Genomic DNA, 57,667 nt, shown 5'->3' with positions numbered 1-57,667 from the left:
ATACAGCAAAAGAAATGTATAGTTTTCCCCAAAACCTGGGAGCATATTCTCTCCTACATCTCCTTGATATTTGTGTGTGTGTGTGTGTGTGTGTGTGTGTGTACTAGATTAGGTTCACAAATTAGTTCAATTTTCACATGATATTGTCCCACCAAGTTTATATCAAGATACTTCATACTCATATCTCAGTTTATGCAAGGTTAGGGTTCCAAAAATTCACTCCCAAAGGTTGCTCCTTAATTTTCAGGGGATTAATGCTGTACTGGTGATAAATTCTAAGAGATCTAGGCAATTTTCTTTCATTATTTCCTCATTTGATTTTCAATAGTATTTTTTCAATGTATGTAAAAACAAATTTTATCATTCATTTTTATGAGGCTTTTGTCAGAGGCACACATTGTACAGATTGATTCCCAACTTTCTGCTTTCTTTCTAATTTTGCATTGGTTTTACTTGTGCAGAAGCCTTTAAATTTAGTATAACTGAAATGATCTTTCTTTAAATTTTGTAATATTCTCTATCTTGTCTCATCATGAATTCTTCCATTCTCTCTAGATGCAACAGGTGAATCATCCATTGCTCTTCTAATTTGTTTATGGTGTCACAGTTTAAATCATGTGTCCCTTTTGACTTTGTCTTGGTATATAGTGAGAGATATTCATCTATACTTTTTTGTGCCCTATTATTTTCCAGGTTTCCTAGCAGTTTTTTTTTTTTTCAGATAGTGAATTATTATCTCAGAGGTTTGAGTCTTTGGACTTATCAGGCTCTAGAATACTATGGTCATCTTCTACTGTTTTATGTACCTAATCTATCCCACTGATCCACTGCTCTGTTTCTTAGACAATACTAGATAGTTTTGATGATTACTGTTTTACACTATAGTTTGAGTTCTGGTCTTGCTAGGCCACCTTCCTTTGTATTTTTTAATAATTCCCCTGATATTTTTGAACTTTTGTTCTCCCAAATGAATTTAGTTGTCGTTTTTCTAGTCTTAGTAAACATTTTTCAGTAGTTTGATTGAGATGACACTGAATAAATTAATTTAGGCAGAACTGTCATTTTTATTACATTGGTTTGGTCCTACCAATGAACAATTGATATTTTTCCATTTGTTTAGATCTGACTTTTATTTGCATGAAAAGTGTTTTGTAATTGTGGGTTTGTCTTGGCAGGTAGATTCCCAAGTATTTTACCTTGTTCAATTGTTCTAAATGAAATTTCTCTTTCCGTCTCCTGTTACTGGGCTTTTGTTAGTCATATAAATAAATACCGATGATTTATGTGGATTTATCTGATATCCTGAAACTTTAGGAAAGCTGTTAATTATTTCAAGTATTTTTTTAGTGGATTCTTTCAGTGTACCATCATTAATCTGGAAAGATTCATAACTTTGTTTCTGAATTGCCTAAACTAATTCCTTCAAGCTGTTTTTTTTCTTCTTGCTATAGCTAATATTTCTTATCTTATATTGAAATATAATGGTCATAATGGGCACCCCTGATTTTAGTGGGAAGGCTTCTAGCTTATCCACATTACAGATAATGCTTGCTGGCAATTTGATATGGGGTTTTAGAGAAGATACTGCTTATCATTCCAAAGAATGCTCCTCTTATTCCTATGCTTGTTAATGTTTTTAATAGGGATAGGTGCTACATTTCTTCAGTAGCTTAAAAAAAAGCATCTATTGAAATAATCATATGTTTTCTCTTGGGTTTGTTATTGATATAGTCAATTATGTTGATACTTTTCCTAACATTAAACCAATCCTGCATTTCTGAAACAAATCCCATATGGTCATAGTGTATGATCTTTGTGATGTATTTCTGTAATTGCTTTGCTAATATTTTATTCAAAATTTTAGCACTGATATTCATCAGTGAAATTGGTCTATAATTTTCTTTTTTTCTTCTAACTCTTCCTGATGTAGATATCAGCACCACATTTTTGTCATAAAATGAATTTGGTAGAATTTATTCTTTGCCTAATTTTCCAAATAGTTTATATAATATTGGAATTATTTCAACTTTAAATGTGATAGATTTCATCTATGAACTCTTCTGGCCCTGGGGATTTTGATAATGTAGTCAATTTCTTTTTCTAAAATGGATTTATTTAGGCATTCAATTTTTGCATTTGTTAATCTGGGTAATTTATATTCTCATAGATATTCATTAGTTTGCTGAGATTGTCAGATTTTTTTTTTTTTGGCATATGACTGCACAAATTATTTTGTAGTGATTGCTTTCATAAATTCTTTACTAGTCATGATTTTACCTTTTAATTTTTGATATTATTTGTCTTTTGTCTTTTAAAAAATCAAATTAACCAATGACATATTTTTCATAAAACCAACTCTTAGTTTTATTTGTTAGCTCAATTTTCTTGTTTTCAGTTTTATTAATCTTACCTTTAGTTTTAAGGATTTTCAATTTGATGGGTACTTGGGGATTTTTAATTTGTTCTTTTTAGGTTTTTTTTAGTTGTTTGTCCAATTCATTGATCTTTCCCCCTCTATTTTGTTGATGTAATAATTTCGAGAAAACAGCAAGCCATAACGTGTTTTTCACTATTACTTTGAAGAAAGTGGATATAATATTAGAAATATTAGCAGAGGGTGTTATTTTGAGATTTAATTTAATAATAGTCATATGGGGAAAAAACAGATTAGCTGGAATGTTTTTTAAATTTTCAGTCAATAAACATTTATTAACCACCACTATGTTCCAGGTACTATTCTTAATGTTGGAGATACAAACAAAGGTGAAGACAGTCCTTCTTCTTGAGGAGCTTACTATTGAATCTGATAGATAACATGAAATAGTTATGTACTAGCAAGCTATATCCAGGATAAATTGAAAATAATTGATACAGGAAAAACATTAGAATTAAGAAGGATTGTGAAAACTGTCTGTAAATGTCCAAAAGTATGATGTCATATGGAATTTCCTCCTGGTATTAACAACCATTCCCCTATACTCCAACATTTCTAAAATAGGAAAAACTCCTTGGGTTCTATTTTATTTTCTCCCTTAAGTCCTAGGGTTTGACTAGGCTGGTTCAGTTGATTCATTCTTGAATAGAGCTGATTTGAAATTACTATGTAATTAGTCATTTGAATTTTTTCAACCATGCTTCTAAAAGAATGGAATTGAGATTTACAACTTTTAATGTTGATTCTGAAAAAGGCAAAGAGCCCCTTTCTGTTTGGTTCTTAAATCCAAAGAAAAAGAAAAAAGCTTAAAATAATGAATTAGAAAGGTAATGCTGCTGGCCGTGGGGAGCTAGAAAGTTACACAGAGTTAAAACCTCATATTCCTGGGCACTTTGATTTTTATTTGGATTATGATTGTAAATCTAACTTATTTTCTTAGCTCTTTTAAAATAAACTGACTCTCATTAAGTTGAGGTGGTTGTGTTCTAGTCCTTCCTCATTCTTGAAAATAGACCTATAATCACTGTTGCTCATCAGATCCTCCTATCAAGGGGATTATTTGCTTGTCAGAGATAATTTGCAGAGTGGTATCTCAAGCTCAACATCTACTCTCTTTTGTTCTGGAAAGTCACCTCTAGTTAGTGGTATAAATAACCTTACCTTATTTAGTTCAACTCCTCCATTATTCAGAATAAGAAACTAAGGTTTGAACATATGCTTATAGCTATTAATCATGGAACTGGGAATGGTTCTTTTACCTTTTTTCCTTGATTTTTTTGAGGGAAATTTATGTTTTCTTTCACTTTTCATTTCATGGAAATGTTTTGAATAACTTCCTATGTGCCTTCTTACCAGGGGAGGGTGGGAAGGAAGGGAGAGAATCTGGAATTCAAAGTTTTAAAAACAAATGTGAAAAATTGTTTTGCATGTAACTGAGAAAAACAAAAACATTAAAACATAAAGGACTAGGTCTTCTGACTATCAGGAGAGATCTCTTTAAAGAGTTAGTTGAAGGTGACAAGGAGTGGCATAGATTTGAATATATCTAAAATGGTAGGTAAATAAAAGTAAAATAATAGGGTAATGGATGACTAGATGTCAAACCACATACACATTTAAGAGAAAGGGAATCAAAGTGGAATTTCTCTGTATCATTATAATCTATTCTTTTGTAACTAGACTTCTTTAGGTCTGATCCCTTAATTTAAAAATTATATTACTTTGACTCTTCAACCATAGAATTATGTTGTTGTACTATTAGTGGATTTGTTCTGATTCAAATTTGTCAACACAGATAGACAAAGCCTGAGACTGGGTTTAAGATAGTTGACCCAGATGTGAGTGAATCAAAGCACTTTCCTATGGAAATATTCTTTGAAGTTGGCACTTTTCTGTTATTCAGTTTGGGAACAGAGAGGAAGAGAACATAATTTTAGGAATTAATTTTTACATCTTAGCCCTCAAGAAGGGTAAAAGAGCCTCCCTAGGGCTGCTTTCATATCTCTGTTCCTTAGGGTATAGATAAAAGGGTTTAGCATTGGGGTCACCACTGTGTACATTACAGATGCAATTGTGTCACTGTAGGCTGAATGGTTGGATGAAGGGCTATAATAAACTCCAAAGACAGTCCCAAAGAAGAGAGATACTACAGAAAGGTGGGAACTGCAGGTAGAAAAGGCTTTCTGTTTCCCTGTAGCAGATGGGATCCTTAATATGGCTAAGATTATATACACATAAGAGATTATGACACAGAAGAAAGGAGTGAGACCAGCAAGACCACCAAGTGTGAGAATCATTAGCTCATTAATGAAGGTGTCTGAACAGGACAACTTCAGCAAAGGATTAAGGTCACAGAAGAAGTGGGGAATTTCATTTTTGGCACAGAAGACTAGTTCATTCATCAACAGTGTATGTAAGAGGGAATGAAGAACATTAACAACCCATGTAATTGAAATCAACAGGAAACAAAGCTGAGGACTCATCATTATTGCATAATGGAGTGGGTGACAGATGGCCACATAGCGGTCATATGCCATTGTTGCCAGGAGAAATTCATCTACAGTCCCAAACATGATAAAAAAATATAACTGTGTCAGACAGTCAGAATAAGAGATGGAGTTATTCTGAATTTGTATATTTACCAACATTTTGGGGACTGTTGTAGAGATGAAGTTGATATCAGCAAAAGATAAATTGGCTAGAAAGAAGTACATAGGGGTATGGAGTTGAGTGTTAGAAACAACAGCCATGATGATGAGAAGGTTTCCAATCACAGTAACCAGATACATGAATAGAAATAGCCAGAAGAGCAGTTGTTGATGCCCTGAACTTTCAAATAGTCCAAGAAGGAGGAACTCAGAGATAGTGGTCTGGTTTTTCCAACCCATGAGTCTATTAAAAGAAAATTAGATTTATTAAATTAATATTATTGAGTAAATAAATAATTCCTTGATGAAACCATGGAAATTTTAATATGATATTTCTGCTGAAGAATGATAAAATAAAACACCAGCAATCATGGTAATATTGATACTATTATTACCATTGGTCCTGTTTTCCATTAAAGAGGCAACTAGATGGCACATTGCACAGAGTACAGGATATGGAATCAGAAAAACCTGGGTCCAGATCTGTTCTTAGATACTTATTTTTTCATTCTATTTAGGTGGCCTGGGATTTATTCTCATGAAAATAATGCTTCTGTTTATTTTTATACTAATCTTCACCCCAGAGCTTATCACTCTGCTTCCCATCTTGGGTTTTTTGTCTTTCTCACATGAATATATTTCTTTATTGCATAGTTATATTCCAATGCCTCTTTTGTTTCTTGTCTTCTTTTTAAATAAAGCATAACCTCCTAATTCCATCCCATAATGGCTTAGAAATAACCATGAAAGTGAATTTGTTTCTTTTCCTTCTAACTTAGAAATGTATTGTACATCAATAAGCATATTAGAAGTGCTGAAAAAGTGTCATATCAACTTTAAAATATATTTAGAAATCAAATTGTGTGTATTGGAGATTTATGGTGTTCTTTGTAGTCTTCTTTTCCCGTTCACTATATAGGAAAACATTCATGTTGATATTTGTCAAGTTCATAATTATATAAAGGAAAACTTGAAAAAAAACTTTAGTTTTTCATGAGTGTCTGATCTTAATAATTGATTAGCCTGCCTTGGATCATTTCTGATGACATATAGATCATAATTAATCAGATAACACATTAAGTTTCTATGTTTGCTTTGCAAACCTGAAGCTCCTATATAAATCCTAGTTACTACCACCATCATCACCACAACCACTACTATTACTACTAGTACTGCTGCTATCAGGGTTGAGGGGTTAAAGGTAAGAGTGTTCAGCTAATGTCCCCCCCATGACTAAACATTCATTTTGAATCCCAAAATACAGTTTGAATAAAAAAACAAAGAAAATTAAGGATAAAAGATGGGGAGGGTAGGAACTAAAGAGTAAGAAGGAATGAGATGAGGGTATCCAGGAGCTTTGTATTCTCTTTTCTGAATAATTCTTTCTTCTCTTCACACAAGTTGTGAATTCCTGGCAGTAAATTAGAATTCATACACAAATTGTAGATTCTTACTTGACAATTTGAAAAGCAAGACTGACTTTATCTGAAGTCAAATTATTTTAATAACAATGGTATATGGGGCACTGGTGGAACTGTGATCTCACTCAATCATTTTGGAGAATAATCTGTAATTATTCCCAAAGTGTTATAAAAATTGAATAAATTCTTTGACTTAGAAATACCACTATTGGATCTGTTTCCCAAGATAATCAGGGAAAAAGCAAAAGAACCTATATGTTCTAAAATATTTATAGTAGCTCTCTTTGTGGTAGCAAAGAAATAGAAATTGTCAATTGGGGAATGACCAAACATGTAGTACATGATTGTGATAGAATATTAGTGTGCTTTTAGAAATGGTGAGTAGATTGATTTTAGAAAAACATAAAAACACTTGCCTGAAATAATGAAGAATAAAATGAATAAATCAAGAGAACATATTTTATATAAATACTAATATTTTTCAAGGAATAATTTCGAATGACTAAGTTATTCTGAATATTATAAATACTCATATCAACTGCAAGGGATCTATGAAGAAAAATAACTATTCACTTCCAGAGGAATAACTGATAAATAAAAACATGTATAGTATGATACTATACATATCTTTGTGTCTCTATTTATCTGTGTCAAAGGGTGGCTTTCTCTAGTGCAGAGTGAGGGTGGAAGAGGAAGACAGTTTGGAACTTAAAATATAATAATAAATAAATAAAATTAAATAATGAATGGTTTATGTAAACAATGGTATATGTATGTGTATATGTATGAATCAAATTTTCCAATCCCTCTCCTATCTGAGAGATGATAGTATTTATGATTATTGATGATAGGATATTAGGAAAGAAGAAAAGAAAAAAAAAAGAAGAGAGAACATGAATATAGTTGGTTATTATCAGTCCTGCAAGTCTTACCCAGCCGACGTCTGTTGATTTCAAATGCTGTCACTCAGAGCTCTGAGTCTGCTGCCTCTACTTTTCTCCTGTAGTCAAAAGACATGAATATTGACTGTAATCAGAAAAGCATTAAACCCTTCTACTAATAGCACCAAAATAATTTAGAAATTTACTTCACATTGTGTACTGAATCAGTGGTAATTATTGTCCTCATAATCATCCCTTCCTATCCTAGTTGTACCTCACAATTTTAAAAAATTTAAGTTCAAGGACACTAAGACAGAAAAGCTGACAGTTCTAGATCAAGCTGAAAGAATATCAATATATTTGTGGCAGTTCTCTCCCAAATATATGCATTAATATTGAGTACTTTTAATGTCAGCCACTAAGTACCGCTTTTCCTGCTCTTATGGCTTATTTTTACTAAAATTAAAATTTTAAAGGAATATGACCCCAATATTTCACCAGCAAGCTCAGTATTTATTCAATTTTTTTGTCTCATCTATTTGTAAAGAAACAATTCTATGCAGAGTCAATCCTCAAGAGAATTTACATGTTCTCCCTTGTTGGAAACTTGGCAAGCAGAAATAGAGAGGAGGAAAATTTACTATAGCCCCTTAGTATCTCCATTAAAACCCAAGAGTCATGAATACCAGTTTGAGAGCTCAATTCCTCAATGGGGTGAATCATTCATCAGAATAATTAGATTTACTCATTAAATCAATGATTAAAGTTGCCTTTAGCACCATGGACAAAGTCTAATGATTCAAACTCATAGGAGTGGAGGTACTACATGTCTTTCCTATTTACCTATCAGAGATAAATAAAGGCAAATTCAAAACTATCTTGCATGTATTGCCTAGAGATAAAGATAGAGGCACCAGTTCCATCTGCCAGGGTTAAGACCTTGTAAAACTTTGTCAGAGACTAATAACCACAACATGTAGTCTACTAGTCTAGTTCTATGATTTTTCCTCCTCCTTTTTCTTTCCCAATGCAAGTGAAAGGAACTAGATTTAAAGTCAGAATTCAGGATTGAAAAGACCCTGCTAAAAATATCTGTATGAACTTGGACAAAGAATGTAACTTTTATGGACCTCAGACTTATTTTTGTAATTAAAAATGTGATTAGATGACTTCCAAGTCCTTCTAAGACATGTGAACTTGCCTATTCCTGGGAAGTCTTCCTTCTGAGCCCACAGTGGATATGGAATAAAGTTTTATGAGACAGGGTTCTATAGATAACTTTCTGAGGGACACAAATGGCCTGTTTGGTTCAAATGATTCTGACCTGAGTTTCCAGTTAAAATAACTTCTAGGCATATTCTTATTATATATTAATCATGACCACAATGATAGTGATAATAAAATCATAATTATCATGGTGATTAAATGAAAACTGATGATAAATCTCTATTTCAGGATGGTGCTTAGGTCACTGCTCTCTTCATTTCTCACAAGATTATAATCTGTACTAAACCAACATGCCCCAGATATTTATACAATTTATTTTATTTTATTTTTTCTTTTACATCTGAGTTCCAGGCTGTTTTTCTCATTCCCTCCTAGTCCTTCACTACAGATCAATATTTGACACAGATTATATACATATATATGTGTATGTGTGTATGTGAGTGTGTGTTTGTGTGAGTATGTGTAAAAGAGAGAGAAAGAGAGAGAGAAACTACACAGTACATGTTACCATATATTAATTCTTTCTCTGGGGTGAGAGATCTTTCTTTATAGATCATTTGTAATTGATTTGAATGTTCATTTAACTCAAAATGGCTTAGTCAACTTCTTCATCATTTCTAACAGCACACTAATATTCCATCAAAAACATATACCCTATCTTATTCAATTATTCCCCAATTGCTAGATATCCTCTTAATTTCTACTTTTTTGCTACCATGAAGAGAGCTGCTACAAATATTTTAGTATATATATATGGGTTATTTTCTTTTTTCCCTGGTCACCTTAGGAAATAGATCTAATAGTAGTTTTCCTGAGTCAAAGGATATACTCATGGATTTATTAGTCTTTGGGCATAATTGCAGATTGCTTGTCAAAATGGCTGGATCAATTCACAGTTCCACCAACAATTCAAACTTCCTCCAACATGTGTCATTTTCTTCTTTTATCATTTTAGCCAACCTGATAGGTGTGATATGGTATCTCAAAGTTGCTTAAATTTACATTTTTCTAACCAATAATAATTTAGAGAATTTTAGTATAGTATATATGTATGAAATTTTGTTTTTTATTTTTCATTGAAAAATTGTCTTCCATTTTAATTCTGGGAAGATGGCAGAATTGGTCAGAAAATTTCAGCTTTCCAAATTTCCCCCCATAAACCAAACAAATTTGCTCATCAGGACAAATATAGTATGGTAAAAAAACAAAAAAAGATTTGGGGCAGAACAGGGGTCCTTTTGGCATAATCCAAAAAGACTCAAAGAAAGCCCCAAGACAGGGATCAACTAGTGTGAAGTGCAAACATCTCCATAGAAACAGCCAGTGGGAGCCCTGGAGCTAGATGGATTTGACTTGAGCCTCAGCTCAAATTACAGAAATTTTTACTTCCATGGGGAGTTAGTGGTCAGAGTCTGGGAAGACAGAGGGGACATTTGCTGATTAGTATTGACAGATTCAGCTGTGCTGAAGAGACCCAGCCCAGGGCAAAAAGGAACCAGCAGTGAGGTCAGTATTTATAAGAGAGTGGAGTTTTGATTTGGGGTCACAGGGGCACCAGCCTTCCACCTAAAGATTAGAGATTCCTATGCTAATAATATAATAATATACTAATATAATAAGAACTCAAGTTCTTATTTAAAAAATGAGAGAATTGGGTAATACATGTTAAATATGTTAAAATATATGTTAAATCCAATAAATGTATACATAGTTATACAATTATTTTGCTGCAAAGGAAAAATTGGATCAAGAAGGAAAAAAAAAACTGAGAAAGAAAACAAAATGCAGGCAAACAACAACAGAAAGTGTAAAAATGCTATATTGCGGTTCAGTTCCCATAGTCCTCTCTCTGGGTGTAGATGGCTCTCTTCATCACTGAACAACTGGAACTGGTTTGAATCATCTCATTGTTGAAGAGAGCCACATCCCTCAGAACTGATCATTATATAATCTTCTTGTTGCCATGTACAATGATCTCCTGGTTCTGCTCACTTCATTTAGCATCAGTTCACATATTTCTCTGAAACCATTCTGTGAGAGATTATATGGTTTCTCATAAAATTATTAACTAAGGTAGATTACATCTATAACCTAGATTTAGTTTATGAAGATCTGATGGGTTTGGGAAGAATGAAATAGAATGCTCATACTGGCTCAAGTAAACAGTTGTAAACCTTGTGAAACTGACTGTGGTGTTCTCTTCTTTTTTATAATATAATGGTTCTCTCTGAGAGCAGGTTTCTTGGGGGAGGTTCTCTGGAGGCAGCCTTAGTTTCAGTTCAGAGTAATAATCATTTCAAATACAGCCAGCTGTTAAAATCCAAAGGTTTATTTTCTCCTTCCAAGTTGTTCCAAGAGCTCTTGCAGCTTGTCTGCCAGCTTCTGCCTCCAGCTCTCTCTGAATCTTCTCAACTGACACCTCCACTCATTCCTGGCTCTCAGTCTCCCAGAGTGCTCTTTGCCCTGAGAGTTTCTTGCTTATATGCTGTAACCTGAGTACACCAATCATTATATCACTAGGAAACCATTATTTGTTGTAGGATTAAATCAATTCGAAACTAGATTTAAACATTGTCTCCTCAATTCCACTTAGTACCTTGTTTCAAGTTCTGACCCATAATATATCCTTGTAGGATCAGATCAATCATACTGAACCATGATAAATTAGATAATTATTGTCTCTATCAATTCTAATGACTTAACACTTTGTAAGGATTCCAACAACTGACCACTGATAAAACCATAAATTTAGGAAAACACACCTGCAAACAGTTGTAAAACTTGTAAAACTGACCACCATAAAATTTAGGTAAACACATCTGCAAACATATGGACCCGACTCCATGCACTAGCAGGGTAGTGAGGATTAACTGGATAAAGGGAGGGGGGTATCATGGATTCTTGTGGTTTAGGACTATATAACCCCCTTTAACTACTGTGAAAATTGACCTCTGCTCTATGAGATTGCAGTGAGTGTACTGTCCTTTTCTTGCGAGATTCCTATGTTTTTGAGAACTTTGAGAAATCTCTGAATACTCATTTTAAGTTAGAAGCCATACCACACAATCCTGCTGGTCGTTTCTTACAGAATAATAATATTCCATAACATGCATATACCATAACTTACTCAGCCATTCTCCAATTGATGAGCATCCATTCAGTTTCCAGCCAAGACAAAAAGGGCTGCCACAAACATTTTTGCACATGTGGGTCCCTTTTCCGCCTTTAAGATCTCTTTGGGATATAAATCCAGTAGAAACACTGCTGGGTCAAAGGGTATGCACAGTTAGATAACTTTTTGAGCATAGTTCCAAATCACTCTCCAGAATGGTTGGATCCATTCACAGTTCCACCAATAATGTATCAGTGTCCGAGTTTTCCCACATCCCCTCCAACATTTGTCATTATCTTTTCCTGTCATTTTAGCCAATCTGAGAGAGTTGTCTTAATTTGCATTTCTCTGATCAATAGTGATTTGGAGTACTTTTTCATATGACTACAAATAGTTTCAATTTCTTCATCTGAAAATTGTCTGTTCGTATCCTTTGACTATCAGTTGGAGAATAGCTTGAATTCTTATAAATTTGAGTCAATTCTCTGTATATTTTTGAAATGAGGCCTTTATCAGAACCTTTAAAGGTAAAAATGTTTTCCCAGTTTATTGCTTCCCCTTTAATCTTAACTGAATTAGTTTTATTTGTAGAAAAACTTTTTAACAATATAATCAAAATTATCTATTTTGTGATCAATAGTGATCTCTAGTTCTTCTTTGGTCACAAATTCCTTCCTCCTCCACAGATCTGAGAGGTAAACTATCCTATGTTTTTCTAATATGTTTATAATATCATTCTTTATGTCTACATCATGAACCCGTTTTGACCTTATTTGGTATATGTTGTTAGGTGTGGGTCAATGCCTAGTTTTTGCCATAGTAGTTTCCAATTTTCCCAGCAGTTTTTGTCAAATAGCGAATTCTTATCCTAAAAGCTGGGGTCTTTGGGTTTGTCCAACACTAGATTACTATAGTCATTGGCTATTTTGTCTTGTGAATCTAACCTAATCCATTGATTGACTATTCTATTTCTTAGCCAGTACCAGATGGTTTTGATGATTGTTGCTTTATAATATAGTTTTATATCTGGTACAGTTAGGTCACCTCAAGAAGAGAAAATATAAAAATAATTGGACTACCTTAAAGCTGTGACTAAAAAAACTTGACATAATAATTCAAGAAATAATTTAAGAAAATTGTACTGGAGAGAGAGAATAGAAATGGAAAGTAGAAATAGAAAAAATCCATTGATCACCATTCAAAGAGATTCTTGAGAGAAAACACATAGGAACATTATTGCCAAATTTCAAAATTCCCAGATGCAAGAGAAAATTTTGCAATAAAAAAATAAGCAAACAAAAACAATTCAAATATGCTGGAGTTACAATGAGAATTGTTCAGAACGTATTAGCAGCCACAATAAAACACTTCAGATCCTGGGATAATATTTACCAGCAATTAAAAGAACTAAGCCTGAAACTAAAAATATCATATCCAGCAAAATTATTTATAATATTGAATGAAAAAAGGACATTCAACAAACTTGCAGATTTTTAGGACTTTGTTTCTGCCAAATTTGAACTTAATAAAAAAATTAACATAAGAGCCAATGTCAAAGATTAATCTCAAGGAACTCTACATGGACAAATTGTTTAGGTGTTGTGCATGGAAATGTATACCATATATTTAATATTGACATCAATAATTGAATAACTCAAAAGAAAGATGGGACAGGGTTGAGTATTATCTGATTCTAAAAAGCAATATTGTCTAGGAAAAGACAAAAAGTTATTGTGTTATATAAATGAGGTATAGAGGAAGAACCAAAACAGAGACATTACAGGGAGAAAGAGGACCTTTAGTTCTGAAAACCTACTCATGTTGGGAATGAATTAAATAGAGAATACTATATATATATATATATATATATATATATATATATATATATATATATATATATATATATATATATATATACTATGAATTAGGGTATAGTGAAATACTCTTTAAATACTCTTCAGAATGCATAAGACATGTGTGTCCCTGGGCAAGTCACTTAAACCTAATTGCCTCAGGAAAAACAAAAAAAAATCCATAAGGCAATAAGGGAGGAGGGATTAGGATAAATGGGCAAGGGATAAAGAGGGAAGGAAAAGTTAGGGAAGAAGACGAGGGATGGATCTGTGGGTGGGGGGAAATTAAGTAATAGCATGGCAAATTAAGGAGCAGAATTAAAATAGAAGAGTCATCAGGGATAGGAAACACATATAGTATAACAAGGATCATCAGTAGAATTTATTAGAAAACAAAAAAAAATAGGGCTAGTAATCATTGATCTTAGACAAAGTTAAACTCAAAGATTCAATCAAGAGAGAAATTACATTATATGTCAGGCATATTAATATTGTTTGGATGCCTATTTACATATGGACAAATGCATGTGTATCTATGTGTGTCTGAGTAAATGTAGATATGTATGCATGCAGCTTTCTATATGTATATATGTAGATATATATATATGTGTGTGTGTGTAGGTATGAATGTATATATATATATATATATGTGTGTGTGTATGTGTTTATATATATATATATAGGTATATATAAATATATTTGTGCTTAACTATAGCCTGCTTAGGGACAGTGGGAGGCGGGAATGAAAGGGCAAAAAAAAAAAAAGAATAAAAAAAAAACAGTGCACAGAAGAGAACAAAGGAATAACCTACAAGAACCAAAATAAAAATGGACACTCATGAATATAATTTCTTCTATTATTATATTCTTTCTTGAAATGGAAATTTATTGTTAGATTTTTTGAATTCTCTCTGATATTCTACCGGGTAAATGAGAATGTATTTCATTTTTTAAAAAAAAATTTGTCTTTTTTTTTTACTATACTTTTTTCTTATTTTGCATTAGCTGCAATAAACAAACAAACAAAAAAGGCTGTTCATATCCTTTGACCATTTATCAATTGGATAAATCTTTTATCTTTTTAATTTTAAATATATCAAAGTTCTCCATATATGTGAAATATGAGGTCTTTATTTAAGAAAGTATCTATAAAAATTCCCCCATTACCTAATTTCATGTTAATATTGATTATATTGATTTTATTTGTACAAAATCTTTCAAATTTAATGTCCCCAGGGGTGGCTAAATGGCTCACTGAATAGAGCATTGGCCCTGAAATCAGGAGGACCTGAGTTCAAATCTGACCTTTGTGAAATGCCAATGACAAACCAGCTGTTTTGGCTCTCACAGAGACCTTGAAAGCAAGAAAAGATGGAAACATCGATGACAAGTTTATTGTATCTATGTTCTCCATCTTTAATCTCTAAAACTGCAAAATTATCAAGTAAATATAAAGCAGATAAACCAATCAATGCATGAAGAGGCAATGTTTTGTGTACTAGTAGAAATTAGGCATTATCTATAGAAACAGCTTCATCCCCTTGACATCCTGATTTATGATACATGTCCAACATACTTGTTCACAATTCTCAGTCCTTGTGGGTCTGCTGGCTGACATTTTAGGAAAGGGGAATTCAGTCAGGTCAAGATAACTTTGAATCGTACAGCTAAGCAGGTGTTGCTAGGTAAGTGTTGTTGCCTGGAGAGGCACAGGCCTCACTTAACACTTACTAGCCATGTGATCTTGGGCAAGTCGCTTAACCATAATTTCCCTCCTTCCCCATGAACAAATTCAAATACATCTACTATATCCCACTGATATACCATTTTATTTCTTAGCCAGTTCTAGATAGTTTTGATGATTTCTGCCTTATTACTAGCATTTTAGTACAATTGAATTGGTTACAACAGGCATCCTGATTTCACTATGAAGGCTTCTAGTTATCCCTGTTAGAAATAATGCTTTAATCATCCTTCTTATCATTTAAAAAAATCCATAACTGTTTTCAAATAAAAAAATTAGGAATGAGTATTGTATTTTGTTTAGTTTTTTCTGCAACTGTTGATATAATAATTATGATTTTATTGCTTTTGTTAATCTTGTTATACTTTTGTTACTTTTTTTGATTATGTTAATAGTTTTCATTATATTGAACCAGCCTTGCATTCCTGGTATAAATCCTACTTGATCACAGTGTTTAATATTTGTGATATATTGTTGTAGGTTCCTAGCTAGTATTTTATTTAGGATTTTTGCCTCCATAATCATTAGTGAAATTGGTTTAATTTCTTTCTTTGTTTTTGGTGTTCCTGGTTTAGGTATCAGCACCATAATGTTTTTACAAGAGGAATTTGGTTGAGCTTCTTCCTCTTTGCTTCATGTTCCAAATAATTTATTTAATATTATAACTAGTTGATCTTTAAATGCCTGGTAGAATTAATTTGTAAATCTATCTGGACATAATTTTTTTCTTCAGAATCTAATTTATGACTTGTTCAAATTTTTTTTAAAAGTGATTTTATTTAAATGCAATGGTACATGTAATCATTATTAATTGGTTCCAGAAGGCACAATGAATGGCAAGAATGATGAGTACTGTAGAAATTTTTCCCATAAGGAATACATCTCCAGTCCATAGCCTAACCATCCTCTACCTAATTTCCCCAAAAAGCAAGTGGGATTTCCAAATGTGGAGAAACAAGTCAACCCAACCCAGCTCAGCCCAGCTGGGTTTCTCTTTTCTTGACCTAACAGTTTCTGAGAAGCATCAGATCTTTATATTATCTCCCCACCCCAGGATATCTACATTTCCTGGGGTATGGGGGTTTTGATATGGAGGTAGAAGTACCATGCTCTCTGTATCCAGGCTCTGGCCACCAGCTGGGGCTTGGGGCTGCCAGAAGTCCTGTGACTGCCTCTACCACTTCCACTGCCTCTACCTGGGCTCTTGCTACTACTTATTATACCACCATTGCTGTTCCTACTGCTTCTTTTCTTGCTAAGCATGTCAGCTGCTCCATGCCTTTTCCAATGCTACTGTTTTGAGAGCCAGGAGACCATACAGTGTAGCCACATCATCCTGCAGCAATTGCCCTGTGATGTGTTCACTGACTCACATGACCTCAGCACCATGGCCTCCAATCTGACAGTCCTATACACCATTGCCTTCACTGGGGAGGAGCTGCTTATGACTGAGGGGCAATTGCAACATGCCTGGCCAACCTTATATCCCTATTGCTTAACCAAGACAACAGCCAAATGCTATTGTCCAACAACCAAACAAATATCAAGTTTTGAAGCATTACTTTTCCATAGAAAGGCATTAAATCTCACAAATTTTGAAGCAGAGAAATGATGAGGTACCATTGCATTTTATTTCCTTTTCTGTTAATCTGAGCAGTCCAAATTTCCCAGAAAATTTTTCAATTAGAAAATCACTTCATCCATGGATTCCACACTTGTGGCTCCTTCAGATTGGATGATTTCTTCCAGAACCTCCATTTAACAAGGATATTCAGGGCAGCTGTCTCTTAATTTCTCACTAAACTTCAATTTGGACTCCTCCATTATGCCCCTACACTGTATAGTTTTTTTTAAACTCTTCCCTACTCCCAGTTTTTTAAAATCTTCCTGTTATATATTACCTTTCCCTTTTAGAATTTTAGCTTGTAGAGGGTGTCTTTTTACTTGTAATTGTGTTCCCAGTGCGCAATATAGTCCTTAGTACAGAGTAAAGACTTAATATATGTGACTGATTGACTGGCTGTGTGGTGTGATGGCACAGTGCATAGTGTGTTGAACTGTTAGTCAGGAAGACCTGAATTAAAATATAACTTCAGACAATTACTAGCTTTGTGATCATGGGCAAATAACTTAAATTCTGTTTGTCTCAGTTTCCTCATTTGTAAAATGGAGATAACAACAGCCAGGTTGCAAATCATCTGTCACATTGTAAGCACTATGTAAAAGTTATTATTTTATTGTGATTATGATGCTGCTGAGAAGAACAATATCTGTTTTCTTGCCTAAATTTTAATCCAATATTTTTGTATTTTTAAATAGTTCAGAAATTTTATTCCCCTAGTATTTGCTAAAATGTTTCATTGTTGAAATGAAAATTTAAAACAAATATAGAAAATAGATGATGACTAAATTGTCTTCTGAAAATTTTCACCCCAAACAGACAACTATTGAATTTTTTTGTCTGAGATAAAGTTTAACAGGTCCATCTTCTTCAATGTTTATCAAAATTCAAAATAAAAAAAGTAGAGAGCTATGTTTTTTCATATGGCCTAACTTACCCTTGTAGGATAAGGAATATGATGGGTTGTTCAATTGTATCCAACTCTTGGCAAGGTTTTCTTTGTAAGGATATTGAACCGGTTTGCTATTTTCTTCTCCAATACACAGATGAGGAAACTGAGGCAAAGAAGGTTAGGTGTCTTGGCCAAGATTATACCGATAGTAAGTGCCAGAGGTATGATTTGAATTCAGGAACATGAGTATTCCCAATTCTAGACCCAGAACTCTACAATGCCACCCAACTACCCAAATGAGATATATTAAGGGACATTTCACATATATAAAAATAGGGGGATTATTTTAAAATGGAACCCAACACTTATTGTATGGAATTATTCTTCCAAGATCTAATGCTCAGTTTTATCTCAAATCCTAGAACTGATAGAGAAATGTCTGATATTCATGACTGTCTCTGAAATATCTCTCATGAAGCATTAGAACTAATGTAGATTATGTGAAGAGGTTTCTGCAGTAATTTTAATCAGAAGCACCACATGTTTGACCAAAATTTAAAAATAGAATTATTTTCTAAACATATCAAAAAGCTTTATGACCATCTATCGATGTCCTTCCTAAGCATTATTTAAACAGAATAGAGAACTGATGATAATATGAACTGAATTTCATAAACAAAATAAAAGCCTAGAATTATAAACATTATATTGAAGTTAAATTACTCTCAATGTGTTGCCTATTCTGAATTACAAACTCAGTTATTTTCCCCCTAATAATTACCATTTAAGCATAAATATAAGCAGAGACTTGATAAATCTAGGAAGATACAAAGACATAAGTTTATATGAAGCTCTTTTAACCATATAAAATTAATTACATTTTTTAAAGAGAAACTATCAAAATAGATAATTGGGTGGTTATTGCAAAACCTACAAAAAGTGTGTTGCTCTCTTCTATGTATTCAAGTGTTTTGCCTTTTTATTTTTTGGTTACAAAAATTGAATTCAGAGCAGCTAGATGGCACAGTGGATAGAGGACTGGCCAAATCTGGCCTCAGATACTTAACACTTGCTAGCTATGTGACCCTGGGCAAGTCACATAACCCCTATTGCCTCACAAAGAAAAAAAAAATAAACAAAAATTGAATTCAGGTTAAAACTAGCCACCCAAATAGAACTTAATAAGGCAGTAGTGGTAACATTCAGTTCTGGTGCTACATATTAAGCCTTAGCAACTTAGGTGTCAATGTGCTTAATATATTTTTTCGATATTAAAGGTTGTATTGAACACTAGTCAAAGAAGCTTCCCACTTATGAATCTTAGGCTTCCCATTTCCGTACCTCTGAGTAGCAGATTGTCCTTTTTTTATTAGTATATAGGCTTTGGTTTACTCCCACAAGGAGGTGGCTCCCAATGGTGCCCACATTAGTACCCTCATTCAATATTAAAAAAAAAATAGTGATAGTCATCTTAACATCAGTGTAACTTCTCAATTACTACCCCTGGCAATAAGACCCTCTTTTTTTTTTTCTTTGCTGAGACAATAGGGGTTAAGTGACTTGCCTAGGGTCATACAGCTAGGAAGCATTAAGTTTCTAAGATCAGATTTGAACTCAGGTTCTCCTAACTTCAGGGCTGGTGCTCTATCTACTGTGCCACCTAGATGCTCCATACTTTCTTTTCTGCAAGTAAATATAATCAAGCAAAACAAATCAAGATTTTATCATGTAAACAAATATAGACTTGCTGTATTGAGAGGTGGGAGGCCAGCTTCACCTTTCATTCTCTGAAGTTGTGATTGGTTACTACATTGATCAAAGGTCTGAAAATTTTCAGTATTGTTTTAATTGATGTTTATGTGATCATTATATAAATAGTTCTCTTGTCCTGTTTATTTTTCCTTTTAAATAATTATTTAGTTATTTAAAACAAATAGAAAATAGAAAAAGAAAAAAATGCCATATGCACAGCAGAACGTAAGGGAGGATTCAAAATGTGAAACGATGAATTTCTATTTCAAGAAAGCTTATATAATAAGTACTACATATTGTGTTCAGAGCTGTCCATTTTTTTCTTTTCCAGGTTTTCTTTTGTTTTCTGCTGTGCACTTTTTACTTTATTCTTTTTTCCCCCTTTCTTCCCTCTCCGCCAAGAAGGCTACAATTAAGCACAGATATATTTATAGATACACCTATGTGTGTTTTGTATATACATAATATAGCTATACATATATCCATATAAATATACATGTCTATACATAGATATCTATAATTATACACATATACACACATACATTCATATAAATTTATGTAAGACCATACTATGGCTGTTTGTCCTCCATTTCTCTGAAGGTAAATGACATTATCCTTATTCAATCCAAGTCTTTCTATATTTTTATAAATCTATTAACATCATTTCCTACCCTACAACAATATTCCAATTTTATATTGTCTAGTTATTTTAAGTAGTTTAAAGCAATATTGATTAATATAATTGACATATAGTGTAGTTTCCCCATTTTCTCTTTTGATTAAGCCTATTTTAGCTTTAAATTCATCTGAGATCAATGATTCCTAACCCCACTTTTACAAGAAAAAATTCTATTCCTAAACATTATTATGTTTATGTGTATCTTTTATTTCTAATCCCTACTGACTCCTCCACTTAACTTCTATTTTGCTACCTTGCCTTGTTATTACTTAGCTCAACTCCCCCTACAAAAATTCCTCCCCTATTCTCTCCCTAACACCTTTCTTCTTTCTTTAGCCAATTCCAGTTACTCTACATACCTTATCTCATTCCCATTAATCTACATGGTTCTGTTTATTTATTTATTTATTTATTTTTGCAGATCTTGAAGGCAAGGGTCACCTGAAGGAGAATATTCTCTTGTTGAGAAAAAGTCTCAGAGAATTCTGCATGTCCTGGTTCCTCAGACTATAGATGAAGGGGTTGAGCATGGGAGTCAGTATGGTATAGAAGATGGCAGCTAGCATGTCTAAATTGTCTAGATGAGTGGAGGAGGGAAGAAAATACACCCCCATGAGGGTTCCATAGAAGATGGACACACTACAGAGGTGAGAACCACAGGTAGAAAAAGCTTTATACTTGCCTCCAGTAGATGGGATCTTCAGAATGGCCAAAATAATGTGAATATAGGACACCATGATTAGAACAAATGGGGCACCAACCAAAAATCCTCCCACGATTATAATCTCTAGGTCATTGATGTAAGTATCAGAGCAAGAGAGCTTGAGCAGGGCTGAAAGGTCACAGAAGAAGTGGGGGATTATATTCTCTTCACAAAAAGACAACTGATTTACTAGAAGAGTATGTAACAAGGAACAGCTGTTAGTGATGATCCAGGACCCAGACACAAATAGTATGCAGATTCTGGGGCTCATTACCATTGAATAATGAAGTGGGCAGCAGATGGCTATGTATCGGTCATAAGCCATCATACCCAAGAGGAAGTCATCTAGTCCAACAAACAAGGTGAAAAAGTACATTTGAATCAGGCACTTCACATAGGAGATGGTATAATCCTGGGTATAAAGGTTCATTAACATCTTGGGGACTGTGGTAGAGATAAAACAGATGTCGGTGAAGGAGAGATTGATGAGGAAAAAGTACATGGGGCTATGAAGGTTAACATTGGAACATATGGCTAGGATGATTAATAGATTCCCAGTTACTGTGATCAAGTACATCCCCAAGAACAATGGAAAGAGGAGTTGTTGGTGCTCAGGCCACCTGGAGAGGCCCAATAGGAGGAACTCTGATACACTGGTCAGGTTTCCTCTGTTCATCCTTTCAAAAAATGCCATAGAAAGAATATTAGAACTATAAAGATATAGTATATCATCTTGTCCAATGGTTTTTTTTTTTAACAGATGAGAAAACTGAGGATAATAACAAGGAAATAGTTTGCTCAAAGTTAACATAATTAAACCCAGAAATTAGTTCTCCAGAATCCCAACCCAGATTTCTTTTCACTACATTGCTCTAGTAACAATATTAAAAATTAAATAATAACTTGAATTCATCAATGATTTACATGTAGCCCAGTGGATAGAGCACTAGGCATAGTTCCTGATTTCAAATCTGGCCTCAGACATTATTGGCTGTGTGACCCTGGGCAAGTCGCTTAACCCTGTTTGCCTCAGTTCTTCATCTGATAAATGAGCAGTAGAAGAAAATGGTTAAACACTCTAGTAGTAATCATCCCCTGAACCTCTTGACTTTTGCTGATATGCTCAGCCTACAAGATTCACTTCATGTTTTGCCTCCCTGGTTCACTTATTTGCTCCAAACTATTTTTTTTATTTATTTCCCATTACTCCTTTTCACATAACCCGAACTGCAGTGATTGCTCACTCATTGAACACTTACTATAATTTCACCCTCTGAACTTTAAAAAAAATATTTGTAACCATTTCCTGGTAATCTTTTTCAATATAGCTAGTTTTCTTTGTATCATTTTATATTTTGTTTAATAATATTATCTGAGAATAGATCCAGAGACTTCCCCATGATGCCAAAATCTTGCATGATACACAAAATTTAGAGCTTTTGGATTCAATTATTTCTAAGGTCTAATTCCTGTGAATCCATGATCAATAGGATGGCTTTATCTTTCGTTTCCCTTTTCCCACACCCTCTACTCCAACCATTTGCACCACTGACTGTTCAGTGAAAATGATCTAATCTTTCTGATACTTTGCTCATGTTCTTACCTCTGCTGGAATGTATAAGATTCCCCCTCTCACACAATCCTATTCTTTCCCATTTCTATATTTTGAAATCTAATCCCATCCTTTGAAACCTGGCTGAAATACCATCATTCTCAAAAATCCTGTTCTAATTCTTTTCTTCTAGAGAATCTTTACCAGGGACCCATGAACTTAAAAAAAATGATATCTGTATTTCAATATAATGGGTTTTGGGGTAATACTTTGTATTTTATTCTGTGTTAAAAGCATCATTCTGGGAAGGGATCCATAGGTTTCACTAGATGGCCAGTGAGGTCCATACTACAATAAAGGTTAAGAACCCTTACCCTCTATAAAAGTACTATCTCTTCTTCCTGTGAACTTAACATTTGTCACATTCTATCTTTTATTATTGGTAATTGTTCAAATTTTATAGATTCTAGGAAGGCTGGAAACTTCTTTTGGAGTAAGGATCAATTAAAGAACAAGTAGTAAACTTTGTAGGGTAGTGAACAAAACAGTAACTAAACTTACTTCTGTGTCTGTGTCCTAGTGTGTCTCTGTCTGCATTTGTGTACACCTGTTTATGTCTTTGTATGATTCTGTTTCTTTATATGTGTTTTGGTGTCTTTGTGTGTTGTCTGTGAGTTTGTCTCAGAATATCTGAGTGTGTCTCTATCTGCATCTGAGTAAGACTTTCCTGTTCCCATTCCCTCGCCTCTTACCTGATCAGCATGTTGTGATCTCTTAAAGTTACCAAGCTACCTTGTTCCATTATCTACCTTTCTCTTTTCCACAGTGGTGAGAAGATGGTTAAGGATCCAACAATCTTCTCCACAAAAAGTGCTGAAGATTGGGATTGGCTATGGGAGTCCTGGAAAGGATGGTAGTGGTAGATGCTTGGGTTCTTTGTGGAACAGAAGAGATGAAGTCACTGGCTTGAATATGTAGATTTGGATGGACCACTTCTGCTGCAGACATAGCTTTCTTTTGGATAGGGGAACTGATTGGACAAGATAGTAATAGCTTTTAATTACAAGTCAGACTCAGAAATGAGAGGCATCTGGAAGGTATAATGAATGCAGTACAAAGCTATCTTATAGTAGATCTAGGGATCAGAAATGTTCAGTGAAGACAGTTGTTCTTAGACTATGTGACTCCCTAAGAAGCTTCTCTTTCCCTCCTTCATTCTGCCCATTGCAAATTGCTGCTTTTCTTGTTCCCTCTGGATAGGTTTTAGGGAAAGACAGAGTAGAGTTTTGTGCTAGAAAAGTCTAGCACACAAGATTTCCTCATTCTATTCTCATCTCATGGGAAGTTTCTTGGCTGCTTCAATGAGTTATGTCCCCTGTGTTTCCATCTCCTTGACATAACCAACAGAGTATGAGTGCCTGTGTAGGCAGGCCCTGAGGGACACAAGATCTAAGACCATTTGTCCATATTAGGGGGAAGAAGTGTTCATGAGGGGAGAATGAACCATCTATCATCTTGGGGGGATAAATCTATGTGTCTTGGTCAGGGAATTCACACATCCTGGATATTCAGTCCTGTTTTCATGCCTCTAGGGCTGTGAGAAAGATGAAGCTTCTGCATTCTTTTTATATTTCTTTGATATCATTAGCATATCTTCCTCCTTGTTCTTGTTCTTCAAAAATAATAAAAAATCTAGACTTGAGATTTTATTTATGTATGGAAATTCTGATGAGATGTAGATATACAACAATAGGGTATAACAATTTTTGATATGAAACAACAAAAGTAATAGTTTAAAAAATTCAAATCTATTATTTCATTGGTGTAAAGAAATTATGGAAGCTTCTAGATATCACCATGAATAGAATACTGGCCCTGGAGTTAGGAGGACATGAGTTCAAATGTGGCTTCAGATACTAGCTGTGTGACCCTAGGTAAATCACTTAGACCAGATTGTTTAAAAAAAAAAGCCTAGTGTTTACCAAAGCACATGGACAGCTAGTTTTAACCTGACAGTTTTAGTAACTTGCTGGAGGCATGAAAGGTTAAATAAATATCCCAGAGATGCACAGTATGTGTCAGGGGTCAGATTTCATTGAAAAGTTAATTGGGAGAACTAGTGGATTCTGTCTGCACAAGGGTGAAGATCCATGAGTAATCAGTAGGTTGCAATGAGATGGTAGCCGAAAAGATCATAAATGTTGAGACATTGGGTTAGAGAAGCTTGGCTCTTTAGAAGATTTTGACAGGAGTAGCTAGAATCGAAGGATTGACATTTGGCAGAGGAGAAATTGGAGCATTCAGAAAGAATAAAAAAGCACGAGGTATGCATCAAAACACACTCAAGAACTCTTTGAAATAGCATTGATCTCTCTTATATCTAGATTTTCCAAACACTTTTGATAGCTTAAGGAAATTCCATTGTATTCAAGTCCTGGTTAGAGTGAGCTCATTTGTTTCCCCCACTGAGAGGCATCTTCAGGGAAAGGTGAGGGAGTGTCTAAAGGCTCTGCTCCTATTCTCCCACAATAATAATAAAAAATATTGCTATTATTTCAGTTGGTATTTATGTAATACTTTAAAGTTTGAAAAGTACTCTTCATATATTACCTCATTTGGTTCTCACAACAATCCTGTAAAATGGGTGATATTATTTATCTTCATTAATAGTTGAGAAAACTGAAGCAAAGTGACTTGCCCAAGATCACAAACTAGTAAATATGGGACGTGAAATGGGGTTTTCCTGACTCCCAGTCCAGCATTATTGCCACTATACCACCTAACTTTTAGGATGAGCACTATACTAAATGCTGAGGAGACAAGGAAAGATAAAAGGCAGTCCTTGTCTTCAGGAAGGTAATATTCTAATGGGAAAACAATGTGAAAACAATTATGTTCAAACAAGCCATATCCAGCATAAATAGGAAATAAATAACAGATGGAAAGAGGTAGTAAGAATTAAGAGCTATTGGGAAAGAATTACTGTAGAAGGAAAGATTTTAGCTGAGATTTGAAGGAAGCCCAGAGGCAGAGATTAGAAGGAAGAACATTCCATGCATGGGGTCAGCCAGTGAAAATTCTTGAAGTTGACAAATGGGGTAATTTGTGTGAAGAACAGCAAAGAAGCCAGAATCACTGGATGAAAGAAAACATGGTGAGGTATAAAGTATAAGACTGGTGGCAGAATAGGTCTGAAGGCCTTTGAGGACCCATTACAGTTTATTGATTAGTGGAGATGATATGATCAGATTTCTGCTTTAGGAAGATCATTTTGACAGCTGAGTAAATAGTGGAGTATAGTGGGAAGAGACCTAAGGCAGGAAGACCAATAAGCATAGTATTGGAACAGTCCAGGCTTAAGATGGTAAATGTCTGTACTAAGTTGGTGATAGTGCCAGAGGACTGAAGAATGGAGTGTTATGGAGAAAAATGTTATGAAGGTAACATCAACATGCCTTATGCACCTATCAAACTGATTAAAATTATTGAAAGGGAAAGTAACAAAAGTTGTAGGGGAAATGGAAACAATTATTGAACCAGCCAAGCAACAGACTGAAACATTCATCTGAAACTGCTTGACTACAATGAAGAGAAAGTCCAACTAAGACAAACATCCAGAAAGTATGCCTTGTGAGGATACAGCAGCAAATTAGCAGAAAAACTAGACAATCATCAACCACCATATTTCACAATAAACTTTGTGAAGATCCTCTAAAGAGAGAAAGAATAGAGGTTCTGAAGTTCCTGACTAGACTAGTTGTCTTCCATGCTTCTTCATTTCTGCATATTTACTTTGATATATATATATCTATAGATATAGATATGTCATTTTCCCAATAGAATGTAAGCTTCTTGTGAAGAGGAATAGTTTTATTTTTGTCTTTCTTGAACCAGCTCCTTGTACAGAACTTGCTATAGAACAAGTACTTAGTAAACACTTTGATTCATACTAAATATTTGTTGAATTAAATTGAATTCTATGATTCTAAGGCATTTGCAAAATCACTTTTGTAAGAATCAGTTTCCGTACAGCTGCCTTCATGTCCTGATTTCTCAGGCTATAGATAAAGGGATTAAGCATGGGCGTAACGACAGTAAAGATCACTGTGGCTACTGTGTCCACAGCTGAGTAGGAAGATGAGGGGCGCAAATAGATCCCCATGATGGCCCCATAAAAGAGGGAAACCACAGTGAGGTGAGAGCCACAAGTGGACAGGGCTTTCTGTATTCCTTGGGTAGATGGGATTTTCATCACATTGGAGAATATGAAGACATAAGAGATGGCGATGCATGTGAATGGGGTAACAAACACTACCCCACCTACAGTGAACACCATCAAATCACTGATGTAAGTGTCTGAACAGGAGAGTTTTCTAACTGGGTAGGGATCACAGAAGAAGTGGGGAATAGTGTTGTCAGCACAGAAGGACAATTGAGCCATTAATAGGGTGTGTAAGAGGGCATGAAGATTAGTAATGACCCAGGATATGGCCACCAGAAGGATACAAAGCCCAGGGCGCATGACAGTAGTGTAGTGAAGTGGGCGGCAAATGGCCATGTAACGGTCATAAGCCATTACCACCAGAAGAAACCCATCCATGTTTATAAAAGTAATAAAGAAATACATTTGTATCATGCACTCCACATAAGAGATAGAGTTGCTTTTTGATATGTGGTTTACCAACATTTTGGGGATTGTAACTGATGAAAAGCAAATATCAACAAAAGAGAGATTGGCCAAGAAAAAATACATTGGTGAGTGAAGCCGGGCATCCAAGCCAATGGCCAGCATGATGAGCAAGTTTCCAAACACAGTGACAAGATAAACACACAGGAACAGCCAGAAGAGAATTTTCTGCTGTTCTGGTTGACTAGAGAGTCCCAGGAGAAGGAATTCAGAGATAATGGTTTGGTTTGCTCTGTCCATATCTGCCAGAGGAAAAAAAAAATATAGCTCAATCAACAAAGGATTATAGAGTTTTATTCTTTACTTAGCAACTAGTTTTCTTGCATATGGCAAATTCAAGATGTTTCTTCATTTGGCATTATTTAAACTGCAAAATTAATGTAACTTTTTAGACTAATGATCAAATACTCTTATCAGGGAATATAGATTTGGTCATGCATTTAGAACTAACTTAAAGGCAGTAAATAAAGAAACAATATAAGTTCTGCATGGAGAAACAAATAATGAAGTCATTTAGCAATTGGTATTGTGAGGTCTTTATAATGTTCATAAAGGACATATAGCTGTGACATACATTTGATGAGTTGGACATTTAAATTTGTGTCCTTCTCATGCCTGTTTGCTCCTTTACATTCTACCTCTACACTCTTGTACACTTTCCTAAAATTCATGTAAGTTATTATTGTCAGTGAGAGGCAGTTGTGGAATCAGGAAGCCCTAGATTTATTTAAGTTCAATCTCTTTCACACACACTAACTGTACTTAAACTTTTAGTATATTCTTGTATAATTCTACAAGAGTATAAATGTCCTCTCCCAACACATTTCATTGTATTTTAAATGTTGTTTCAATTAACAACATTTTTTTTCTTTTACTCTATCCAAGCCATTGAAAAGAAAAAGAGAAAAAAAATTCTTTTAACTAATGTTCGGTTAAGGAAAACAAATTCTCACATGGCTATGTTCAAAAAACATGTCTTATTTTATACTCTGAGTCTATCACCATTTTATCAGAAGATGGGTAGCATGCTGATTCACTTGTCTTCTGGAATAATGATAAGTCAATATTTAAAAATAAGTTACAGAAGTGAAGAACTATGTGAAATCTGCACTAGTAAAGACATTTTCCACTCTGGGAATTTCATGAAATGATTAAAATACAGGTACAGAATCAAAGAATAGGTGATAGAAAGATAGACAGGTAGCTAACATAGATAAAATTTGTGGATAATATTTGCTGCAGTTCACTGGATCTAATCTAATCTAAAGATTATCTTTAGTTGAGATTCAATTCATAACTTGATTTTATACTGCTTCCTTTTATTTTAAGAATACAACTCTATTAAAATAGTCAGACATATTAACTTGATAAATTGTTTTATAGAGTTTTTAAAAAGTTAACATATTAAATAAAATGTAATTTTATTTTTTTTAATAAGCCGCAAGACACATAGGGAATACCACTGTATTTTAAATACAAAGACTTGAATTTTAGTCCTCACCTTAGCAAGTATTATTGATTATTAACCGTGTGAACTTGAATAAATCTCTGTTTCCATGAAGCTTGGTTGGTAACATATGGGATTAATAATACTTATATTATCTAGTTCATAGTATTATTTTAAGCAAATCACCTTAAAATGTCATTTAAATATGAACCTTAGTTTTTATCAGCTGCTATATGATATATCAGAAAGAGCTAAATTTTGAGCGCGGTGGCCTATGTTCAAACCTTTATTACTTACTACTTCTGTGACTTCAAGAACATAATTCAACCACTTTAGATCTCAGTAACTCATTTTTAAAATGTAGGAATTGTACTAAATGACCTATAGGGTCCCAGTTAATTATATATTTATGAACTAAGATCTAAATGTTAGGATCTTATGATGTATTAACCTAACTTTGTTTTAGTTCAATACCTTTAGAGGTGAATAACCTTCCCTTACTCACCCAAATCTTATGAGACTGTAGCATTGCTCCAAGACTTCAAGATGATTTGTATCCAGTCTTATGGTGACTCCTTATTAAAGTTTCCTTCATAATTCCTGTCTTTAAGTGATTCAGTTTAAAGATATCTTCCTGAAACTGCTGTCTTTCCCTGTCTATTAGTCTTCACAAGTTTCGGGTCCCTCAGAATGATATCTCTCTTCCACAGTGCAGTAGAGAAAAGGGAAAAGGAAAGCTATGTAAGAGAAACTATACTTCTCTATGGAGAAGATAAATACCCCTAATCTTTTCCTATCAGAATAAACTTAATTTCCCATGCTTCTCTTAAAATGTAGAAAATTGTGGGTCTACAGATTCCTAGAATATTAGACCAGAAAGAGAACTTAGAATTCTATTTCCTTGGATAGACTAAACAATATATGCTACAGGAATTCAGAAAAGGGAAAATTCAGTTTAGATTGGATTGATCAGAGAGAATGAGATTTTTGCTGGGCCATGATATATGGGAAATTTCGGTGATCTTTCCCCAACCCCAGTACATTACATTTGTGTTTTAATGTAATGGGCAGACCATTGAATTTGAATTTAGAAAATCTTGTTTTAATACTAGCTCTAATTACATACATACATGTTTTTAAGCTAGTCAAGCTACTTTCTCTTGGTCTCCAGTTTCTTTAAAGTAAAAGTTTACCACTAGAGGATGTTTAAAGTTCCTTCTAGCTCTCAGTCCTAGGATTCTCTTTCAAGGACCATAGTCTAGCTTAGTTCTACCAAAGAGGAACTGAGCCACTGTCCCAATCATAATCCTTCTATTTCCTGCTGTTAGTTGCATCCTATCCATTGGTGGGTAAGATGAAGTATAGAATTGCCTGAAATAGAATTTCTCCCTGTCTTTCAGCTGAACTGAAAAAAGGGATTATGTATTTGTGTATAATTATATGACGTGTCTATGTTGTGTGTCTGAGTATGAGTTTTGTGTGTATGTATGTATACGTGTATGTGTGTTTGAAGGCAATGCCCTAGCTGTTTCCCTAGATCTTACCCAGATGGTTTGTAAAGATCTCAAGCACTGTCACTTAGCTCTGTTACTTCTATTTCTTTCCTTCAGGTAATGGGAAATTTGAAGCCAGCTAAAGGTTGAAAGCCCCAGAGAAATTCTCCCTGGCATAGATAAGATGGAAACAGGGTCTGTTAGTCCTTGGACAAGATAGGGTAGACTTGGTTCCTTTGCCCCAGTGGGAGTCTGTGTTGGACTTGGAGTGGGAATATTTACATATTTCATAAACCTCTGAGATTTTATACCCATAGCATCTCATTAAAGATAAAGGTGGAATAATGTCCCTTCTCTATTCATCTTTCTGACGATTTTCATGTTAATACATGGAAGTAACCAGAATTCTAGATCTGACTTGGCTACTCAATATCACTTTGGCAAGTTTCTCTCTTTGATTATCAATATTTTTTCCCCCAAAAGACAGTATTGGAGTAGATATCTTGGATTTAGAAGAGATCTTACAGGTCATCTTGCCTGCCCCTCCTTTATCTTTATCTGATGTGTAAATTCTGTCAACAAGATCACTGACATGTGTTTAGTTTCTTTTTGATGAAGTAAATGACAGGGAACTCACTACTTCTAAGCACTACATTCCATTTTCAAATAGCTCAAATTGTTGGAAACTTCTTCTTCTAACTAATAAAAATTCACTTTTCTATAAATTCTATAAATTCCACAGAGTAAAAGCCTGCATATAACAGGCTTTCAGATATTTGAAGACATATCTTATGTTTCCACAAAGTCTTATTTCTAGAAGCTGAAAAACTGTGCTCCTTCAAGGAATAATCCTAATTATGGCATGCTTTGAAGCCTCCCACCACCACCATCCTAATGATTCTCTTCTTGTCAATAAATTTACAGCATGTTTTCCAGAATTAGCTATCTATTTCAGATGTGGGCTATAGATTAATCAATGAAGAGTAGTTATCTGAAACTTACCATGTTCAAAACAGAACTCAATATCTTTCCAAACAAAAATCTCTTATCTTTTGAATTTTCTTTTGAGATGTTTACAGTAGTGGTGGCAAAGAATTGGAAAATGAATAGATGCCCATAAATTTGGAAAAATGGCTGAATAAGTTGTAGCAAATGAAAGTAATGGAATATTATTGTTCTCTAAAAATGATGAACAGATTGGTTTAGAAAGGCCTAGAAAGATTTGCATGAACTGATGCAGAGAGAAAACAAGCAGAATGAGGAAAACATTGTACATAGCATCAACAAGATTGTTGCAGTGATCAACTATAACAGACTTTGTTCTTCTCAGCAGTCCAGTGATACAAGATCATCCCAATATTGGATGGAAAACACCATCCACATTCAGGGAGAGAAGTATGGAGACTGAATGTAAATCAAGATATATGGTATGTTAACTCCCCTTCCCCCCTTTTTCTTATTTGTGGCTCTTGTGGCTTTTCCTTTTTGTTCTAATGTCTGTCTCCCAACATGATTCATGAGGAAATATGTAAAAAAATGAATGTAAATATATCCCCAAATCTCCACTGTTTTTATATGTAACTGGGAAAATTTTTTAAAAAAGTTTTCTTTTGAGGGCAATGCCATTTTTCTAGTCACCCAGAGCTTCAAGCTCTCTTTCATCCTAAACTGTTCATTTTTATTCATCCTACCATGTTGTCTAATGTAAAGAGGAGAAGACAGAATTATCAGATACCAGAATCAGAATCCAAAAGAATTTGGTGTCATGTTTTCCCTGGAACAGAGCTAACACATGCTAGTAATTAAGAAAAATACTTGAGCAAGGGTAATTGTTGGTTGAAGTAAGAGGAAACAAGACTTGAGATAAGAAGGGAATAGGCAGAATCCATTTTGTCATAGGGCATATCTAATATATAAAGGTAAATTAAAAGTAATTAGGGAAGGGGTACTTGTAGTTAGGTCTCATATTGGAAATACCATTACAACTGATTTTTAATGAGAAAGTGAAGAAGAGGAGAGAATACAAAGACATAGAGGTGGGAGATGGATTATACAGCAAAGAACAGCAAGATCAGTTTCATGGAATTGTACAGTTAAAAACAAGAGAGTAAAGTGTAACACACCTGGAGAGGCTGAAGCCAGATTGTTAACGGTCTTAATGACCAAACAGAAGTTTGTATGTTTTCCCAGGGGCAATATGGAGCCACTGGGGCTTTTGTGAGTAGGGAGGGAAAGAGTTTGAACTTTTTCTTTTGGAAAATACCTTTGGGAGAAGTATGGCAGATGAACTGGAGAAAGGAGATACTAGATTGGGAGAATATTTAGAAGGCTATTACAAAAGTTAAAAAAAATAGTCCTCTAACAGAAAATATATTTATATATTATACTTCCATCAAACCAAACTGTCTGTATCAAGATTTATGGTTGTCCAGATGTGATTGTCCCTGATCACAACACATTGGAAGTATTGTGCTTAGTTCAAAGTGCCACATCTTTGGAAAGACATCTGAAAACCATAATCCATCACAAAAAAGTAATGAGGTTGTCAAGGGGACCGGAAATCATGGTCTCTTTTTATACATTTATATACATTCACATACATACACACATATAGAATTGCATGGAATTTTTTATATAGAATTTTAAAAAACTAAGTGAAGAAAGGGCTTGGTACAATTTCATTGAATACATAAGACTTGTTCTATGTTGTACAAGGCATCACAATCAGGAGCAAGACTAAGGTGTTACAGAGAGAATTATTGGATTGTGATATAAAGTGAAGCTTCTAAGAAAATGGAGGTGCCTCAAAATAAAATGAGCTGTCTCAAGAGGACTGAGTTCCCTATCACAAATATTATATCCTTTGTTCAATTCTTCTCCAATATCTCCCATAGGATTACTATCTCTTACCTGCTCCATGAAATGATCTAGAGTAGGATTCTTGGAATAAGGATGTAAACTGAATAAGGAGATCACATCTGTCATACTTGGGGTCCATTTTTTGCCATATCATCTTTATACAGAGCCCTAAAATTAAGATGTCTTAGTATTGGAAGTGAAGAGCACCAATTAAATCTTTCAGTAGCAGAATTGTGTAAACTGATGTTCCTTGAGTCCCATGTATTGACAGAACTGTTCCTTGAGTCCCATGTATTGACAGAACTGGAATTATTGGCAAATTTGTCTGTAGTACTTACAGGAAAGGCCGTAACTATGTTCATAATATTTTTTCTCTTCTACAGGGACTTGGTCTTCTCAATAAAGGACCTAAATTGAACTACCAGTGGGATGGATGTCTCTGGGTCTGCAGCAAAGTTGGCAAATGCCATTGTGTCTAATATAATAAGGATCAATAACAACTGATAACAAGAAAGTTTTACCTCAAAGATCTAGAGGTAGTGAGACACAGAATGAAGAGGGAGAAAAGGGAAGAATGGAAATAAAGTTTAGAAAAAAACCCCAAAATGTCTGTCGCTGTTGAGGCAATTAGGGTTAACTGACTTGCCCATGGTCACAAAGCTAGGAAGTGTTAAGTGTCTGAAGCAAGATTTGAACTTAGGTCCTCCTGACTTCAGGGCTGGTACTCTGTCTAATGCACCACCTAGCTGCCCCAAAATGTCCATTTTTAAAAATCAGATTGCTTTCTCATTGTACTTTATCTCCAATCCCAGCTAGATGGTCCATATCCTAGCCTACTTCCCTATTTCAATGTATTATTACATCTGTTGGGCAGGGACTTTGTAACTTTTTTCTTGTGTTTCCTGACTAGTTTTTAGTAGCTGTTTAATAAATGCCTGGCAAAACTAACTATATAATAAATGCTTGACATACGAAAATAAATGCAGAATGAATAGCAACTGATAAGCCATCTTTACCCTTGGATGAAGATAGACTAGTTTCTACTACCTAGGGTCAGGGCCCCTTTCTTCCAAATAATGACTGAGCAAGGAATGGATGTATTTCCAGGTTTCAAATATTTTCTATAGTATGGCTAATTTGTCAGACATATGAGATAATTGCTGTTGGTACTTTCTAGTCTTTAAAGCTCTTATAATGGAGGAATAGCAGAATGTCATTCTACTATTGCGGCTACACTAGGTCATCTCTTTTGGAATTTAGAGAACAATGTCACTGTCTTCCAAAGGCAAGGTCTGGCTGTCCTAGTAATTAAAGACATCAGAGATAGGAAATATAATTTGTAGACTGGCAAGGGGGACAAGTTAGAAAGAGGAATGGAGAACAATGAATCCAAAAACCATGCTGGATGGGTTATTATAGTGGATGTGCGAGGAAGTTAGAAGATCTGGGGTGAGTAATTCAACAAATACCAATCAAAGAAGATTTCTCTAAGTTCAGAGAGCCAAAGTATAGGGAGTAACAAGAAATTAATACTAACTGAACTTCAAGCTACTGCCCAGAAGCTTAAGTCTATATTTAAAAACTTTGCCTACTCTCCATCTTTCCTGGTCTTGAAACTTTGAGCAATTGCAGGAGAGAATTACTTTCTCCAGATCACTCATGTTCCCTTGATAAACTAAACATTTGTTTCCTGGAAGGTTAGAGAAATGAGCTGTGTCTAATAAAAGCAAACAAAATAGAGATAAATGTAAAGTCTTCCCCTTAAGTTCAAAATATAAATTACAAGAAGAGAGGAAGAGCATGAATAGCAAATAGTACTGAGGATTCTGGTGAATGGCAGACTCAATATGAAGTGATAATGTGATTTTACATTTACTTTGAGAAAGGCATGATTTATGGTTGATTTATCAAGATTTATGGTTGTCCAGATGTGATTGTCCCTGGTCACAATACATTGGAAGTATTATGCTTAGTTCAAAGTGCCACATCTTTGGAAAGACATCTGCAAACCATAATCCATCACAAAAAAGTAATGAGGTTGTCAAGGGGACCAGAAACCATGGTCTCTTTTTATACATTTATATACATTCACATACATATACACATTTATTATAGATTTGCATGGAATTTTTTATATAGAATTTTTAAAAACTAAGTGAAGGAAGGGCTTGGTACAATTTCATTGAATACATAAGACTTGTTCTATGTTGTACAAGGAATCACAATCAGGAGCAAGACTTAAGTGTTACAGAGAGAATTATTGGATTGTGATATAAAGTGAAGCTTCTAAGAAAATGGAGGTGCCTCAAAGTAAAATGAGCTGTCTCAAGAGGACTGAATCCCTTATCACAAGAAATCTTCAGGCAGAGACCTCTTGAATTAATCAACAAATAATCATTTATTGAACACTACCTAGGTATCAGACACTGTAAGTAGATTAAAATGTGCACAATAAATTCAAAATAATTTGAAGGGAGGGCATTGGAAACTGGAAGACCAGAAAAAGCATTATGTAAGAGTATTACTTGAGCTGAGCTTTGAAGGAAATCACAGATTCTTATAGGCAGAGATGAGACAGGGGCATTTTCCAGGCTTGGAGGAGAGCCTGCACAAAGGGATGGATGTGGGAGATTGAGTGTTTTTCACACGGTGAGTTTGGCTTGATGGAAGTATAATGAAATTAAGCTGGAGAGGATAGGGAGGAGCTAGACTGTAAAGGTCTTTAAATTGTCAAGAGGAAAGGGCCAAGGGTCTTTAAATTAAATTACTTGGTTGTAAGAGTAATTGAGAACTATAAAAGTTTATAGAATGAGGAAAGACATGGTCAGAACTATACTTTAGGAATATTGTTCAGCAGTTGTATGTATAGGATAGGATAGGTATGAGCTAGAAAGATCATTGAGGAGGTAATTGCAACAGTCCAAGCAAGACATAATGAGGGCTTAAAGTAGGGTAGTTGCTGGGTTAAGTGAGAAAAGAGGTTGTTAGAAATATTGTACTGGATATTGAACTACAGGCATAGATTAGACTCAGGAATTGGGATTGATGAACTATTTTTTAACATGTTGATAACTATATTTTGACATAATTGGTTTTCATCTTATGTATTTTATATTATGCATTTACATACATTATTCTGAGAATGGAGTCACCAGACTGCCAAAGGGTCTCACAAGACAAAGAAAGGATAAGATTCTCAGGTGAGGTAATCTTTAAGATCCATTCAAACTCAGATTCTAAGTATCTCATAGTACAGTATACTATTTTACTATGACTATATGGGAAGGTATTTATGTAAATACATAGGTTAATGGACAAATTGGAAATGGAAAGGCATGCAAAAGAAACTAATAAATTACTTCATATGTTACACCCATTCAATTAAAGAGTAAGTGGATATAATTGATGGTGTTGTGTAAAGTTGTGTCTCTTATTCCTTTCTTTTTTGCTCATCATCACTAATATGAGATTCAAGCTGTATGTAGAAATTGACTGAGGGGGCCTCCATTTCATTTGTATCACAGAGAAGCAAACTAGGTGATGTTATTAATCAAAACAGAACTTTGTTTGATGACCTGTGCAGTGGGGTGAGAACTTAAACTATAGTGTTTGAACATATGCAACTCAGATTTTGTTTGCAAGTCCCATATGATACTTGTCAGATGTATGTCCAGACTGCTTGGGTGAAAGAAAACATCAGTTCAAAATTACCAGCTCCAAGATGAACCAAAGAGATTGAAGTTAGGGAAAGAAAAGCCAAGGTGACAGATTTTGACCATTATCAAGTCATGAAGGCCAAAAAGCACAACTATAAAGCATGAAGTAAAGAAGCTTCGGAAAGCATGTCACCTGATGGCAGATCCTAATAATTATAATAGTTGGCTTTTATGTGGGGTTTTAAATTTTGCAAAGTGCTTTACATATGTCAACTCATTGGGTCTTTACAAAAAACATGGGAAGTTGATGCTATTGTTATACCTTCTTTACAAATGAGGAAACTGAGGAAGATGGAAATTAAATGATTTGCCCAGGATTACATAGCTAGTAACTACTCAAGGCTGGATTTAAACTCTTCTTCTGAGGACCAGCACTCTATTCCCTATATCAGAGTCCTATCTACCCTAAAAACATGTGATCATAACTTGAAGATCACATGTAATGTCATGGAGCTCTATGAATTTATTTAAACTAATGGTAATGAGATGTCCCACTTCTGTTTTGGGGAGCACTTTGTCTCTGGCCATTCTGGGACACATTAATATAAAAGGTTGGTGGGCTCAGTTCCCAGTTACAATCACTCAGGAGAAACCAAACATTCTCCCTCTGACTTAATTTAATTGGATTGCCAAAAGATGCCCCTGGGTGATAATTTTCTGCTCAAACAGAAAACCTCTGGATAGAGGAAGTAGAACTTCCATGGGGCCTCATTAGTTTTGTAGTGATGGAAATTATTCTGTGCTCTCACTCTCTGATGATAACATAGCAATCACTAACCCTTTCTGAGTCTTAGGAATCTTCCCAGTTCAAATAAGTAATCTTTTTAATTGCCTTCTCTGTGAAAGAGCACTTACCCAAAGCGGGGTACTCAAAGAAAAAGGTGCAGTTATAAATATAAACAAGTTCTACTGAGGCTTCTAAATACTCCTTATACTATTATTTTGTATTTTTCTGGTATTGTTTATACCTCCAACAGAAGGTTACCCCTTCTGTCCAAAATCTCACTTCATCCCAAATAACCTTTTACAAGGATTTCTTGGTTGGTTTCTATAACACTTTTGTCTTCTCCTTCTTTCATGAGGAATATCATGTTATCTTGAGGAAGAGTCATTAATATCCAAGCCTTTGGCATATCTACAATCCTAGAACAAACTCTCAGATTATTATTTAATATTCATTAGGAACAACCTTTGAATCAAGAATTGGGATGGGATTTGGTACTGGCTAAGAAATAGAGCAGTTGATCAGTGAAATAGGTTAGATTCACAGAACAAAAATAGTCAATGACTATGGCAATCTAGTATTTGACAAATCCAAAATCCCCAGATTTTGGGATAAGAATTTACTATTTGACAAAAACTGCTGGGAAAATTTGAAACTAGTATGACAGAAAGAGGTATTGACCCACACCTAACAACATATACCAAGATAAGGTCAAAATGGATTAATGATCTAGACATAAAGAATGATATTATAAACAAATTAGAAGAACACAGGATAGTTTACCTCTCAGATCTGTGGAGTAAGGAATTTGTGACCAAAGAAGAAATAGAGATCATTATTGATCACAAAATAGATAATTTTGATTATATTAAGTTAGAAAGTTTTTGTACAAACAAAACTAATGCAGGCAAGATTAAAAGGGAAACTGGGAAATATTTTAAATCCAAAGGTTCTGATAAAAGCCTCATTTCTAAAATATATAGAGAATTAACACAAATTTATAATAGTTCAAGTCATTCTCCAATTGATAAATGATCAAAGGATATGAACAATTTTAAATTTGTAGTCACATGAAAAGGTGCTCCAAATCACTATTGATCAGAGAAATGCAAATTAAATCAACTCTGAAATACCACTACATACCTGTCAAATTGGCTAAGATGACAGGAAAAGACACGGATGAATGTTGGAGGGGATGTGGGATATATGGGACACTAATATATTGTTGGTAGAACTGTGACCAGATCCAGCCATTCTGAAGAGCAATTTGAAACTATGCTCAAAAAATTATCAAACTGTACATAGCCTTTAATCCAGCAGTGTTACTACTGGGCATATATCCCAAAGAGATCTTAAAGGAGGGAAAGGGACCCACATGTGCAAAAATGTTTGTGGCAGCCCTTTTTGTAGTGGCTGGAAACTGAATGTTTGCCCATCAATTGGAGAATGGCTGAGTAAATTGTGGTATATGAGTGTTATGGAATATTTTTGTTCTGAAAGAAACGACCAGCAGGATGATTTCAGAGAGACCTGGAGAGACTTACATGAACTGATGCTAAGTGAAATGAGCAGAACCAGTAGATCATTATACATGGCAACAATAAGTCTATATGACATCAATTCTGATGGATGTGGCTCTCTTCAACAATGAGATGATTCAACTAGTTCCACTTGCTCCATGATGAAGAGAGCCACCTACACCCAGAGAGAGGGTCATAGGAACTGAGTGTGGACCACAACATAGCATTCTTACTCTCTCTGTTATTGTTTCCTTGCATTTTGTTTTCTTTTGCAGTTTTTTTCTTCCTTCTTAATCTGATTTTTCTTGTGCAGCAAGATAACGATATTAATATGTATACATATATTGGATTTAACATATATTTTAACGTATTTAATGTATTGGACTATCTGCCACCTTGGGGAGGGGCTACGGGGAAGGAGGGGGACATTTGGAACAGAAGGCTTAATGTTGAAAAATTACTCATGCATATGTTTTGTAAATAAAAAGTTTTAATTAATAAAGAAAAAGAGATTAGTAGAAGGGATGGTATATTTTATCCAACTCTTTCTCTTATCCCTATAATGAATTCTTATTTATTTATCAAATGGATGTTATATTACTTAAACTACCTATCTCAGTATATCATTGGGAAGAGAGTAATTTGTGATAGGTAAAGGATTATATAAGTGTGAGTTTAATGCGTCATGCCTTCAGCTAGTAAGAAATGTTTTCTAGGAAGCATCAAAAGCTATTTAAGTTTATACATATTCTATAAATAAACAAATGCATATGCATACATGCTTATATGTATGGACACACATCATATATATATCTGTATATAAACATATACATATATATGTAATTTAAATATATATGTATATATAATTTTGTATATTTACATATATAATTTTAATAAGATTATGTTCACTTTAAAATAGATTTTACTTTTGGGTTTATCATATAGACTAATAGTATAAGAAAATAAAAGCAACTCAAAGTATATTAAAAAAAGAATTGGGGTGGGGAAGCTGTAACAAAATATAAATAGTTGTGTGAGGTACAATAAGGGCATTTCACTGGAGGAACCAGTTAGAAAGTCCAGTTTTTCAGATTAATCTAAGAGGGAAAGTGTGGTAGAATGATCATAGCTTACTTCTGGGATTCAGGAAGCATGGAATACATGTCTAGTTGGCTAACTAGTTATGTGATATGGAAAAGTTATTATCCCATCTGTGGAGTTATTCCCCATCTTGTCATATAAATAACAAAAGATACTCTGTCAGTCATACAAGTTTGTTAAGAGTCAGATAATAAATTGAAACTATAGTTCTTAACCTGTTTTGTTTGGCAGTCTGAGGAAGTCAGTGACCCTTCTCAGAATATCCATAAAGACATAAAATAAAATACATAGAATTACAAAGGAAATCAGAGGTTAGGGAAAATAAGAACTATTTTTCCCTCAAAATACTTAGATCTCCTAGAAATCTGATTACACATCTGTTGGGGATTTGTCAACCCTGATTAAGAACCCTTACATTAGGGACTGAATTCTGGAATGTCCTAAGTGTCATATAAATAGCAAATGATGTGGTAGTTCTCAAGGTTCCTGGAATTAATCTTACTCCCAAGTGACTTCATGTGACTGAGGAGTTTATCCCTACCTAGGTTCCAGCACTCAGGAGAAGATGTGATTTTGACCTACCCATGAGAAAGAAATGACATGATTGGGGAATAATATATCAGTATGACTAATCAGCCCATATCCATTAATAGCTCTTCCCAAGGATACTTTGGGGATTAAGGAGGTCTCTACAAATAGTTTATTTTGCCCAATTTGGTGATCCCTGTTTCTTCAAAAAACAAACAAACAAACAAACCTGCAGTCCCACATGGGATAGTGAATCTGAAGACTGAAACTGCTAAAACATTGGTCCCTGAATTTTCAGATGCCCTGGTCTTTCCGGATAAAGGTTGTTTCAACCTCTTTTCTGTTTTTACAATGTGTTCTCCCCTCTGTGCAGGTCCAATTGCTAGATTGTTAAGCAGTAAAGATGAGATCCAGCTGAGTAGGGGATGAATTTCCTCTTCTTTTTCTGTCCCACAGTTTGGCAATGGGCTGAATCATAGCTCTCTATTCAAGACAAAGGAAGGTAGCAATATAGACATTATTGTTGCATCACATTCAGAAATGAGAGGTAAGGATGTATTAATCTTTAGTTGTGGGAGTAGGGACATACTGATATAGCACTTTGCAGTAAAGATCACCCCTTATTCTTCTATTCATCTTCCCACACATGGAAGTACAGACACGTGTGTGTGTGTGTGTGTGTGTGTATGAAATTAAAAAGTACTCACATAATATGTTACTAAAATGCAAATCATATTTTTCTTTCTGAATGGAATCCTATCTATAATGCTTTGGCGAGGAAAAAAAGTTGTATATAGAGAACAAAAATTCTAACTACCATTTCCTAAATTATAGATTTTGAATGCTTTCACTATTTTCAGATAATCTTAGGACTGAAAGGAATTTCATCTCCTCTTATTTCCTAACTCATTCAGAATTTCATTCACTACACTGCGTAGGGTAGTTTTTTAGTTTCTGGCTAAACATCTCTAGTGATATGGAGGTCCTTTATCCAAGAGGTAATCTGTAAGATTATTAGGAAGTTATTAAGATTTAGCCAAAAAAGGTCTACCTCCAACTTTTATTTCTTGGAAAACTCTTGCTCTCTTAAACCACATAGAATAAGGTTGCTTCCACTTCCATAAGAATGTCCTTCAAGAATTTAAAAAAAAAATTGGAAAATTCAATTAATGTACAAGAAAAATATATAAGAATTCCTTTCCTTTTACTTATAGAACATAATTTAAGAAACTTTATCTTACCGATTTCCCTGTATGGAAACATGTTTCATTTTGTCAATGAAATGTACCTCTTAAAATGTGTTGCCCAGAGCTGATCATATAATTCTAGGAGGGGTCATATCCCTCTCTCATTCTGTAAACCCTTTTGCTCAGCCAGAGGGCATGGCATTGACTAAAATAGAACTGACTTCATCAGAATCTTCAAGTCTTTTTTATATAATCTTGTTGTTAAGTCATGTCTTATTGATTTTATACATTTGCAATTGATTTTTTGAACGAAACAGTTAGACTTTATATTTGTTCCCATAGATTTATCCCTGTTCTACTTACATTAAAATTATCTTCATCTCTTCTACTGAACAATCTTCAATTCTTCTGCTTAGTCACCCTGTTCTTATTGTTAACAATAATCTGATAAGGTGATAATTTATACTTTCATTATGAAATGATGAGCAAAAAACTGTGAGTGAGCTGTATTTGCTGCCTTATTTTCCCCCAAACTTCGTCTCCATAGACTATTTCCTGACCATTTCCTTATCATGCTGCCTCTACTCGGGCCATCATTCTTAATCTCTCATCCCCAGTTTCCCTTTATGTGTTGTCTTTCCATATTAGTATAAAGGGTTCTTTGGGTCAGAGATAGTTTTACCTGTTTATATTTATATCATTAACACTAGCACTCAGCACAGTGCTAATACAGTTATTATTATACATTTTCTATCTATCTAAGTAATTTCATTCAGCTTTTTTTCTTTTGCCTGTAGAGATCCTTTTGGATACTGATTTTCTCATCCAATATATTAATTATCTTTCCTTATTCCATGCCAACTGCCATTTTTACAAGTATTTTTTCACCCAAATCACTGAAAATCATGTTGAACAAGACAAGAGCATCCTTAAAGACCTTTCCTCGATTGAAATTGATCCTTTAAAAAAAGTTACATTGAAATCTGACTCACTTATGTAAGAATGGGATTGTGGTACACAAAGTTGGATGGCATAAATGTTTTGTTGAATTCCATTACTTCATTCTGATTCTTAGTGAATATTAATTACATGGATTTTTCAGAGAACCTTAATGTGTGTCAAGCAGGCTTTCCTGAGACTGCAGTAAGAATGTGTTCAGTGTCATAAAACTCACTATGTAGATTTTAGTTACTTAGAAGGGATTCCTGGGCATCTCCTTCTTGAGAGTGATGGAAGTGCTATTCTCAGACATTACAGAATCACAAAATCTCAGATTTGGAAGAGACCTCCTTGACCAGCCTGCATTTGAACAATGATCTCTTCTGTAGATGATTAAAATTGCCCTGCTGACTTGCTATGCTCCGTCTCTAGGTAAGTATTCAGAATTCCTTTGATTACCATAACCTTGAGAACAGAAACTGTCCTCCCCCCTTTTCTCCTATGCCTCTTTTTATAATATAATACTGAAAGCAGCATATTCTCAACATAGGATCTTTTGTGTAATATTATCACATTAGAAAATTCCAGTTTTGATCAATTTAGACATAAGTGCCTTAGAGATCCCTCAGTTCTGAGTTTTTATGTGTAGGATATCTAGTCCAAGTTATTCCTATGGCCAAATAATCTGTTTGTCTAGACCCATCTTATTTCAATCCCTATCAGCACAAGAAAAGGTTAATTCCCTAATTTTCCAAACATTTTCTTCTTATGATTCACAATTTCTCCACATCTTATATATTATCATTCTCAAACTGTTCTGTTTCTTGATTGATTGGCTTCCCTTTTTTCCTATTGCTTCTAAGAACCCAAAGTCCTCCAATCTCTGAATAGAGAATATGCTATGCAAATAGTAATAAACCTCAAAGTTGAGAAGGAAATTATAGGTCATTTATTCAAGTATAATTCTCTTTAAATCAGCATTATTAGTCATATCCTCAGAGATAAATTATATAACTATCTTTACTTCAGCAGAATGAGAACTTTTTTTGAAAACACATATTTCATATGCTGACCCATTCATTCATCTTTCAGATAAGCTGCGGGATCCCAAATTTTTTTTTTCTAAAATGGAAGCTTGATAAAGTCTTAGAATACTAGAAAAAGGAGAGATAGCCATGCACAGTAGAAATACATGGCAATATAATAGCCCCTGAGTTTATTAAGAGGTGATAGTATGTAATTTCATTTCTAATGTTATACATTGTTTTGGTACAAACAAATCCTTGGAGGTGGGAAGTTAACATATAGAGCAAGAGGCATGTAGTTATGGTATAGGGATCCAAGGAAGTGAGAAAGGGTTTTTTAGAAAGAGTGTCCTATTTGACTTCTTGATTCAGGTTAGAGCAAGGACCAAGGGTGAAGAATTTACAGAAAATTGGTTCACAGGGAGCTTGAAAAAGCATGAACTCTATTACTGTGGTGCTTCAAGAAGGCAAAAAAGAAAGCAACATTCATACATACATTTTAGGACATCACAGAAAAAGATTCATCCACACCAGGCCAGGATTATTCATATGAAAGAAGTACACAGTAATAAGGCCTTAATGGGCATGTATCTTCAGAATCATCTGTGATTGGAAAGGTCTTATATCTTAAAGATGAACTTTGTTGAGTTGGGTAATGGCACCAGATATTGGAAGGGCTTTTAACATCTGACTCAGAAATTGCAGGGAAATTCTCCAATGTTGCCTCTCAGTACTATACTTAGGTGGAGGAGTTTTCTAACTGGGACCAGAAATTAGGTGATAGTCCAAGTTCATAATCAGATTTCAGAAGTGAATATTAGTACATGTTTCTAATTAGGAACTGAGGTTTTTATACATTGGAGAAATCACTAGAATGAGTCAAGGCAGTTAAAAAAATACAGGCTGTCTCTTATTGCTTATATGTTTGTGAGCTTTAGGACTCCATGTTAGAGTCACATCATTTATAACTGCAATATATTTCAAAAATTGTAGTTATTACAAAATATAGCTATATATACCAAAGACAAAAAGTGGAGTGTCTAGAAGCCTAGATCTTCAGCAGTTGTATGAAAAAGTTAACTTTTGGGAAGAATAAGTTTTGGTGATCTAAGGAGGCAATCTCTATGTGAAAGCAAGTGCATATTGTTTAGAGACTTCCTCTCCATTCCAAAATAAAATTGCTATGCTATTAGTTATTTTTGAATTCACTATAATCTTCACAAAGATTATTCACATTATCATAATAATAATTTCCATTTGTGTGGTGCTTTAAGGTTTATAAATAACTTCACAAATATTATCTCTATCTTCACAACCCTGGAAAGCAAGTGCTATTATCTCCATTTTTACAGATAGCAGAAAGGGATTATCTTAATTGTAAAGGATCCCATAGCTAGTAAGTTACTGAAACAGAATTTAAACTCATGTTTTCTTACCTGCAGTTCTATCATTCTATACACTGAGTGGCATACAGAGAGTTGGTATGTAAGCAGATCCTAAGCTTGGGCTAAGAGTGGAATCAGCATTACTAGGAGTGATCCATTAGAATGGCTGAAAAAATTTGCCTTGGAATCAAAAAATTTAAGGTATGATTTTCTGCTTCATTTATAAAATACCTAAGCACTATGCTAGTCACACAAATCATAAAATCTAGTGGAATAATTGCAATATATACATAATAAATACAATTGTGGTTCTGTCAAGTCAGAGTAGTTAGTGTCAGAGGTTGCTGCCATGATTTTATGCTTTATAGAGCTCAGGGTATACTCACTGGTTGAAATGATCCCACTTCATTAATTGAAGCTTAGTCATCAGAGTTGATCCCATGTCAATCTGTGCTTAGTTTATTTATGTCTTTTGTCAAGTTTCTGGTGGTTGTCAGTGGGCTCATGATAATATCTATCAATCAGGTCTGGTCAATTTTCCCTACACAGCATATCTTGCATCATTCACTCCCTTTTCTCTATTTACATGGGGCAGTGAGGTGGCTAAGTGGATAGAACATAAGGCCTAGACTCAGGAAGACTCTGCTCCCTGAGTTAAAAATCTGGTGTCAGACATTATTAGCTCTGTGACCTTGCATGAGTTACTTTACAATGTTTGCCTTAGTATCTTCATCTATAAAGGGAATTGGAGTAGGAAATTCCTAACTACCCCAGTATCTTTGTTAAGAAAACCCCAAAAGGTATAATAGAGAGTCAAACTCCATTTTCATGGCCCCCATCCTAGTTGAGGACTTAATCACCTCTCAACTGTACTATTGCAAAACCCTCTTTATTAACTTTTCCACCTCTGAGCCACTCCCTCTCCAATTTGCCCAATATTTCTGATAGCTAACTTCACCCAACTTGTTCATCTCTTGCTTTCTTGCCAAGTGCCTTGATACCTGGACCAAGGACCATGTTTTTAACCTTTTCTCTCTGTAATTTCTGCCCTAATGTCCCATGATCCCAACTAGTGAATGTTGCATGGATTTAGTTTCAGGCAGAATAAAGGCCTGCTTAACTTCTTATTCTCAAGTCTTTTCATTGATTGATACTCTCCAAAACCTCTAAAAACATAATCAAATTTACTCTGCCACTCCAGAAAGAATGTGTTATCAAACTACTCTATAATGTTCCTTTTCACCACCAGTCTTATAGTCCTGGACCAAAATGCTCCTCTGTTTCTATTGTTTCTCCTTTAGAATATATGCTCTACGAATAAAGGCTCTGTTTTTATTTGTATTTTTTGTCCCTATTGTTTGGTAGAAGTGCTTAATAAAGGCTTTCTCACATGTCATTCCCTCTCCATACAGCTAACATTTTCTGACGTTGGAATTTCCCTGCTCAAGAGACTTCAGTAGTTCTCTATTGCCTCTAGGAAAAATAAATCTCCCTTGTTTGGGATTTAAAACCTTTTTTCAATTTTTTTATCTTTTAAAATTGAACTCTAATTTATTTCCCTCAAATATCACAACATTCTAATTTTCTCCTATGCATTTTATTCCATTTCCTACTTCTGTAATTTGACCTAAATTGTTCTCAATGATTGGAATGCTCCTTTTCTCAACTTTTATCGTTTAGAAACTTTGACTCCCTTTTAGGAACAATTCAGGTATCACTTCCTACTTGAAGTTTGCTTGATTTTGTTCCCCACCCTCAGTTGTTAATGTTATCATCAATTTGTAATTTTCTATTTTATATACTTTACATTTACTTTCCTGTGTGTATATTACATTTTCCCATAAAATAGGAGTTCCATGAGGGATTTTTTTTCTTCCTATCTAATGTATTTTACACTTATCAAGGGCTCAGTAAATGCTTGTTTTTTTTTTTTTTTAATTTAATAGCCTTTTATTTACAGGATATATACATGGGTAACTTTACAGCATTAACAATTGCCAAAACTCTTGTTCCAATTTTTCACCTCTTACCCCCCCACCCCCTCCCCTAAATGGCAGGATGACCAGTAGATGTTAAATATATTAAAATATAACTTAGATACACAATAAGTATACATGACCAAAACATTATTTTGCTGTACAAAAAGAATCAGACTCTGAATTATTGTACAATTAGCTTGTGAAGGAATATCAAAAATGCAGGTGTGCATAAATATAGGGATTGGGAATTCATTGTAATGGTTTTTAGTCATCTCCCAGAGTTCTTTTTCTGGGTATAGCTAGTTCAGTTCATTACTGCTCCATTAGAAATGATTTGGTTGATCTCGTTGCTGAGGATGGCCTGATCCATCAGAACTGGTCATCATCTAGTATTGTTGTTGAAGTATATAATGATCTCCTGGTCCTGCTCATTTCACTCAGCATCAGTTCGTGTAAGTCTCTCCAGGCCTTTCTGAAATCATCCTGTTGGTCATTTCTTACAGAACAGTAATATTCCATAATTTTCATATACCACAATTTATTCAGCCATTCTCCAACTGATGGACATCCATTCAGTTTCCAGTTTCTAGCCACTACAAAAAGGGCTGCCACAAACATTCGTGCACATACAGGTCCCTTTCCCTTCTTTATAATCTCTTTGGGATATAATCCCAGTAGTAACACTGCTGGATCAAAGGGTATGCACAGTTTGATAACTTTTTGAGCATAGTTCCAAACTACTCTCCAAAATGGTTGGATTCGTTCACAACTCCACCAACAATGAATCAATGTCCCAGTTTTCCCACATCCCCTCCAACAATCATCATTATTTTTTCCTGTCATCTTAGCCAATCTGACAGGTGTGTAGTGGTATCTTAGAGTTGTCTTAATTTGCATTTCTCTGATTAATAATGACTTGGAGCATCTTTTCATATGACTAGAAATAGTTTCAATTTCTTCATCTGAGAATTGTCTGTTCATATCCTTTGACCATTTTTCAATTGGAGAATGGCTTGATTTTTTATAAATTAGAGTTAATTCTCTATATATTTTGGAAATGAGGCCTTTATCAGAACCTTTGACTGTAAAAATATTTTCCCAGTTTATTGCTTCCCTTCTAATCTTGTCTGCATTAGTTTTGTTTGTACAAAAACTTTTCAGTTTGGTATAATCGAAATTTTCTATTTTGTGATCAGTAATGATCTCTAGTTCTGCTTTGGTCATAAAGACCTTCCCCTTCCACAGGTCTGAGAGGTAAACTATCCTATGTTCCTCTAATTTATTAATAATTTCATTCTCTATGCCTAGGTCATGAACCCATTTTGACCTTATCTTGGTGTACGGCGTTAAGTATGGATCAATGCCTAGTTTCTGCCATATTAGTTTCCAATTTTCCCAGCAATTTTTATCAAACAGTAAGTTCTCATCCCAAAAGCTGGGATCTTTGGGTTTGTCAAAGACTAGGTTGCTATATTTGTTGACTGTTTTATCCCTTGAACCTAATCTATTCCTCAGTAAATGCTTGTTAAAATGGAAAGGGAAGCTTTGAGTAGAGGATTTAAAATATTAGATCTGTACATAAAGGAGCTTAATTTGGAAGAAATTAGAAGGTCATATACATGGAAGGAAGAAACAGTAAGCTAGATAAAAACTTTTGGGGCCATCAGAACAGTCTAGGAAGTTTGTAATGAGGTTTAGGAGGTAGGTAAATAATAAAATGAATAGAATCAGAAAAATCTGAATTCAAATTCAACTTCAGATTCTTCCTAATTGTGTGATCCAGGACAAGTCACTTCACCTTTGTTTACCTTATTTTATTCAACTTTAAAATGGAAATAAGACTTGTTCTTACCTCTTCATTGTTGTGAGGATCAAATGAAATAATATTTGTAAAGCCCTTAAGTGCCTGGGATAAAACAGCTTCTTGAAAAGATTTATTTTCTTTCTTTTACATTAAGAATGTAGTAGAAAGGAGGTGAAGCAAATTGTGGTGGTGGAACTAAAAATACTTGGCAATTGAATATTGAGAAAATATAGAGATAATGAAAATTTTTCATATAAAATACTGGTTGAATTTTGATATCAGTTGTAGAAATGGGGAAATCAGCAAGGGAAGCAGATTGTAAAGAAAAGGAATTTGGTTTGGATATCATGACCATGAACTCCAGGGGAGCATCCAGGGAGTAAATCTTAAAGCAGTCTGAAGTAGTTACCGAACAATCAGAAGGAAGGTCAAGATTAGAATTTCAATTTGTTTTTGAAGCCATCAAGGTATCTGAGAATGCTGAGAAAAAAGAAGAGGTAGGAAAAGCTTTCTTAGTGACCATTGTGATAGTAGTTAGTAGGGGGAACAGAATCCATCTATCAAAAGGTTGAAAAATGAAATAGAGTAAGTAAAGGCATCAGGTATAGATTGTTATTTTTTTCCAATAAATATGGCTCTGAGTTAGAGGAAAGAAATAAGATGGTAGATGAATAGGTTAAAAAGGGCAAAGGAATTCAATAAAAAAAAAAAGAATTTGAAATATTTGAGAATGTTTATAACCATGTGGAGAAGAAAAGATTGAAGAAATATGTCCCTGAAGTTGGTATAATTATATATATATATATATATATATACACATATATATAAATATACACATATATATATATATATACATATATGTGTATGTATATACCAATGATGTATTTTTATATTGAGTATTATATATATATATGTATATATATATATCTGTATATCAATGATTTACTTTTATGTTGAGTCCTGTGGATAATTGCTAAGGACAAATGACTAAATGACTACTGGAGATGGAAACCTAATAGTAAGAATAGACATCACCCACCAATTTGAGCCCTTGACTTATGGCTGACAGAGTCCATACTGTGATCGATAAACCTAAAGGAATGGGAGTGGGAGTGAGGAGCAGTCAAAGAATCATGAGAGAACAAGTCAGCATGGTGAACCAGCACACAGGTCCTAGGGTTGCTGTGACCAATAACTTATGCACTTATGACACTTAGAGAGGAAATCATAAGGAGGCAATACAAACCACTGGGGTAAATGATGATGATAACAACAATTGTTGTTGAGAAGAGAAGAAAGAGCAAGAGAAGAGGATTATAAGGAAATACTGTGTGAGGAGAGACAGGTTTATAATTGCAATGTTTTATCCTAAGGAAAAATTTTCTTGGAATGGAAGCTTTAACTGTAGAAATTTATTAAATTTTCCAACAGCACAGAGCAAAGAGAGAAACTTAGACTTTTCTCTTTCTAGGTAAAAGGATTAGCAATTTTGATTATAACTAGCTGGCTGGTATTAAGAGGCAGGACCTTGAGCACTTCTATTTTAATTGTTTCTTGTTACCCAATTTGAAAAGAAAATCACTCTTCTTTCTAATCAGGAGGAGCTGAGGAAGTAGTTAGAAAGATTAGTCCACATGGTAAAGGGAAGAGCTCAGGGAGTAACTGGAAAAGCTTCATCTATACTTAAGTGATGGCAAATAGGACTGAGTGATTAGCCTTGCTCACCTGTCCAGTGCCACTCTGTAACCTCTACTAGATTTCAAAAGAACTTGTAGGTATATAAAATATTACCTTCATAACCATGAGGTGGAAAGTGTAAATTATTTCCCCTATTTTATAAATGAGAAACTAAGGCATAGAGAGGTTCCACATAACTTATACAGCTTTATAGTTAGTGAGTTTCATAACTCTTCTAATTCTAAGACCAATTAATCTTAGTCAAAATGATGCAGTAAAAGGAGGGATTTATATGAGCTCTCCTACAAACCTATCCATATATCTTTAAATAATGACTTTAAATGAATTCTAGAAGATCAGAACCAAAGACAGAGTAAAACAATTTTCTAGTCCAAGACAATTTAGAAGTTCAATTTGAAGGTCTATTGAATTAGGAAAGAGAGGAGAGCAGTCCAATTCAGGCAAGGCCAGCAGGAACTGGGTCCCAGCAAACCATGAACATACCTTTGAGTGACAGAATCAGTGCCAGCAATGATGGTTTCCTGATCTCTTAACCCCACAGGTGGTAAAGCGTTTGGACAGCAGCTTCAAAAGTGGTCCTTTTGCTGGCACCAGGGGCAGTTCTTTCTTGCAATGATCTGAGTTATAGAGCTTAGTCTTAGATTCAGTGTAAAGAAGAGCACTAGCAGAGCAGGGCTTATGACTGCAGGGCAGCAAGACATTGTTCACATTTCCTGAGTTGAAAGAGTACTTGTGGTTGCTCACAAACCAATGCACAGTATAGGAAAATAGTAAACAAATCTCTTCCTAGATTATACTAACTTGGAATTGTCCCGAGGATAATTAATGAGATTACACTTATAGGTCCCCAGAATTTACCTTGAAAACAGCTGCATTAAAAAAAAAGCCTGAAGCTTGGGACATTGTCCCTTTCATTTGAGAAGCACAGCCCCATTTTAGCACAGTTAAAATCAATAAAAGGATTGGAAAATGAGCAAATAATAGAAAAAGTTCTGATCATAGATTTGATTGTGAGGACAAGAAAGATCAAAATACATGTCCAAAAAACAACAATTCAAAATTTCTCCATCAAAAGACTTAATGAAAAATATTAATTAGTCTCAGACTTTGAAAGAGCTCAAAAAAGATTTTGAAAATCAAATAAGAGAGGCAGAGGGAAAATCGGGAAGAGAAAGAGAATGATCAACATCATTGAAAATGATCAAAATGTCAACCGTTTGGTAAAAGAAGCACAAAAATACTGAAGAAAATAATGCTTTAAAAATGGAATAGGCCAAATGGTAAAAGAGACACACACACACACACACACACACACACACACACACACACACACACACAAGCAAAAAAAAGAAGAATCCCTTATAAAGCAAAATTAACCAAATCTAAAGATATACAAAAAAATCACTGTAAAGAATTCTTTAAAAAGTAGAATTGGTCAAATGGAAAATGGTTTACAAAAGCCTACTGAATGGAAAAAATAGAGAAAAAATATTAATTTCCTGTATTTTCCTGGTTCATTGTTTTTTCTGATGAGATATTTCACATTTTCCACATTGTCTTCTATTTTTTATTCTTTTGATGTTTGATTGTTTCTTGATGTCTCATAAAGTCCTGAAGCTTTTATTTTGTCCAATTTTAGCTTTTAAAGAATAGTTTTCTTCATTCTGTTTTTTAAGTTATTTTCTTCAGTATTTTTTTGTATTGCTGAGAAGTCTATGAAAGTTGATTTTTGCACAGTACGGCTATTAGTAAGTGCAATATTCTCCTAATTCTGCTCATTTCACTCAGCACCAGTTCATGTCTTTCCAGGTTTTTCTGAAATTTGCCTGCTCATTATTTCTTATAGAATAATAATATTTCATTATATTCATATACTACAATTAGCTATTCTCTAATTGATGGACATTCACTCAACTTCAAATTTCTTGTCACTATATTTTTGCAAATGTGGGTTCTTTTTCATTTTTTATGATCTCTTTTGGATATAGACCCAGTAGTGGCACTTTTGGATCAAAGGATATACATAGTTTTATAGCCCTTGAGCATAGTTCAGATTACAACTCCACAAATGCATTGTTCCAACTTTTTCCACTTCCTTTCCAACATTTACATGCCTTTTGACTACATATCAATTAGGGAATATCTTGAATTATTTTAAGTTTGATTCAGTTATCCATTTATTTTTAAAATGAGGCCTTTTTCAGAAACACTGGCTATAAAAATATTTTCCAACTTTCTGTTTTCTTTCTAATTTTGGTTGCATTGGCTTTGTATGTGCAAATGCTTTTTAATTTAATATATTCAAAATTATCCATTTTGCATTTCATAATGTTCTCCATCTCCTGTTTGTTCATAAATTCTTCCCTTCTCCATAGATATGACAGGAAAACTATTCTTTGGTCTCCTAATTTGCTAATGTTATCAGCCTTTATGTCTAAAGCACGTACTCATTTTGAAGTTATTTAGGTATATAGGATGTGAGTCAATTCCTAGTTTTTGCAATACTATTTTCCAATTTTCTCAGCAGTTTTTGTCAGATAGCGTATTTTATCTCAGAAGCTGGAGGCTTTGGATTTATCATACTGTAGATTACTTGTCATTGACTACTGTGTCCTGTGTAGCTTATAAGAATAAGTAACTTATTCTACTTATTCACCACCCTATTTCTTAGCTAGTACCAAATAGTTTTGATTATTGTTGCTTTAGAATATAGTTTTAAATCATACAGTCAAGCCACATTGCATTTTTCATTAATTCCCTTGATTCTTGGCCTTTTGTTCTTCATATGCCTTTTCATGTGATCTAATTTATCCTATTTTACCTCTTTTCTCAGTATAATTCTTTTTCTATCCCTTAATTTCTTCTTCATATCATCACATCAAATTCTGACTGCCCCAATAAAGATACAATCTCAAGAGTTATAAGTATCATTTTCCCTTATAAAGTTTTAAACAGTTTACCTATTGAATAACATGTTTTTCTTTCCTGTTTACCTTTTTATGCTTCTTTTGAGTCTTGTATTTGAAAATAAAATTTTCTGTTTAGTTCTGGTCTTTTCATTAACAATGATTGAAAGTATTCTATTTTAATGAATGGTCATCTTTTCTTCTGAAGATTCTTCTGAAGCTCAATTTTTCTAGGTAGTTGATTCTTGGTTGTGGTCCAAGCTCCTTTGCTTTGTGAAAAATCATATTCCAGACCCTCAAATCTTTTAATGTAAAAGCTGCTAAATCCTGTGTAATACACACTGTGTCCCCTCTATATTTGAATTTTTCTTTCTGGATGGTTGCAGTATTTTTCTCCTTGATCTGATAATTCTGGAATTTGGCTGCAATATTCCTTGGAATTTTCATTTTGGGATTTCTTTCAGAAGGTGATTGGTAAATTCTATAACTATTTTACCCTCTGGATCTAAGTTATCAGGGAAACTTTCCTTGATGAATTCTTGAAAGATGCTGTTCAGGCTCTTTTTTTTTTCAATCCTAGGTTTAAGGTAGTCCAATAATGTTTGCATTCTCTATCCTGGATCTATTTTATAGGTCATTTATTTTTCTGATGAGGTATTTTACATTTGCTTCTCTTTTTCATTCTTTTGATATTGTTTGACAGATTTTTGATATCTCATAGAATGATTAGTTTTTATTTTTTCTATAAGGAATAATTTTTTTAATGAGAATTATATGTGGGATCACTAGTTTTGAACACTAGGGTCTTAGATGCTTGAAAGCTTGCTCATTATGCTAGGATAGCTTGACCTAGTCAATTGTTTTGCCTATTTTACTGGGCTGGCCATTTGCCTTCTGCACTGGGCCTGGAGTCTCCACCATTTGCCTGTTCTATCTTGTTGAGTCAGGACTGAGGAGTTTCCTTTGCTGATCTATGCTGTGACTAAGATCTGCTGACCGGTACTGGGCTTTGTTTCCCTTTTACCTAAGTGAGAATCCAAAGTCATTATAAACTGTCTTAAGCTGGAAAATTGTTTCACTCCATCTTTTTTTTTTTTTTTTTAAAGTTCTACCACTTTAGAATATGTTTGGAGCCTTTAACATAGTTTCTGAGGGAAATTGAGGAGAGGTCAGGCAACTTCCTCATTTCTTTACACTGTTGGCTCCAGCTCTAGCAGCTTTTAAATTAAAGGATTCGAGGGTTGGAATATGATATTACAGAAGTCAAAAGAGTGAGGATTATAACCAAGAAGCATGTATCCAACAAAACAGTGTAATCTTTCAGGAGAAAAATAAATATTCAGAGTAATAAGTTATTCTCTACAATACAGCAATCTAAAATAATCCTGTAGGATATATAGCGAAATGTGCTGTCCATCTCCAGAGAAAGAACTTATAGAACTGGGAGGTAGATCAAAGATCTTTTCCTTCACTTTCATTATTTTTATTGTGTTTTTTGTCTGCATTTTCTTTCATAGAAAGACTTACATAAAAATGTGTTTTGCATGACTGCACATGTATAATGTATGTCACATTGCCTTCTCAATGGGGTGGAAAGGAGGGATGAAGAAAATTTAGGACTTGATTTGAAAAAAATGTTAAAATGGTTTTTACTTCTAATTGGAAAAAATATAATATTAAATAAGGTTAAAAAAGAAAGTCACTTAATTGTTCTGAGCTTCAATATTTTTAGTATTAAAAAAACTGATGATAATTAATATCTGGTCTTCTTTACATGATTACAATGAGAATGATATGATATAACAAATATAAAATGATTTGCAGTCATAAAGGTATATATTCATATAATCTTATTTATATTTTTTATATGATCTCCCAGCAGTCCCAGAAAGAGGAGAACTGGAACATAAAATGCTTTGTAAACATTAACTGTCCATATTCTTTCAGTAGACCCCAAAACAAGATGGAGATTAGCAACCTCACTTCAGTGACTGAGTTCATCCTCCTTGGTCTTTCCAGCCAGCCTGAACTCCAGGTGCACCTCTTCTTGTTCTTTCTCATGCTCTACCTGATGATTTTGCTGGGGAACCTGCTCATTGTGCTGCTGATATTGAGGGATTCACGCCTCCACACACCTATGTACTTTTTCCTCACTAATTTATCCATTCTAGAAGTCTGTTATACATCCTGTGTGTTTCCACAGATGCTGGTATATTTTTTTTCAGAAAGAAAATCCATTTCCTACTCCTGCTGTGTCATACAGGTCTACACATTCCTGTCCTTTGGCATTGCAGAGTGCTATATCCTCTCAGTGATGGCCTATGACCGCTATGTTGCTATTCGAGACCCCTTAAGATACTCAGTCACAATGAACTGGAGAATTTGTGGGATCCTGGCTGCTGGGTCATGGTTGGGTGGCTTTATGGCATCCACAGTGGACACAGTAACCACATTCCAGCTCTCATTCTGTCAGGATAATGTCATCAATCATTTCTTGTGTGAAATGCCTGCCTTATTGCATCTCTCTTGTACTGACACAAGCCATGCAGAATTAGTCATGCAGGTTCTCTGCATCTTTACCCTTTTGTGTCCTATCACATTCATTATCCTTTCCTATGCCCACATCATCATTGCTGTCCTCAGAATTCACTCTGCCCAGGGACGTAGAAAAGCTTTCTCTACTTGCTCTTCCCACCTTCTGGTTGTCACCCTATTTTTTGGTACTGTAATGTCTCTTTACATGAAACCTCAGTCTCTGTCCTCCCCAGAATACAATAAGATTGTTTCTATGTTTTATGTGGCTTTTACACCTACCCTCAACCCTCTTATCTATAGTTTGAGGAATAAAGATGTAAAAATTGCCCTGAGAAAACTTTTGGGGAAATCTGAAGGTGCTTAATTCCATATATCTGATTTCTGAGTCCAGGTAAGAAAAACTTGTGTCCAAAAAAGCCTCCTTGTTCTTCCTCAATGTGTCTAGAATATTGACATCTTATTTTCATTCAATCTTTTCTCTTGTCTGTAGAAAGTGGGGAATCCTGTGCACGGTAAGACTGTTTGGTCCAGTAAAAGGAGCTCTGCTAATGTGTCTGATTTGGTTCCCCATGACCACTAGGGACATTTCAACTTTCCTGAAAATTCAGGGGGCATGACAACCTGTGTTGCAATTAAAGGAAAGTTATACTAAAGTTAACAAGGAAACATCTGCACACTATGGCAAGGTGTTTATGTGGTCCCACATGCAGAGTATCCTATAGTTAGCACATCCACAGTGTGCTATAATTATGTAAGTGTATTAAGGTCTATAAGACTGAGAAAAATTTGAATAAATAGACTCCTGTTTGACCATCTTTTTGAGTTCTGTCCCTTCACTCCTCACCCATGTTCAGAATTTGTGCTGGCACTGAAATACTCTAGTATACAGGTCCAGACACTTACTTCAGGAACTATTTGAATTATCTACAAGATCCCCTCTCTATTTTTCTTTCAGCAAAGAAATGAAATAGCCTTCATTTCTCTAAACCACAAAAGATTTTAACTCAGCAATGAATTTGGCATATTGAGAATTATTTCAGTATAAATTAGTCTTAAATAATTATTATAATTAGGTGTAAAATCACAGCTGCTATTTTTTAATTTGCTTAAATTTGCTTTTAAGTGAAGGGTTGGGTGGGGATATAAATTTCCATGAGCAGAGGTAGCTTTTTTGTGGGGTGAGGTGGAGCTAAGGCTTGTGGTTACCTGAAGAATGGGTGAGAGTGTCTCAGGGAAATAATAAAACTATGTGACAGCTTCCTAGATTAACTAATTATTCTTTTTAACTTAGTGCTAATTTCAGTTTTGGGGGTGTAAGTGCTGGCAAAGCACTCTAGTTTTGTCACCTCAGGGCAGCACCCTGATCACTCTATTTTAGATATAACCCTTGCAAATAGAGCCTTTACTTGGATTTTTAAACTTCTGGTTGGATTCTATCCTTGAAGAACCTACATAAAAAATTAATTACAAAATCTCTACTGATTTTGTTGTTCTTGTTTTTCAGTTGTTTCAAGTTGTGTCTGCTTCTTTTTGAGCCTATTTGGATGAAATCACTGGAATGTTTTTTTTTTTTCCTGAGGCAATTGGGGTTAAATGACTTGCCCAGGGTCACACA

The 57,667-nt window shown here is 34.4% G+C and overlaps 4 protein-coding genes across 4 annotated transcripts; 1 reads left to right on the top strand and 3 right to left on the bottom strand.

Annotated features, from left to right (window-relative positions):
- Positions 1-4,395: 4,395 nt before the first annotated feature.
- Positions 4,396-5,322, bottom strand: LOC100919909 (olfactory receptor 1G1). The gene has a single exon (XM_023495014.1). The coding sequence runs from the start codon at positions 5,320-5,322 to the stop codon at positions 4,396-4,398; it is 927 nt and encodes a 308-aa protein (XP_023350782.1).
- Positions 5,323-20,701: 15,379 nt separating this feature from the next.
- Positions 20,702-22,367, bottom strand: LOC100920170 (olfactory receptor 1361-like). The gene is made up of 2 exons (XM_003758376.1): positions 22,360-22,367; positions 20,702-21,644 (listed from the first exon to the last, which is right to left on the bottom strand). The coding sequence occupies exons 1-2, from the start codon at positions 22,365-22,367 to the stop codon at positions 20,702-20,704; spliced, it is 951 nt and encodes a 316-aa protein (XP_003758424.1).
- A 4,137-nt stretch (positions 22,368-26,504) lies between these two features.
- On the bottom strand, positions 26,505-27,446 carry LOC100920430 (olfactory receptor 1361-like). The gene has a single exon (XM_012540280.1). It carries the CDS (start codon positions 27,444-27,446, stop codon positions 26,505-26,507), a length of 942 nt encoding a protein of 313 aa, XP_012395734.1.
- Positions 27,447-55,480: 28,034 nt separating this feature from the next.
- LOC100920690 (olfactory receptor 1019-like) lies at positions 55,481-56,416 on the top strand. Its single transcript, XM_003758378.1, has one exon. The coding sequence runs from the start codon at positions 55,481-55,483 to the stop codon at positions 56,414-56,416; it is 936 nt and encodes a 311-aa protein (XP_003758426.1).
- The last annotated feature ends 1,251 nt before the right edge of the window (positions 56,417-57,667 follow it).

Source organism: Sarcophilus harrisii, chromosome 2 (assembly GCF_902635505.1).
Source record: "Sarcophilus harrisii chromosome 2, mSarHar1.11, whole genome shotgun sequence".
NCBI lineage: Eukaryota > Metazoa > Chordata > Mammalia > Dasyuromorphia > Dasyuridae > Sarcophilus > Sarcophilus harrisii.
This window is presented reverse-complemented; position numbering and strand designations above follow the sequence as displayed.

Excerpts from the sequence above, each read along its gene's own strand:
- LOC100919909 (XM_023495014.1), bottom strand. The coding sequence starts at position 5,322 with ATGGGTTGGAAAAACCAGACCACTATCTCTGAGTTCCTCCTTCTTGGA.
- LOC100920430 (XM_012540280.1), bottom strand. The coding sequence starts at position 27,446 with ATGGACAGAGCAAACCAAACCATTATCTCTGAATTCCTTCTCCTGGGA.
- LOC100920690 (XM_003758378.1), top strand. The coding sequence starts at position 55,481 with ATGGAGATTAGCAACCTCACTTCAGTGACTGAGTTCATCCTCCTTGGT.